General features: G+C 54.9%; 7 non-coding genes across 7 annotated transcripts; 2 read left to right on the top strand and 5 right to left on the bottom strand.

The window, feature by feature from the left end:
• Positions 1–7,825: 7,825 nt before the first annotated feature.
• TRNAS-CGA (transfer RNA serine (anticodon CGA)) lies at positions 7,826–7,907 on the bottom strand. The gene has a single exon. It is a non-coding gene; the product is annotated as a tRNA-Ser (tRNA).
• Positions 7,908–15,875: 7,968 nt separating this feature from the next.
• On the top strand, positions 15,876–15,949 carry TRNAT-AGU (transfer RNA threonine (anticodon AGU)). The gene has a single exon. It is a non-coding gene; the product is annotated as a tRNA-Thr (tRNA).
• A 3,287-nt stretch (positions 15,950–19,236) lies between these two features.
• On the top strand, positions 19,237–19,329 carry TRNAI-UAU (transfer RNA isoleucine (anticodon UAU)). The gene is given in 2 exon segments: positions 19,237–19,274; positions 19,294–19,329. It is a non-coding gene; the product is annotated as a tRNA-Ile (tRNA).
• A 6,529-nt stretch (positions 19,330–25,858) lies between these two features.
• On the bottom strand, positions 25,859–25,931 carry TRNAR-UCU (transfer RNA arginine (anticodon UCU)). Its single transcript has one exon. It is a non-coding gene; the product is annotated as a tRNA-Arg (tRNA).
• Positions 25,932–29,921: 3,990 nt separating this feature from the next.
• TRNAI-AAU (transfer RNA isoleucine (anticodon AAU)) lies at positions 29,922–29,995 on the bottom strand. The gene has a single exon. It is a non-coding gene; the product is annotated as a tRNA-Ile (tRNA).
• Positions 29,996–37,045: 7,050 nt separating this feature from the next.
• TRNAV-AAC (transfer RNA valine (anticodon AAC)) lies at positions 37,046–37,118 on the bottom strand. The gene has a single exon. It is a non-coding gene; the product is annotated as a tRNA-Val (tRNA).
• A 7,833-nt stretch (positions 37,119–44,951) lies between these two features.
• TRNAA-AGC (transfer RNA alanine (anticodon AGC)) lies at positions 44,952–45,024 on the bottom strand. The gene has a single exon. It is a non-coding gene; the product is annotated as a tRNA-Ala (tRNA).
• Between the last annotated feature and the right edge of the window lie 9,817 nt (positions 45,025–54,841).

The following is a 54,841-nucleotide window of genomic DNA, read 5'->3' on the forward strand; positions in this document are numbered from 1 at the left end:
AGAGAAAGTGGTGATGCACAGGTGAGCCATGTCCTGATGAGGGAGATACCCCTGGAGCAGGTAGGAATCAGTTACAGGTGGGTCATTTTGGTGGGCAGGTTTCACACTGCACCTGCAGAAGGTTCTGGAGTTGGGGTGACAGCTGTGGGGTCTGCTCCTGTGGGCTCTGTGTCTGTGGTAGGAGAGCAGCCAGGGCAGCTGCTGCTCCAAGGCCATGTGCTGTGGGTGAGCTGGGAGCAGCTGAGCTCAGGAGCAAGCGGCAGACTGGGGTCCCTCCAAAGGAAGCACGTTGCAGGAGGGGGTGATGGTGTTACCCTCTGCCAAGGAACATGGGCCATGTTAATGTCATGCTCAGGGGAGCAGAGGGAGGGGATAGGCAGAATGTGAGTGGACACCCGCCAGGGGCCTTGGACAGAGGGTGAGGGGCGGCAGGGTCTGAGGGAATTCCTAGCCAGGACTCAGGGCAGTGGGGAATGGGAGATACACTCTGAGGGGGGGATTCCAGGTTGGGGTTCAGGGTGGTGGGGGAGGGGCTGAGGGGATGCCTGGGTGGGATGCTGAGCAGTGGGGGAGGGACAACAATCTCACTCCAGGAGCCACCCTGCACCTACACCTGCCCGTTGCTCCTTTCTGAAAGGGCCCTTGTGAGCTGTTTCTCTGTAGCTTGGATAGTTGAGGTGGGTAGCGCATGGTGCTCATAAAACCAAGGGGTCCAGCCCTTGCTAGCCAGTAGACAAGTGCAGGGTGTTCCTCTGTTACCCTTTGCTGGACTGCTATAGGCACCAATGTCCAAAGACATGAAGGAAGCTGAGTGGCTTCTGGAGAGCAGACCAGAGTCTTGCTCAGGAGGCTTCACTCTGCTTTGCAGGGAGGAGCCCTGTCCTTTAATCCTTTCACTCCATTACCCTTCCTAATGCCCCTTCACTGGGGTGCTGATGAGTGACACCCTGATCTGCAGGGCTTGTTATCTTCTGAGCAGCTGCTGCTGTGCCTGTCACAGCCCTGGATTTAAAAGGGGGTTCTACACCAGAAAGTTATTTAAAAATAACCATCCCAGCATCTATACAAGGCAACCGCTGCTTTGAAATAATTCAGAAATAAATAGGGGACGGCTTATTTTGAAATGGGTAAACCTCCTTGTACAAGTACAAGCACAAGTACAAGTAATAGCAGCTATGTGGAAACAGGGGCTGCTAACACAGGGGCTAGAGCCTGTTTTGAAATAAGCCATTGTGCATCCATTGGCTGCATCTGAAATTAGCTTCCTGTGTGTAGATGCAGTATTAGGAAATCTTGGTCTTGCCACTCACTGGTGCTGCAGCTCTCCCAAACACTTCATGCACCCACAGGAATATTGGCACAACACATTAAGGCTGAGACAATTTAGCACTGACGAGGGCAGAACCTTAACCTGGTGTTTTTCCTGTCTCTGTTTTGCCCCCCACCAGCTGGATGAGACTCTGACCCTCCCCACACAGACGCTGCCGTCCAGCGCAGTTAGTCGTGGGAAAGGAGAAAGGGCCAAAGAGGATCCTCCTTGCGCTCATGTTCCTCACCATGAATTCTCTCTCCAGCCTCCAGGGCAGAGCTCTCAAGAAGGAGACTCCCTGAGGCAAAGCCCTGGGGGGGGGTCTCTGCGATGGCCCCAGCCCTGCAGCCTGTCCCACCTGGCCATTGTGCTGGACTGTCTGTGAGGTCACCACCTCCCCACCTCCTTTAACCAATCATCTGAGGTTCTTCCAAAGGCCCTTGTGATGTCACAGACACACCCACCAGTGCCCTGCAGGGCTCATGTCCTGCCCCTGGCAGCCCCCTCTGCAAACGCACCCCAAGGGTCTGGAACAAAAAAGGCACATAAAAAACACAAAAACCCCGAACTCCTCCCATCGTCAGTGTCCTGTGGGATCCTGGCACTGGGGCAGGTGGGGAGAGAGGTGGGGAGATTGGTGGTTTCTGACCTGTACACTGCAGACGGGACAATAAGTGAAAGGAACATTTTAACTCCTCCCGTCCTCAATGTCCTCTGGGCAGCAACTCCAGCTTCCCTCCGGCACAATGTCTGTGCTGGGGAATGGGAAGGTGTTGTTGTGGACAGTCCAGCCGTGTGGGTTGGCCCCACGAAAATGCATTTCTTTAAAGTGCTACAGGGCTGTTTTTTGGTTTAAGATACAGACTAACACAGTCGCCTCCCTATCAGCAAGCTGCAGTTTAACAAGGTGGTTCTTGTGGCTTAGCTGGGTAACATATCTGCTAAAAAACCAGGAGATCTCAGGGTAACTCCCAGTGGTTCCCTTTTGTGTGTCTTCCCTAATGCTTCCCTACGTCTGGCTGGGGAGCAGAGAAGACCTCCCCTGGCAATCTCTCTCCCTGCTGGGGAAGGTAAAGGCTGATGGAAAAGGAGCGTTGGAAAGAATCTAGTCACAGCCTGTAGCTCGGGAAAAGGCAGTTGTGATGGGTGTGGGGAAGGTGCTGCTGTGGCTGCCAGAAGAGAGTCTGTGCCTCACAGCTTTGTGGTTCTGGGGAGGCCTGTGCCAGCCAGCTCCTCCAGCACGTTTGTAACACAGACACAATTCCCTGTCGGCAGGAGCTCTGTTCTGCCCTGTCTGCGGGAGCAGCTCCTGCCCTCGACCTGCCGCTGCAGAGAAACTCCCCAGCCCTGTCCCTGCACACCATGTGCACACACTAGTGCATGACAGGGGGCATCTCACTCCCAGGCACACCCAGCTCTGCCCCCACCCCCGTGGTAATTCACCTCTCACCCCAGCTGTCCCCAGTGCTGACCTGACACACCTGAGATCCCTCTTGTAGCTTCCTTCTGCTTCCTCACCAACATTTCCTAACCCTGCTGGGAAGCAAAACCCCTGCAGTGGACATGAATTGTGCAGGTGGGAGATGTTCTGACACAGCCCCTGGGCAGGGCCCAAGGTTTCAGCTGGTGACTGTGCAGTGCAGAGGGAGGAGGAGTTTGGCTGCCAGGGGGGACGGGTGGCAGGTGTGAAGGGGAACCCGGGCAGGGCTTGTGGCTGAGGGAGGAGGGGAAAAGGGAAGTGGGGGGGTTGGCAGGGGTCTGAGGGGACAAGGGGATCAGGGCACTGGGGAGGGGTGGGAGAGTCAGGATCTGAGGGACCCACTGCAGGGCCCAGGAAAGCTGGCAAGGGGCAGCCGGGGCTGAGGGAACCCCCAGCTGGGCTCCGAGCAGTGGGGGATGGGTGAGAGAGTCTGAAAGGGGAGGCCAGGCTGGTGGGGGAGGGGAGGAAATCTCAGTCCAGGGGCCCTGCAGCTGCCTGTTGCTCCTTTCCAAAAAAGCCCCTTGTGATTCCCTTTTCAGCTGGTCAGAGCGTGGTGCTAATAACGCCAAGGTCGTGGGTTCAAGCCCCATGCTGGCCATGGGTGGGTCTTTTCTGCTCTTCTTCGACTGCTCTGGGCAGGAGGCCAAAAGAGCTGAAGGAACCGGGCTGAGAGGCTGGCAGGGAGCAAGTCAGAGTCACCACCCCAGGCTAAGGGGGGGGCTGCAGAGTGGATCTGGGGTTGGTGAGGATCCCCAACTCTGCAACACACACCTCCCACAGGAAGGAGCAGCAGGAGCCCTCTGCCAAGGGCACCAGCCCCCTACAGCAGCTCCATTGGCTTTCTCAGCTCCCCACCTCCCCCCAAAGGCCTTTGGGCCTCACAGGCTCCCTCCCTGGACACCTGCTACTGCAGCACCACAGGCCCAGGTAACTCACCAGTGGTGCCAGTCCCTGCCTGCCCTGCTCCTCTTCCCGCCTGAGTTCTGCTTCTTCACTCAGGTCCCCCAGCTGCTGCTCTGGTGGGCTGAGGGCTGGGGAAGGCACAGGAAGGGCCCTTGGGGGTGAGGTGCAGAAGCACAAGGAGCAGGCCCTGGAGGAAGTCCATGATGAGCAGCTTTGGCCACGGGAGCTCAGGAGAGGGGCAGAGAGGTAGAGGTGACAGGATGGGTGGGTGGGTCTCTGCAGAGGTGGGGTTGGCTGGCAGCCCTTGGGGAACGGGGAGAGGCCTGTGGGGAGGGGAGGAGAGAGCAGCAGGCAGCTGGCAGCAGAGCTCAGGGGAAGAGGCAGAGCTGGGATAGGAAGAGGTGAAATGGGAGGAGGAGCACAGGTGGCCTCAGAGGGAGCAGGCCAAGCAAACCAGATTCCCTCCCACTCCTCGGGAGCTTCCAGTACTGGCACCAGCCTCCCCAGTGCAGCTGTCACAGGCCACAATGGCCATTCTGGTGCTTTACATGATGCTGACAGGCCCTGACCAGAGAGGTGCAGAGTTATTTCAGAAGAGTTTATTCCAGAATTATTCCTCCAAAATAATCTAGTTCACAATGACGCCTTCACGCTGCAAGGCAGCCCCAGAACAAACAAAACATGTTTCATCAGGGCAGGTCCATGCACAGCAGAGCCTGTCTGTGAATAGAGACCCTGGGGCCATGCTGGGGCTATCGCTGCACAGCAGCGTTGGTTTGGAAGACACTGTTCTTGAATAACTTACCCATCTCCACCTGGCTGTAAGGCAACATTTCTTTCAAGCCCCCGGAAAGATTAAAAGGGTTAATTATTCTTTGACAATAAGCAGCCTGCAGAGAATGAAGAGAAATGCAGGGACTGGGGAGCTTGGTGATGCGTGTGTATGAATATCGAGCTGAGGGAGGACGTAATGGCCTTCGCTGTGAATTCCCAGAGTAATTGACATCCTCAACACACACATTTACAAAGTGTGCAGAGACCTTTCCTGCTGGAAGTGACGTATTGGATAGACTCTGAACGAGCATCTCTTTATGGAAATGAGACCCAAAATCCCTCATGTCAGTGTCAAATGTCAGTTTCCCTGTGGAGCCAGATTTCAGCAGAGGGAGGGATTTGCTAAGTTTGTCTGCATGGGCACTGACAAATGTTAAGGGTTCATTTCCATTTTCAGGATCCCCGTACTATAGAAATCCAGAGCATGTTGGTTAACGTGAGACAACTCTTGTCATACAAGTGGCTGCCTTTGAAAAGGGGAGCATGGATTAGAAAGAAGATCACTTCATCTGAAATCAAACACTCTGCCACTGGCCTACACCCACATTTCACTCTTGCTTGAATCACTCATCTTCAGGTCCCTGTCGGACAAACTCTTTTTCTCCAGGCTCCTTTTTCTGTCCCAGCCCAGAGTAGTTTTTCAAATGGGGGTTGATGAAACTTTCTCTCCCCAGGTGCACACCACAGCTTCCCCACTGACCTAGCTTCTCCCACTTAGAAAGCTACTATCACTCAGGGGCCGTGTCTACACTAGCCCCAAACTTCGAAACGGGCATGCAAATGGCCACTTCGAAGTTTACTTATGAAGCGCTGAAATGCATATTCAGCGCTTCATTAGCATGCGGGTGGCCGCGGCACTTCGAAATTGACGCGCCTCACCGCCGCACGGCTTGTCCTGATGGGGCTCCTTTTCGAAAGGGCCCCGCCTACTTCGAAGTCCCCTTATTCCCATCAGCGGAGTGATCTAAAGCAAATGAAAACAGAACATGGGGTTGAAGACACATGCTCCGTGATTCATATTTCTGGTTGTTGCCCACTCTCCTCAAGCAGGTGTTGGTGGTGTAGTGACTAGCACAGCTGCTTTCCGAGCAGTTGGTCTGGGTTCAATTCTCAGGTTTAGTTCTTCTTTTCTTTCAATTTCTCTGTTGGAAGTGGAGAGAGGAGATGTCCTGCTCCTTGGTGAAATGGGAGGTGTCGTGGCTTTCTAAGCTGTGATGCTTGGTGTGAGCCAAGTTCTGTCAGCTAAAGGTTGTGGATAGCTTGTGTGCAACCCGCCCCACTGCCTTGTGGTTTATCCTGGGAAGGAGCAAGGCTGAGGGAGTAAACCCAGACAGAAAATCCCGAGGGGAGTCCTAAGGCGGTTCTGTGCCAACTTCTGGCATTGACCTGGCAGTTCCTGCAGCTGAGCTGGTACCAGACGTAGAGGTTATCCTCTCCTTTGGACGATATCAGTAAAGCCGAGAGGGGGACGCTGGCGTCTGGGCAGCCCAGCGTCCCAAAAATTGCCCAGGCTCGCGCCTGGAGAGGTTCTCCAGCATCTGCAGTAGCTTTGTTGATTTTCAAAAGGCATTTGACATGATAGAGCAGACAGTGACTTGGGCGCTGTTGGAGTCACAGGGAGTGAATAGCAGACTGATCGGTTGTTGATAGGTATCAACAACAATGCTCAGGCAGTGGTAAGAATGGTAAGTGGTGAGGCAGTGGTAAGCCAGCTCCTCAGCAGCTCCGTCACCGCTCCCGCTTATGGGACTCAGTGTGGCAGTGGAGCTGGGGATGTGGCCTCAAGAGGTTTCTCGCCTTCGAATGAGAAGCAGAGAAAACCCCCAGTACTGCAAAGGGGCTAGTAAATGAGCTCCCTCCAGCACAAGGATGAGCACCATTTGGAAGAGGGAAACTGCTCCACACACAAGCCTGATTTACCCCCCACCTTCTTTGGCAAGGCCAGAAAGGTAACGGCTCAGTGGGAGCAGCCAAGGCTCATGCCTGACCAGCGACTGCTTCCCAGAGTCCAGTTGGAGCCAAACCATTGCTCAGAGCAGCCAAGGAGAAGGTTGCAGTCTGTGGGCAAAGGCCGCACAGAGTGAGTGTAGAGCAAGTAGGAGCACATAGGAACTCAGACCACCAATGGTCTCATCCGAAGTCCAACACTGCATCCAACTGGCCACACAGAAAAGCGGTGCCTGAGCCCTCCTTTCCAGCAGGCAGATGTTCTGCTTCTTATGCCGTTTTGCAATGAGCAGAGACTCTCTGAGCTCCCATCAGTAAGTGGTGGGGACAGAGTCTCGGCGTTAGAGGAACCTCCCAGAAATCAGCCTGCATCCCCCACTGGTACACAGCCCTCCCATGGACCAAACCCAAAGGGGCCTTGCTGTTGTGTTCACCTCAGCTGCTCTGAGGGAGGCCACTGCTGTGGCCCAAACCTTCCTGCCCTCACACCCCACTGTGCCAGACCCTGAAAGGCCTGTCTGACCTGGTATCGGAGTGGACAGGCTGTGTTAATAAAGGGGGGGGTCCTTGTAATCTGTGCTACCTTCCCCCACCAGCAGCCCCCAACCCTGGCACTGCACCAAGTGGGATGGAAAACTTTAGTCAACTATGAACCTCCTTGTCACCCCAATATTTCCCACTGGGCCTGGCCTGCCCCTGCCTCAGCCACTCACTGGCCTGGCCCACACCCCTCCCCATCCAGCAGCTGGAACTCCCATCTCCAGAGACGGCTGTGACCAGAAGACACCATCTTAGATGGGTCAGCCAACCACACCCCAGCTTTTACCGTCTTCACCCCGCAACCCCCTCTGTCCACTTTGCACCTGCCTCTCCCTGCTGTCAGACTCTCCCCGAGAGGTTCCTCTGCCCCACTTCAGGCTCCCCCCAGCCCTACAATGTCAGTGGGGCAATGAGGGCCATGGGCCAGGCCCTTGCCACTATTTCCTGCCTGAGTGCAGCAGGAGGTGACCCCGGGGCAGAAGGTGGGGCAGGGACGGGTGGAGGCAGACACCAGCAGACACTGGGGGATGAAGCAGACGGGTGCAGGCAGAGACAGAGCAGAGCAGGACAGCATTGCAGAAGCAGAGCAGAGTGGGGCATGGGAGAGACGCCTACTTGTCTGGAGCTTTGCTCACAGCAGGTGGCAGCAGCCAGCTTGTGTCTGGAGCAGCGACCACATCACAACTGTGGCATTTCTCCCCCGAAGCAGCCAGCCTTTGTGAAACAGGATTAGGGACCCAGCCGCTTGTATTTGCCTCGCACACAGGGTGCGTGTGGATGAATTGCCCTGGGTGGGGGTAAAAGACAGGCTTCGCTGTGAGCAGGATTTGAACCTGCGCAGGGAAACCCTATTGGATTTCGAGTCCAACACCTTAACCACTCGGTCATCACAGCTCTGAGTCCTTTAGTGTTTTGTTATTATGGATACTGGACAATAATGAGACAATGTCATTGGCAATACAGAATTCAAACAGCAACCTGGCTCCCAGCAGAGCGGGGATTTGGGGACCTCTGTGCTCAGCCAGGTGCAATGGCACAAGAGAGCACCTTGAACATCCCCCAGCCCTCTGGAGGGAACGGGAACAGCTCTGACCTGGAGGCTGGATTATAAGGGGAAGTCAGGACCATGGACAAAGCACATGGCTGGGATGCAGCGCTCAGGATCCCTTCCCCAAATACACGTATCTACTCCTCATCTGACACTGTGTTCTGCTAAAGCTGTCCGGCTCCCTCCAGCATGGGCTGAGCTCAGGGACATGTGGTTAACCTGCCCTACAGATGTGAGGTCATCAGGTCCCTCCCACCAGCTGGCTCCCGCACTCAGTGCATCCCAGGGAGTGAGCCCTGGTGCCCTGGAGTGACCCAAAGCAGGTCTGGGCTGGGTGGGATTCTGTGTCTCTGGCTGTGTTCCCTGTCACATGCTGGAGTCACTTTCCATCAGACTTTAGTTTGCTCCCTACAAGCCATTTGGTCTGCTTCTCTTTGAGCCTCTCTGTCCATTGCAGCCAGTGCAGAGAGCACAGTCAAGCTGGCCAGGGCTGTTGGCAGATGTTTTTGGTTCATTAATTACAAAACTGCTCCGTCTTGCCAAAAGGTATTGCAGGTTCTCACTTTCAGGAACTCATAGGAGCAGGGAATGCTCAGTCACAGACTAAACATAGAAGCAGAAATCCCTGCCAGGGTAGAAATGAGTTGCTGTGTTTGTTGCTGAGTTCACTGGGGGAACTTGTGTGATATCCAGTGTCCCACAGAATCTCACCTGGATTCTTCTTCCTCTCTGCTGAAATGCCATCACCTGGGTGGCACTTGTCATAACACGTGGGTGGGTTGAACTAGCTACAGGAGCGGGCAGAGGGGTAAGTGCTGCATTTCAATAGCTCAGCTGGTAGAACGGAGGACAATAGGGAGTATTCAGCAAGTTCTCCTCAGTTGTTTACTTCATGTCCGGTGCAAGTGGGCTCTTCTTTTTCCTCCCCTTGCTGAGAAAGACAAAGAGAAGAAAGGAGCAGGACGCTGTGTGATGGAGTGGGGGATACCTGTGTGTGTGTGTGTGGCTCACAGAGGGTGTGGGGCTCCTGCTGAGGGTAACCCTGACAACCAGGTAACACCTTTGTACTGCAAACAAAGGAGAAGGTGGAGCCTGAGGGGTTTGAATTGGAACTGGGAGTTGGAAGCAGTTAGTCTGGGCTGGAAGACAGAGACAAAGGAGGGGGCCAGGCCCCGGCTCTGGGGGGCCCTCGGGGCCTCCTCTCCCCAACATGGATGGGACTGGCTGTCTCTGCCTGCTGTACTGACTCCTCTGTACAATGCTGTGTCCTATCGGCTAATAAACCTGCTGTTTTCCTGCTGAGTAAGAGACTCTCCTGCCTGCGGACAGGGTGCAGAGCTTGGGGGACCCCAAAACCCCATCACACGCTGCCACCTAGACACCATGCACAGGCTGACAACGTTCTTCTCAGGAGCATTCAACAGTGTCAGAGAAAGCAGGGATGGTGTGTAATAGGACAGGAGTCATAGGCACATGTGAAGAAACCAGCCCAGGCGACCTTTGCTCAAAACCCAGGCCACTTACAACCCCAGGCTGGGATTTCCTTCTTTCTAAGGGAAATCCCAACAGCCACTCTTCCACCCCCACTGGCCAGCCACAACTCCCACCAGAAAACCCACAGACTTGTCAGCTGCTATTCCACCCCAGACCAACAACCCCACATTCAGGTGATTTGGGGGAAGAAAGGGAAAGGTGAAACCACACACACCCAAGTGTTGTCTGGCAACACACAGGGCCCTTGAACACATGGCTTGAGTCGTGTTAGAACCACCCTCTAACCAACTGTGCTAGGTAGTCTATGGGACAGTAACAAACAAGGGATCCTTCTGGACAATAAAAAGGGCAGTTGCTGGGCTGTTGTGATCTCTGGAATGTGATTGCTGCACCTCCCCTACCACCCTGCACCCCAGTCTGGCCTCCCCTCAGACTGTCACTCTCTCCTCAGTGTCCTGTGCCCAGCCAGGAGTCCCCTCAGACCCTGCTGTCCTGTCCCCACTCTCTTGGGCTCCTGCCTGGTGTCCCCTCAGATCCTACCACTTTTTTCTAGATGACCTACGCCACTCAGAGCAGAAGGGTTTAAGTCAAATGAAGTCACAGCCGAGAAGGAGGTGCTGGCGGGCACAGACTGGGTGGTGCACTGGACTGTATGCTGGTAATCTTACCTGTGGTTATGATGTGGCCCCCAGGCATTCCAATTTTGCGAGATCAAATGCCACCAGGACAGGCACCGACTCCTCCAGCTCTGCCCTGCTGCTGCTGAAATAATGGAACAATATTTAACAGGTTTAAAGGTGAGAAGGGCTGGGCTCCAGAACAAGGCCCCCGGAAGTGTCAAAATTCAGATGGGACAACGTGGCTGGGTCCCCCCAAGGACCACGTCCAGTGGTTCATAATAGGGGCAGGTCTTTGGGGATCACCTGGACTGCCAGTTGGCTTCCCGGACTTATTTCTATGGACTAAGGGGATTTCAAAGATGGCGGGGTCCTTTTGAAAAGGACCCCCCTCTGGAGGAGCCACGTGGGAGCGGGAAGTGGCATCTGCAAAGTGCTGCAGCCGGCAGCTTCTGAATGAGGTGCTGAATATACATTTCAGTGCCTCAGAAGTAATCTTCCAAATGGCCATTAGCACGGCAATTTCAAAGATTTCTCCAAGTGTAGGCGTAGCCCTTCTGAAAGAGTGGGCTGGGTCAGTCGTTCATCTGTGTTCCTAAAGAAGCAAGTGTTTCCTTCCCATTCCCCTGGAGATACCATCACGGTTTCAGCTTAGGGACTTGTCCCACTCGGTGTTTTCCCCAGATGGAATAGTTTATAACAGCAGAAAAGCACGAAGGTTTGAGTCAAACTGGTAGAATTTTGGTCTGGCTCTGGTCTGAAGAAGTGGGTCTGTCCCACGAAAGCTCACCTAATAAACTATTTTGCTAGTCTTTAAAGTGCTACTTGACTGCTTTTTGTTTTGGTAGAATTTAAAACTACAAGGAAGCCCCAGAGCATCTCCTGTAAACCCCTGCACATCCCAGGCCGCCGCACCTCACCGCATGTCCGTTCTCGTGTTCTTTCTCCGCCCTGGCTGGAAAGGTAAAAGGGGTTTCTCTGGGGTGTAGAGGGTAAGGAGAGTGGCCTGTCTCAGGAGTGGGGAGCTGGATTACCCTGGTTAGGGGTGTGGCTCAAGGACACACCTTGGTGTGAGCAGGATTTGAATGTGCACAAGGAAACCCTATGGGATTTTTAGTGCAATGCCTTAACCATTCAGCCATCACAGCCAGGGAAAAAATACATCTCCACAGGCCAGAGATCACAGGGTCTAGGCCTGATATCATCTGAAATACAGAATTCCAACAGCTCCGTTTCTTCCAGCGCACAGGAGGGTTTGGGGGTGTACAGGAGTCCCTTGAAATGTGTGAGTAACATGAATGTGAGTTAAGCACAACTCAAAATCCCCCTCCCCTGGTACGGGCTCACCACCCCCAGCCTGGTGCAGTCCCAGTTCAAACCTTTGCATGGCCCTGGCTCACCACCCACTGTGCAGCTCTAACCCAGCCCGGCTTCACCCAGCTACTCCCCTGTCACGGCCCTAACTGCCCCCACAACCCCAGGACTTACCTTTCAAAATGAGTTCCAGGAGCTCAGATGCTCCTGCTGCTTCCCGGCTGCAGAACGGGCCTTCTTGTGGGAAAAAAGCCGGCTCCTGACTTATGCAAAATTCAAGTGATGTGATGGTGCTGGGAACACAATCCTGGCAGAGCTGGAGGGACGGCTGTACCTGCTCAGCCATGTGATTAAACCACAAACCAGCTTCCTGCTGTGGGGGTCCGTGATTGTGACCCCCAGACACCCTTCCAAAGCACCGATCCATTACGGGCCTTGCTGTCTTGATTCTGTCCATAAGGCTACGCTGCCCTGCAGAGAGCATTTGGAGTATTGACTGTGGCCGCCAGTTTACACTGCCCTGAGAAACACAAAGGGGGTTCTGAATACACCACCCTGACAAGACCATAAAGATGAAAACACTATTTACTCCTTACAACATGAGAACTAGCATCACTGAATGAAATTAGTAGGCAACAGATCTCCCAGAACCAAAAGGAAGCATTTTTCACACAACTCACACTCAACCAGTGAAACCCCTCACCAGAGGGTGTTTCTGAAGCTCAAGATTAGTCCAGGATTCAGAAGTGAAGTGGATAAGTTCATGCGCACACTCTCAGTCATTGCTTTTCTCACTGCTTCACCTCATGCCCACAAGTTTGGCCCTTGCGCTTCCACTCAGCTTTGTCCTTTGTCTCCGTGGTGCTAAAGGAAAAACCAGCTCAGGCTGACAAGTCAGGGGAAAGCAGGAGGGAGGAGGAGTCGCAGGCTTCAGCCCAGCACAGCCCCCTCCTGGGGACACCTGCAGCAGGGGGCAACTAATGCAGACAACTCCATGTGGAGGCTTAAAAAACACAGAATTGCAAAGGTGGGGAGAGCCCAGGCTTGCAGACAGCCACAAACAGCCTCCCAACCACCAGGTCCCTGACCCCACCAGCATCTGGGTGGCTGGTGACACTCAGGGACCAGCCTGAAGTAATGCAATAAACTACTCAGCAACAGACTTGAATCTAGGACAGCCAGGAGCCCTGAGGGGTCAGCAGCTCTGTAACAAATCCCTTTCAGCATCATGGAAACCAGGAGAATGCACATTGTGGGTCATATCTCACATCCACATGACCCAATGTCCTATCTGCTGAGATTGGCAAACAGCAGGTGCCCCAAAAGCCCCACAGCCAGGTACCACTGGGAGTTGAACCAAGGGTCTCATTTTTACAAGGCAGCTGTTTTAAGAAGCTGAGCCGTGGCGCCTGCCTCTGGGTAAGGTTTGCTGTCTGTCCAGGCCTGACTCCTGCCAGCCCCACCTGAGCCTGCTTAGCTCAGCCGGAATTTAGGTCCTGTGAGGCAGAGAAGCCTGTGGAGTTTAACTCCCAAGCGGGGGTTGACTCTTTGGACAGGTCTGGGCTAGAAAATTAGGCGCTGTCACTCCATGACACAAGGGTATAAAAACCATTGTACTGGGGAGGCTGTGGTCAGTACTGGCAGTGCCCGAGAAATGAGGAAACAGTGACATCGGAAACGTTAAGTAATCATAGCACATGCCCCTGGTTAACCTGTGTTTTAAACAGAAATATGTAAGGACAAGGAGGCTGGGGTCCAGCAGCTTTCTAACCCAAATGGGCTTCTCTTTTTACAGGGGGCTATTGGGTAGGAAGAAGAAGGGGACACTGGAGAAGGTTAGCTTCTCATCTGACCCTGTCTTGGAAAAGAAATGCAAGTGCTTTTAAAGAATGTGGGTATTGATCCTGCTTCTTCAAGCACATAAAGCAAGCGCTCTACCATTTGAGCAAATTCCTCTGCGAAAGGAATACTTTCTAATCCACCAATCTCATTCCAGAGGCCACAAAATCCCCATGACTGCTCATGGCTCTTGCTAAGGGACCTAAAGGCTTTGTCTGCACAGCAGCTTTACTCCTGAATAAGCGATTGCAGACGAGGTATTCCACAGTAGCTGATTCCAATATAGCTCAGTAACACACAAGATGGATTTGGAAATACTGCTCTGCTATTTCGACATTCAGCATCTATAAACAAAGGAGCCTGTTCCGAAGCCCCTGCTTCAAAAGAGCGATTTGAACGAGCTAGAATCAGGATGCAAAGAGATGCCCAGCCAAGGCTCTGCTCTCTCTCTCTCTCTCTCTCTCCTTTGAACTCCTGGCCTTAGGCAGGAAAAGTGTCTTCTTGTCCTCAGCTCCAGAGAGGAGTAATTCATATTTCTATCACCCTCAGAGTGTGTCTACACTAGCTGGCAACGTCAAAGAAACAGGCAAAATGTTAAAATAGCGTGTTGTGTCTACGTGTAGTGATTCTATGCACCATCAGCTATTTCGACGTTGAAATGGAAGTGAGGTGGCGAGACATCGAAATCACTATTCTCATCCAAAGATGGGAATCGCGCCCTACTTCAATGTTGAACGTCAAAGTCGGTCGTGTGTAGACGATCCACATCCTGTTACTTCGAAATAGCAGGGTCCTCCATGGCAGCAATCAGCTGAGGGTTTGAGATGTGCTGTCCAGCCTCTGCGGTGCTGTATGATTACTGGGCGCAGCAGCCCTTAAAGCACCACGGACCCGGATTTCCTGTGGCAGAAAGCTGAGAGCATGCAGGCAGCAGCACACGCACATGCTAGCCCTGCAAGCCCTCCACCGACCTCGACCCAACCACCCAGCACCATGGCATTGAGCCAGCCCCCTGAGTGCCCCCAGGCTGCCCCCCCGAGAGGACCCAGGGACCCCCAGCAGCCAAACGGGGGACAAAAAGAGGTGGGACACCTCCTGGTTGGAGGTCGAGCTCTGAGACCTGTTGGGGCTCTGGGGTGAGGAGGACGTGCTCCATGTGATGGGGAGCATGGAGCAGAAAGCAGAAGCATTCACCTGACTGGCCGAGGGCCTGGCCACCTGGAGTCACCCTGCCTGCAGTCCGGATCATGTCCATTGCAAGGTGAAGCAGTTGTGGAAGGGTTATGCCTGGACCCAGGACTTGGCCAGCCAGTCTGGGGCTGCCCCCACTGCTTGCCTCTGTTCCAGGGAGCTCAGGGCCATCCTGGGCCCCGGGACACCTGCTCCCCCCCAGGGCACATTGAAAAGAGCAGCAGAGGAATCCCAGAAGGTCTTGGAGCTGGACTCCATCCCGGAGGCCAGCCCAGCACCCCAGGGACCACCCAAGGAGCCAGCTGTAAGGACGGCAGAGGAGGGATCCAGCAACAAGGCACCATCAGACTGAGGTGACACCGAAGCACCAGGCGGGTGGGGAAGGGGCAGATATCGCCTCTCCTCGGGGTGAAGGACACTGAAAGACTTGGCCTGAGGGCACTTTCGAGCTGGGCTCCCAATGCCACTTCTATCCACACAGCTCCACACTGCCTGCAGGTGAGTGACTGTCGTGTGGAGGGTCCAAAGGGCAGCTGGTCCCTGTAAGAGGAGTCTGGGACCGGGCTGTAGGTGGGATCTCCTGGAAAAGCCAAGAGCCCAAGGGAGACCATTGATTGGCTGCCAAACCCCTGGTCCTGCTCAAAGGTTTCACACAGGGAAAGCTGGGAAGTCAGCCCCACCCCCAGGGCACAATGATTTGCACTGGGCTGGTAATAAACCAAAGGGGTTGTGTGGAGGGTCACAAGTGGGACTGAAGGGCAGGAGACAGAAAGGCAAAATCTTATTCTTCCAGTTACACTGCATCAAACACTCACCCTGAAAAGCTCCAGCTGGGGCAGCGCAGCCCATCCCCCACTCCGTGAGAGACAGGAGAAAACTCTGCCCCACAGCTGGGCCCTCCTCGCCCCACCCCTGGGGTGTGAAGAGGGAGAAAGGAGGGTGTGGGGAGCACAGAGTGAAAGTGAGGGGGGGAGTCAGGCTGAGGGAGCAAAGGAGGGGCAGGACTCCAGGCTGTGCTGGTGGGACCCTGGCACTGGGGCAGGTGGGGAGAGAGGAGGGCAGATTGGTGGAGTCCGACCCACACGCTGCAGAGGGGACAGTAAGTGAAAGGGGCCTTTTTGTTCCCTCATCCTCACTGTCCTCTCGGCGGCAACTCCAGCTTCCGTCGGGCACAATGTCTGTGCTGGGCATTGGGAAGGGGTTGCTGTGGGCATCCATCACAGTGTTTCAGCTGCATGAAAGTTCATCACTTGATAAATTAGGTTGGCAACCTTCAAAGTGCTGCAGGACGGCTTTTTGGTTGAAGACACAGACTAACACAGATACCTCTCTGTCAGGAACCACATTACAACCAAGGAGGGCACCATGGCTTAGCTGGCTAAAGCCCCTGTCTAGTAAACAGGAGATCCTGGGTTCAACTCCCAGTGGTGCCTTATGGAAAGCCTTTGACAACATTTTCCCACATGTGTCTGGGGAACTGAAGAGCCCTCCCGTGGCAATCCTGTCATATTGGGTTAAACCCTTTGTTCAAAAAAAGTCTGTAATTATCAGGGTGATTAACCCACCACCCCTCCCTATTGTTCTCCTTTTCTGAAGGGAAGGGGAGTGGGGCGTGGGGGTAGGTAAGATACCTGCACAACTGGGCTTTTTTCTTTGGTCTATTTTTTTCATTTTGGCTTAAAGTCCATTTATTTCCTGTTTCATTGGAAATTAGAGCCCTGAATGACCTTCTTATAGGATTATAAAGTAAATCACTACACTTAACAGTCCTTATAATGTTGTGTTCATAACTGAGATGCTTTTGGGGTTTTAGCCTGTTAGTTTAAAATACATTCTTTTTTCTGTGCTTCAGTGGGAACCAGAGCCTTGTAGGACTTTCTTAGAGTATTAAACAGTAAATCATCATGCATAATAATGTTAATGTGACCTTGTCCGAAATGAGGGCCCTTTGCAAATATCAAAGCTTTTTTTTTTTAAAAAAAAAAGATGCTTCTTTCATATTTTGAAATAAATCTATTGCAAGCATAGGGTGCACTCGACAAATACCTCTACGTTTGTAATATCTGTTAATTTTAACAGCAATTGCTTGTTCTGAAGTAAGGTAGAAAAATTGGGAATCCTTGAAACATTTCAGTTTGGGTTAAACTTGGGCCTTTTTTCCCTCGAATGTTGCTGAGTTACTAAAAAGGGTGACTCATAGGCTGTTTCTACACAGGCCACTTCCTTCAGAAGTGCCATGCTAATACACGGAGCGAAAGAGGCTAATGAGGTATGGATGCAAATTCCCTGTGCCTCATTAGCATTACATCACATGATTTGGAGTCCAGAAGACCATTCTTCCGGACTCCAAAATGCCATGTACAAGCGTGGCCCAGGGGGCCCTTCCAGAGGCCCCTTCTTCTCAAAAATTTTCAGGGGCCCAGCTTCTACATGATGTTCAGGAGTCTTGGAGAGCATCTTCTGGACTCCAAATCATGTGACCTTATGCTAATGAGGTGTAGGAAATTTGTAGGAAACCCTTGCTGGGTTCTGGGCAGTCTCAGACCAACCCTGGACCAGCCTGGCAGCCCTGTTTACCCTGATTCATGTTAGACAGTGACAGGGTCAAGTTACCACCTTTGGCTCTTTCTGAGCCCCTTGTGAGCGGTCTGTGGCAGGACTGAGCATCTTTCCCTTTCTCCTACTCGGGTACCACAAGTACCACAGACAGGTGTGTGGCTCCCTCCCTCTCGCATGGCATCGTTCTGGCCACAGGCTGAGACTAAACAGCAATCCCAGGGCACAACCGCAAGGTGGGGAAGTGACAAAGGGCTTTGGGGTTCCTCCCATGCTGCCCACACCCACTCTGCAGCCACCTCAGCTGTCCACCTGTCAGTGTTTGTTACTTCTTCCTCCAGAATGGTGGCAGCCGCCTCCTGCAGCTCTCTGAACTCTCCAGCACAGCCCAGAGGTGCTGCAAAGCAGGTGAGAGGCAGCCAGAAAGATTTGTCCAGGCACCACTGGGTGCTGCTTTCCTAATCTCCACTTACCTGGGAGGTCCATGGCCAGGGGAGCCACAGCACCTCTCTGGGACTTTTCTCCTAACTCGTTTGCGTTTTGTCAGTGACAAACAAAGGGATGTGAGAGGAGAGTAACTCTCCCTCTCCTGCCCTGCCCCACCTGCAGCCAGCCCCAGAGAACCACAGGGCTGGGAGGATCAGCCTCTGTTCTTGCATCCAGAGGAGCCACCTTCCCAACACCTCTCACACCTGCCTTTGACTGAACTCTTGTCTGTGACTGGATTTTTCCCAATGCTCCTCTCCCATCAGCCTTTGCCTTCTCTGCCAATGATTGCGATTGTCAAGGGAAGGCTCTGTGGTTCCCCGTACACGTGAAGGAAAACATTGCTCAGGATGTGCAACAAGGGACCACTGGGAGTTGAACCCAGGATCACTTGTTTACAAAGCAGGTGCTTTACCCAGTTGAGCCTTGGTGCCCCCTCATTTCAGTGGTGGGTCCTGACACAGAAGTATCTGTATTAGTCTGTGTCATCAGCCAAAGAGCAGTCCTGTAGCACTTTAAGGACAACCAACCTAATTTATCAAGTGATGAGCTTTTGTGGGAGCCGACCCACTCTGCTGGACTGCCCACAACACCCCTTCCCGTTCCCCAGCACAGACATTATGCCCGAGGGAAGCTGGATTTGCCGCCGACAGGACATTGAGGGTGAGAGGAACGAAAAACCCCCTTTCACTTCCTGTCCCCTCTGCCGTGTGCAGATCAGACTCCACCAATCTACCCTCCTCCCACCTCACTTGCCCCAGTGCTGTGCATTCTGTCTGGACTGTCCGTGTGCCTGGATCATAAGAAATAACATAAGCTGTTTGTGACCCTGACCTACCCCCACATTTCACTCTTGCTTGTGCCACTGATCTTCCGGCCCCTTTGAACAAACCTTTGTTCCCCAGATTCCCTTTACTGTCCCAGCCCTCAGGGGTTTTACAAATGGGGTTTTATTAAACTTTCTCTCCCCAGGTGCACACCACAGCTTCCCCCTACTGACCTGGCTTCTCCCACTCACAGAGCTGCCTTCATCAGGGAGGCTGGTTTCACGTGAGTGGGGAACAGCTCTCCCATCCACTTGGGCTGTAGCCACACTTGGCCACAACTTTGAAATGCCCATGCAGATGGCCATTTTAAAGATTACAAATGAAGTGCTGAATTGAATATTCAGCACTTCATTAGCATTAGGACGCTTCCAGCTGCAGCACTTCGAAAGCGCTGCTTTCCAAAGCACGTGGCTCAGCACAGCTACATGGGGGTCCTTTTCGAAAGGACCCAACTCCTTTCTAAATCCCCTTATTCCTCTCAGCGGAGGAGCCCTTTCAGTGCCTTACCCACAGCAGCTGTGTGGAATAGCAGAAGCACAAGCTGGAGTTGGAGGAGAGGCAGCCAAGGGGGCTGACCGGTGGTAAGTGGAGATGGGCCCCAAGCTGCTGCCCCAGTGTGAAGAGGGGGGGATACTGATGCCATGTCACAGCCTTGGAGAGGGTTTGTGATCTGCCCCACACTGGCCCCCCAGACAGATTCTGCTCTGTGACTCCCCCACTGGGTCCCAAGGCCATAGCGGCATTTGGCAACATGGATGCGATGGAGGTGAGGGGCTGTGACCTGTCCAAACAGGTCCTGCTGCTGAAATATGACCTGACCCCTAAGTCACAGTGGTCCTTTCTAAAACACAGCTCCAGTGGCGCAATGGGTTAGCGCACAGTACTTATAGAGCAGTACTGCCCTAAACATGCTGAGGTTGTGAGTTCAAACCTCACCTGGAGCATTGCTTTTTCACCTGGTTGGCTCTGAATCATCAAATACTTTGACTGGAAGGGACCTCGAGAGGCCAGTGAGTCCAGGCCGCTGCACTCATGGCAGGACCAAATACTGTCTAGACCATCCCTGATAGACGCTTCTGTAACCTGTTCTTAAATATCTCCAGAGATGGAGATTCCACAACCTCCCTTGGCAATTTATTCCACTGTTTGACCACCCTGACAGTTGGGAACTTTTTCGTAATGTCCAACCTAGACCTTCCTTCCTGCAGTTTAAGTCCATTGTCTCTTGTTCTATCCTCAGAGGCCAAAAAGAACAAGTTTTCTCCCTCCTCCTTATGACACGCCTTCCGATATCTGAAAACCGCTTTCAAATTCCCCCTCAATCTTCTCTTTTCCAAACTAAACAAGCCCAGTTCTTTCAGCCTGTCTTCATAGGTCACATTCTAAGAACATAAGAACGGCCATACTGGGTCAGACCAAAGGTCCATCCAGCCCAGTATCCTGCCTGCCAACAGTGGCCAGGGCCAGGTGCCCCAAAGGAGGTGAACTGAAGACAATGATCAAGCGATTTGTCTCCTGCCATCTGTCTCCAGCCTTTGACTAAAGGCTAGGGGCACCAAACTTTATGACTGGCTAATAGCCATTTATGGACCTAACCTCCAAAAATGTATCAAGCTGTTTTTTAAATTCTGTTAGAGTGCTGGCCTTCACAGCCTCCTCCAGCAAGGAGTTCCACAGGTTAACTGTGCACTCTGTGAAGAAAAATTTTCTTTTATTAGTTTTGAACCTACTACCCATTAATTTCATTTGGTGTCCTCTAGTTCTTGGATTATGGGAACAAGAAAATAACTTTTCAATATTCACCTTCTCCACACCATTCATGATTTTCTCTAGACCTTTAATCATTCTTGTCTCTCTTTTCTGGACCCTCTCTGATTTCTCCACATCTTTCTTGAAGTGAAGTGCCCAGAACCGGACACAATACTCCAGCTGAGGCCGATTCAGCGCACAGTAGAGAGGAAGAATGACTTCTTGTGTCTTGTTCACAACAGACCTGTGAATGCATCCCACAATCATGTTTGCTTTTTTTGGAACAGCATCACACTGTTGGCTCATATTTAGATTTTGGTCCACTATTTCCCCTAGATCCCTTTCTGCTGTTGTCATTCCAAAACAGTCTCCCCCCATTTTGGGCTGGTACATTTGCAGAGGAAAATGTTAAATGTTTAAATCCAGTTCAAACATCTAGTGTAACCCCCCACATACTGGAGAGGGAGCTGAAAAGATATTTCTTTTCAGGAAACCCTGTGAAAAGGAGATTTTGGGACTTCTTCAGCTGCAGCCAAGTGCTCCACCACTTTGCTGTTTACCAGTGGAAAATTGTGAGACATTTGTGGAAGCAACTTGACCTTTCTCAGAAGGAATGTGCACATGACAGTCTGGCTAGCCAAGGAGTACATGGTGCCGGCCTCCCAAGACTGTCCAGAAAAGGATTAAGTTGCAGGTTGCCTGGTGTAATGGGCAACACTCAGAATTCTTAACTGTGTAGTCTGAGTTGAAATTTCAGTGGGACCTCCTCGCACAGTGAGTGTTGGCTGTAAATCTCTGTCTGTTCAAGGACTGGGCCTTTTTTATCCACAGGGACACCTGAGTGTGGGACTTTTCCTCACGCTGAATGAATGAGGCCATCTGGAGCTTCACAAAGAGTATCTCACCTTCAGAGTAACCGTCTGGAAATTGGCCCATGTCCCCCACTGGTTCAAAGCCCTCCCCACGGACCCAGCCAAAGGAGAATTGTTTGCTGTGTTTAGCTCAGCTGCTCTGAGGGAGGCTGTGGCTGAAACCCTCCTGCAATCTCCTCCCACTCAGCCAGACACTGTTTAACTGAGAGAGGGGCCCCTCCTAATCTCTACTATCTCCCCTCCACCAGCAGCCACCACAAACCTGGCACTGCACTTAGTTAGCTGGAGTAAATGCAAGTCATTGTCATGCCACCATTTCCCACTGGTGTGGTCTGTCCCCTGGCTCAGCCACCCACCAGCCTGGCCCACTCTCCTCCTCAGCCAGCACTGGAAAGCTGAAAACCAGCAAAGCAGACCCCACAAACCAACATGCTCTTTCTTGTTCCTTCCACTGAACCAACTGATCTGTAAACAGAAGGGAAGGAAGAAACTCAGGCATTGAACGCAGACCACCTGCTCGGAAGACAACCAGGCTAACACTTACACCAAGCCCTCTTTGCCCTCCTTGTAACACCCAGAAATAGGGATCACTGAGAACCTGTCTTCATCCCCGGTGCAGCCACAGCACCTCTGGTGCAGTTCAGTCGTCTTCTCCGCTGGATATTAACTTTCTCTGAGAGGCGCGGGGGCTGGCTCCAAGCACAGTGCTCTGGTTTGGCTGCCACTTGCTGCATGGACAGTCTCAGGTGGGACTTTGACAGGGACTCTGCACCAGTCACACCTAACGTAGGTGTCATATGGCCAGCTGCCTTCTGCTCTGTAGGGGCTATTTTGGGATTGGCAACAAACAAGGAAGAGGAAAGGCCCTGAAAGGCTGAGCGGTTGTAACTGAGAGAAAGGCTGTAGGTGCATCTCATAAGAACATAAGAACATAAGAACATAAGAACATAAGAATGGCCATACTGGGTCAGACCAAAGGTCCATCAAGCCCAGCATCCCATCTGCCGACGGTGGCCAATGCCAGGCGCCCCAGAGAAGGAGAACAGAAGACAAGTGATTTATCTCCTGCCATCCATCTCCTGCCCTTGTTATGAAGGCTAGGGCACCATACTTTATCCCTGGCTAATAGCCATTTATGGACCTGACCTGCAAAAATTTATCAAGCTCTTTTTTAAACCCTAATAGAGTCCTGGCCTTCACAGCCGCCTCGGGCAAGGAGTTCCACAGGTTGACTGTGCGCTGTGTGAAGAAAAATTTCCTTTTATTAGTTTTGAACCCACTACCCATCAATTTCATTTGGTGTCCCCTAGTTCTTGTATTATGGGAAAAGGTAAATAATTTTTCTATATTCACTTTCTCCACACCATTCATGATTTTATATACCTCTATCATATCGCCCCTCAATCGCCTCTTTTCCAAACTGAAAAGTCCCAGTCTCTCTAGCCTCTCCCCATATGGGACCCTTTCCAAGCCCCTAATCATCTTAGTCGCCCTTTTCTGAACCTTTTCTAATGCCAGTATATCTTTTTTGAGGTGAGGAGACCACATCTGCACGCAGTACTCGAGATGTGGGCGTACCATAGTTTTATATAGGGGAAGTATGATATCTTTTGTCTTATTATCGATCCCTTTTTTAATAATTCCTAACATCCTATTTGCCTTACTAACTGCCGCTGCACACTGCGTGGATGTCTTCAGAGAACTATCCACTATAACTCCAAGATCCCTTTCCTGATCTGTCGTAGCTAAATTTGACCCCATCATGTAGTACGTGTAATTTGGGTTATTTTTTCCAACATGCATTACCTTACACTTACCCACATTAAATTTCAAAATAACTTACACAGTTTGCATATTCGGAGATACCTTTTTTTGAACTTGGGACCTATTTTGAAGGTTCCATTAGCCCTCTCGTGATCAGGGGAAGTGGAACCGGAATACCACACTCAAAGTATCTGTATCTCTGTGTGATGAGCTAGCAGCTGCAGCCTACTGTTGGGAGTGAGGGAACTTGGACGTTCGGCAGGTACTTCGAAGCGCCTGCTGCTACACTGCCTGTCAGTGCTTCAAAGTCAGCCGCTTTGAGGTTCCCAAGGTGGCCATTACGCTTATGAAGAGCTACATATGCATCACAGCACCTCATTAGTCTTCTCCGATATGCCTGCTTAGCACGCCCCATTGGAAGGAGGGGGCTTGTATGGAAGCACCCAGAGAGGAGTTACTGACACTGAATGCAGACCCAGCAATACCTGTTGAATAACATGGTATCCGTAACTTGTTTCTCCCCCACTTCTTTGTAATCACTGCTGAGGCTCGAGGCAGATGGGAGAAAGCTGCCCTACATGCAGAAACCATCTGCCTCCCTTAGCTGCGGTAGCTCTGTGGGTGGGAGAAGCCTGGTCTGTGGAGGCAGCTGTAGGGTGCCCCGGAGGTAGAAAATAACAGAGAGAAAGCCGTGCTAGTCTGTATACTATCCAAACAAAAAAGCAGTGAAGTAGAACTTTAAAGACTAACAAAATAATTTATCAGGTGAGCGTTTGTGGGACACACCCATTTCTTCAGACCAGAGCCAGACCGGAACAGACTCAGTATTTAAGGCACAGAGAACCAAAAATAGTAATCAAAGTTGACAACTTCAAACTTTCTTAGACAAAGAGTTAATGGGCAAAAAAAAGACATGAAAACATTCCTGATTCACAAACCAGTTACTCTACATTTTAATGGAGTGGGCCAGTCTGTTAATGACAAGAATTTGCATCTTCTTGAAGAAAAATTTTCAGTCTCCTTTGGAAAAAGAGACTGCTGAACTCTCGTTCATATTCAAATGCGACACGTTAACATGTGGTTTGAACCAGGATGCAAATTTTCTGAGATACTATAGGGGCTCTTTTGCATACTTGCCTTCATCTAACTCTTGACTCTGACCCCCCCCCCAACCTCCCACCGCATTACTCTCTGATTTGATGACCTTGATAATAATTTTTTTCTGATTTGTCAATGTTGATGACTATTTTTGGTTCTCTGTGCCTTAAATATTGACTGTGTTCTGCTATGGCTCTGGTCTGAAGAAGTGGGTCTGTCCCACAAAAGCTCACCTAATAAATTATTTTGTTAGTCTTTAAAGTGCTGCTTTATTGCTTTTTTGTTCAAGAGAGAAAGTTTAATTAAACTCCATTTGTAAAACCACTCTGGACATGGGGAGGAAAAGGAACTGTGGAAGCCGGGTTTTTCCTGCAGGGGACTGAAGAACAATGACTCAAAAGAGAGTGTCTGTCACTTGCGTACAGAGGAACGGCAAAGCCGAGGGCAGGAAGAGGAGAGTGCTTGTGCTGCCAGCGGGAGAGAGCTCACTCCATCAGTCTCCTCAGGCTGAAGGCAGGTGGTAACAGGAGACTCCTGGATACCCACAGCTTTGAGTCTCTTCCTTTCCCACAGTGGCCCATTTTCAGGATCTGCTTCTTCTCAAGCAACCCCTTTCTCCTTCTCCACAACCCAGCTTCTGTCTGATACACGCAGGATGTGGCCACACTAGCCTCTCTTTTGCAGGGGCTGTGGGAGTGCACCACTTCAGAAGATGCTGTGATGTGGGGGGGTACGTGTGTGTATGTGAGTGGCTCACAGAGGGTGTGGGGCTCCTGTTGAGGGTAACCTGGTGACCAGGTAACACCTTTGTCCTGCAGACAAAGGGGGAGGTGGAGCCCAAGGAGTTTAGATTGAACCTGGGAGGTAGGAAGCAGTTAGTCTGGCTGGGAGGGAGAGAGACAAAGGAGAGGACAAGGCCTTAGCTCTGGGGGCCCTCAGGGCCTCCTCTCCCCAACATGGATTAGACTGGCTGTCTCTGCCTGCTGTACTGAGTCTTCTGAAAGATGCTGTGTCCTGTCAGCTAATAAACCTGCTCTTCTCCTGCTGCTGGATGGGGTGCAGAGCCTGGGGGAAGCCTGAAACCCTCCCAGATGTGAATGAGGCAGTGATATGAATATGCAACAACTCATTTGCACAAAGGCAGCCCCATGGACTTCAAAAGCTCCACTGGAGCACACAATTGATCAAGTCATTCTGTCTGATTTTGAAAGGCCCCCCCTTTTTGTTTACCTTGACACTACCAGTTGGGAAAGGATGCTGTTGTCAGAGTTGCCACCAGCGTGGTGCTCTGCTCTCTCCAATGTATCACTCAGCTGCGTGCGTGTGTTCCCTCTGTGCGCTGCCCCAGCTCCGCAGATAGCTGACACAGCAGACTCGAAGAGAACCCGCAATGACCACAGAGTCTAGTAAGGTGCCTCAGCCAGGTTTATTGCCATATTGGATACAGTAGTAGTTCCCTGTAGATTTCTTAGTCTAAGTCAGGGCATACTACAAATATGCACCCACAGTCAATGGACTCAGCTCAGTCAGTGGCAGGACTTTCCACTGCCCCCTCTGCCAGACCCCAGACCCAGACCACATCCCAAGATTACATTCTTATACACAGGTAGAAACAGCTTACTCATCACTCCTGACATATTGAGGTACAGCTCTTCTACATAGTCAGGTGCCGCCTCTCACCTTGTACATGGTGGTTTGAACAAAACCCTCTCCATCATATTACCCTTTTGCCCCTGTCATTCAGATGGGTCAGCCTTTTCTTTCTGATCTGTGGAACATTCCAGGGTCAGGTGTTCTGGGTACCACATACCTGTTTCAACACACAAACCAGACAGGTTTCTGCAACATCAACCCTCTTCTTGCCAACTTCTGAGAGCACTGCATTCCTTTTGCTTACAGATGCACTTTGCTTTCTGTTAGCAAAGTTTTGACCATCACTTTGGTTCAGGCCTAAGGCCTCAGACTAGGCCAGTACTTACTACAGATACTTCACCCCAGGTGGGATTTGAACCCACAATCCTTGGCTTAGAAGGCCAATGCCTTATCCATTAGGCCACTGAAGCAAAGGGAAGCAACAAGGGATAAAATTCTCTCTCAAAAATGTACATTTCTCACCAAGGAAGACAAAACATTTGCTCTTTCTTTGTCTTTGTTCTTTCTTTGTTGTGAATCTGAGAAATGCCCACGCACTAACTCTGCAGTAGCAACAAAGCAGTGACCCGCACCCAGCTAGATGTTCAGTTACAATCCCTGGCCATTCACCAGGAAGGGACATGTAGGCAACAGGTTCACAATGGCCATGAAAGGCAGCTGCTCAATGGGCTGGACACCATGAGCTGCTTGGCTCTGACACACACCGAGGATCTTTCTGGCACCCAGATGAGCATGTAAAGAAAGGGACATTGACATGATCATTTCTCCTCTCCTCCTGTACCTACACTGAAGGCAGCAACAATGTTGGAAAGACAAAGAAGCCTTTGACATGGCCTAATTGGAAAAGCATCCCAGGAAGCACAAACTGCTGGAAGTTATGGGGAAGGGAAACCTTCCAATCTGGCTCAGCTTGAGCACATTTAGGAATTAGACTGGAATTTCTCTTTTCTTTCTCTTGTAACAGTTCTGGACTCCTGCACCAATATCACCTCGAAACACATGCAACTGATCTTTTTGTGGGGAATAAATGCTTTTTAATGTTTCATCGAAGCTGCTGCAGTTTTGATTGACGTTTGGGGAGTCTATGAAAGGAAACGTGCAGGAAACTGGGCCTGTTGACCTCGTGAGGTCCCTTCCACTTCCAGTACTCTATGAAAGAGACTGGAGGATAGTCACCCCTTTGATTTACTGAGGAACTCATGAAGGAGCTCGGTCTGACAAGAGGGTCTACAGCTGTGTAATGTAAGCCTTTCATCTGAATGAAACAGCAGCAACCAGGGCCTGTTTCAAAATCTAGGGGTCCCTTTTTCATTTATCTCACATAGAACTGGCTCAAGCCCCCACCCAGGAGCCTGGGAAATTCGCACAGCCCTGGGTGCCTCGCAGGGGCAATGCTTCCCCACTCACAAGCACAGACTCTGAGTGTAGAAAATGAGCTTTTCCTGAAAGAGGCAGAAAAGTCATATGGCATAAGCTTGGGAAAATACCACACCCAGAGTTCACAACCAAGCCTCAAGTCAGTGTCCCCGCTCAAGCAGATGGAGCAGTGCACTGTGCCTCTCAGGCTCAGCAGTCCTATACTGGAAAGAGCCAATCAACACACCCAAACGTTCTCCCTAACCCCTTCAAAAGCCCCTTCTTACAATTCTTCCCAGTCTGTGCAGGCCCTGACACATCACTTCAGACTTGTGTACACTCACCCCTTCATAAAACTTGAGCATATGAGCGGACAGGAATAAGGGGACTTCGAAGTAGTCGGGTCATTGTCGAAGTGCCACAGAAGCCCGCATGCTAATGAGGTGCTGAATATGTAGTTCAAAACAAGACAGGCAGAGCAGCAGCTGCTCAGAAGACACCCAGCACTGCAGGTCAGGCGGTCACTCATCAGCACCCCAGTGAAGGGGTATGAGGAATGGGAATGGAGTGAAGGGAATAAAGGGCAGAGACCCTCCCAGCAAAGCATAGTGAAGCCTCCTGCTAGGTTTCACCTCAGACCCTGCCTATCCCCTCCCTCTTCAGCTGTGAGCAGGGCACACGGCCCATGTTCCCTGGCAGGGGGTAACACCATCTCCACATTCTGCAACTTGCTTCTGATGGAGGGACCCCAGTCTGCTGCCTGCTCCTGAGCTCAGCTGCTCCCAGCTCACCCAGAGCACATAGCCTTGGAGCAGCAGCTGCCCTGGCTGCTCTCCTACCACAGACACAGAGCCCACAGGAGTCACCCCAACTCCAGAACCTTCTGCCTGCTAAACCTGCCCACCGAAAGTGATGCAGACACAACTCCCCGCCGTCCCCTCCAGGGGTGTCTCCCTGTCAGGTGCATGGGTCACATGTGCATCACCACGTTCTCTCACCAGAGGCAGCCCAGCCTTGTGGGAGGGCTCTGTGGGCATCACTGCCTGCATCACAATGCCACTGCCTGGTGCTGCTGGGGTCTGGCAGCCTGGCTTTGCAGTGCCTGGTGTCCTCTGAACAGCTGCTGCTGGCTGGGTCACCTCCCTGGACCCAGAGTTTTGCTGAGCTACATGGGCAGTCTCACCAGATCACACCAGCATGAGCCCTCTAGGGATCTCTGGGCACACCGCCTAGCTCATCAGCACCAGCCAATTGCCCCAACCCCTCCAGCCAGCTCAGCCAAAGACCTGGATCCAGCAGGCATCATGAGTCACCTCACTTTCTCTCTCGCATTGGATCAGAGAGGGAAGCAGCACAGAGCCCCAACTAAATCATCCCAGCCAGGGTCTGTTCAAGCCAGGACTGGAAAACCTCTAGGGATGAAGATTGCAACACCTGTCTAGGTAAAGCATTGCAGTATTTCACCATCCTCCTGGTGAAATAAAAGCAGCACGACTCAAATACTGGACTGTTACTGCTGTGACCTGCATTTGAAACCAGGTTGCTGCAGCCACAATGCAGAGTACGAACCCCTGTTCGATCACAGCAGGCTACAGAAGGCCAGGATGGTGCTTTCTTTAACTGTCTCAGGTTTCACCTGACAGTCTGGGACCCAGCACGTGGCCCCAGGCATGGGCAGGGTTCTTGGGTTCCTGATGCACAAGGCAAGGTGAATGCAGCTTTCCCAGCCTGGGACTCAAACCCTGAAACCTCCAAATAAGGTCCTAACCCTGAGAGAGCCGGGCAGGTCACTGAAATAATATAGAAATAACAGACAGCTTTTTGCAAGGCAGTAAACCTCATTCTCCTCCAACGGTGCCAATTCCAAAACCGAGATTTTGGAATGGGGCTGTATAGGCAGGTAATTGGGGCTATTAAAAAATAAGTTATTCAAGAACAGCGTATTCCAAAACTACTCTGCTGTGCAGTGATATCCCCAGCATGGCCTCCAGGGTCTCTATTCACAGACAGGCTCTGTTTGTGCATGGAGGAGCCATTTTGAAATATGTTTTCTTTATTCTGGGGCTGCCTTGTGGCGTGAAGGCGTTATTGTGAACTAGATTATTTTGGAGGAATAATTCTGGAATAAACTCTTCTGAAATAACTCTGCACCTCTCTGGTCACTGCCTGTCAGCATCACGTAAAGCACCAGAATGTCCACTGTGGCCTGTGATAGCTGCACGGGGGAGGCTGGTGCCAGTGCTGGAAGCTCCTGAGGAGTGGGAGGGGATCTGGTTTGCTTGGCCTGTTCCCTCTGAGGCCACCTGTGATGCCTCCTCCCATTTCACCTCTTCCTATCCCAGCTCTGCCTCTTCCCCTGAGCTCTGCTGCCAGCTGCCTGCTGCTCTCTCCTCTCCTCCCCACAGGCCTCTCCCCGTTCCCCAAGGACCACCAGCCAACCCCACCTCTGCAGAGACCCCCCCACCCATCCTGTCACCTCTACCTCTCTGCCCCTCTCCTGAGCTCCCGTGGGCAAAGCTGCTCATCATGGACTTCCTCCAGGGCCTGCTCCTTGTGCTTCTGCACCTCACCCCCAAGGGCCCTTCCTGTGCCTTCCCCAGCCCTCTGCCCACCAGAGCAGCAGCTGGGGGACCTGAGTGAGGAAGCAGAACTCAGGCAGGAAGAGGAGCAGGGCAGGCAGGGACTGGCACCACTGGTGCGTTACCTGGGCCTGTGGTGCTGCAGTAGCAGGTGTCCATGGAGGGAGCCTGTGAGGCCAGAAGGCCTGTGAGGGGAGCTGGGGAGCAGAGAAAGCGAATGGAGCTGCTGTAGGGGCTGGTGCCCTTGGCAGAGGGCTCCTGCTGCTCCTTCCTGTGGGAGGTGTGTGTTGCAGAGCTGGGAATCTGGGGATCCTCACCTCCCCCAGGCCCACTCTGCAGCCCTTCCCTCTGCCTGGGGTGGTGACTCCGACTTGCTCCCTGCCAGCCTCTCAGCCTGGTTCCTTCAGCTCTTTGGGCCTCCTGCCCAGAGCAGCCGCAAGAAGGAAAACAGAGAAAACCTGCCCATGGCCAGCATGGGGCTTGAACCCACGACCTGGGCGTTATTAGCACCACGCTCTGACCAACTGAGCTAGCCGGCCAGCTGCAAAGGGTCTCACAAGGGGCCTTTTTGGAAATGAGCAACAGGCAGCTGCAGGGCCACTGGACTGAGATTTCCTCCCCTCCCCCACCAGCCTGGCCTCCCCTTTCAGACTCTCTCACCCATCCCCCACTGCTCAGAGCCCAGCTTGGAGTTCCCCCAGCCCCGGCTGCCCCTTGCCAGCTGTCCGGGGCCCTGCAGTGGATCCCTCAGATCCTGTCTCTCCCACCCCTCCCCAGTGCCCTGATCCCCTTGTCCTCTCAGACCCTGCCGACCCCCCCACTGCCCTTTTCCCCTCCTCCCTCAGCCACAAGCCCTGCCCGGGTTCCCCTTCACACCTGCCACCTCTCCCCGCTGGCAGCCGAACTCCTCCTCCCTCTGCACTGCACAGTCACCAGCTGAAACCTTGGGCCCTGCCCAGGGGCTGTGTCAGAACGTCTCCCACCTGCACAATTCATGTCCACTGCAGGAGTTTTGCTTCCCAGAAGGGTTAAGAAATGTTGGTGAGGAAGCAGAAGGAAGCTACAAGAGGGATCTCAGGTGTGTCAGGTCAGCACTGGGGACAGCTGGGGTGAGAGGTGAATTACCACTGGGGTGGGGGCAGAGCTGGGTGTGGCTGGGAGTGAGATGTTTCCTCTCACTCACTAGTGTGTGCACATGGGCTATGTCTACACGTGCACCCAAATTCGAAATAGCTTATTTCGATGTTGCGACATCGAAATAGGCTATTTCGATGAATATCGTCTACACGTCCTCCAGGGCTGGCAACGTCGATGTTCAACTTCGACGTTGCTCAGCCCAACATCGAAATAGGCACAGCGAGGGAACGTCTACACGCCAAAGTAGCACACATCGAAATAAGGGAGCCAGGCACAGCTGCAGACAGGGTCACGGGGCGGACTCAACAGCAAGCCGCTCCCTTAAAGGGCCCCTCCCAGACACACTTTCATTAAACAGTGCAAGATACACAGAGCCAACAACTAGTTGCAGACCCTGTATATGCAGCACGGACCCCCAGCTGCAGCAGCAGCAGCCAGAAGCCCTGGGCTAAGGGCTGCTGCCCACGGTGACCACAGAGCCCCGCAAGGGCTGGAGAGAGAGTATCTCTCAACCCCCCAGCTGATGGCCGCCATGGAGGACCCCGCTATTTCGATGTTGTGGGACGCGGATCGTCTACACGTCCCTACTTCGATGTTGAACGTCGAAGTAGGGCGCTATTCCCATCCGCTCATGGGGTTAGCGACTTCGACGTTTCGCCGCCTAACGTCGATTTCAACTTCGAAATAGCGCCCAACACGTGTAGACGTGACGGGCGCTATTTCGAAGTTACTGCCGCTACTTCGAAGTAGCGTGCACGTGTAGACGCAGCCATGGTGTGCAGGGACAGGGCTGGGGGGTGTCTCTGCAGCGGCAGGTCGAGGGCAGGAGCTGCTCCCGCAGACAGGGCAGAACAGAGCTCCTGCCGACAGGGAATTGTGTCTGTGTTACAAACGTGCTGGAGGAGCTGGCTGGCACAGGCAGCCCCCAGAACCACAAAGCTGTGAGACACAGACTCTCTTCTGGCAGCCACAGCAGCACCTTCCCCACACCCATCACACCTGCCTTTTCCTGAGCTCCAGGCTGTGACTAGATTCTTTCCAAAGCTCCTTTTCCATCAGCCTTTACCTTCCCCAGCAGGGAGAGAGATTGCCAAGGGAGGTCTTCTCTGCTCCCCAGCCAGACATAGGAAAACATTCAGAAAGACATACAACAGGGCACCACCGGGAACTGAATCCATGATCTCCTGTTTATTAGTCAGTTATGTTAGCCAGCTAAGTCACCTTATTATGTCACTGCTTGCTGATAGGGAGGTGACTGTGTTAGTCTGTATCTTAAACCAAAAAAATGGTCTTGTTGCACTTTAAAGAAATGTGTCTTTGTGGGGCCAACGCACACGGTTGGACTGTCCACAACAACACCTTCCCATTCCCCAGCACAGACATTGTGCCAGAGGGAAGCTGCAGTTGCTGCCCAGAGGACATTGAGGACAGGAGGAGTTAAAATTCTCCTTTCACATATTGGCTGTGTCTACATGTGCCCCAAACTTCGAAATGGCCATGCAAATGGCCATTTCGAAGTTTACTAATGAAGCACTGAAATGCATATTCAGCGCTTCATTAGCATGCGGGCGGCAGCCGCGCTTCGAAATTGACGCTCCTTGCCGCCGCGTGGCGTGTCCAGACGGGTCTCCTTTTCGAAAGGATGCTGCCTACTTCGAAGTGCCCTTATTCCCATGAGCTCATGAAAACCTCAAGAAAACTACCTGAAATGGAGCACCTATTCAGATGAAGTCAAATGCTCCACCCCTGAGCTCTGCCCCTCTTTACCAGTTTAAGATGGTGAGAGTTTTGTTTCTCTGTAGAGGCAACTCAACCTTTCTCAGAAGGAATGTGCACATGAGAATCTGTCTAGTCAAGGAGTGCAGGGTGCCAAACTATCAAGAGTCACAGGTATCAAGAAAAGATTCAAATGGCAGGTCTCAGGGTGTGATGGACAGCTATCTATCTATCTATCTATGTTCATTTAGAACTCTGAATTTTTCTATCTCAGTTCAAATCAATGTGGGTCCTCCAGGTAGCACTGAGGTTTGCTATAAATCTCTCTTTGTCCAGGGTTTTGTTTTCTTATCCACAGGTGCACCTGAGTGAGGGCTTTTTCATCCTGCTGGATAAGTGAGGCCCACCAGAATGCCTCCTCCAGTATCCACCTTTTGGGGAAATTTCCAGCAATTGGCCTGCATCCCCCATTTGTTCAAAGCCCTCCCCTTCCATGAAGGCAAAGGGGCCTTGCTGTTGTGTTCACCTGAGTTGCTCTAAGGGAGACCACTGTCATGGCTGAAACCCTCTTACCATCTCCTCCCATTGAGCTTGCCACTCTTTTACTCGGGGGACAGGGCCCCGCTGAAGCTCCACCTTCTTCCCCCACCAGCAGCATGACAAACCTACAGTGGGCTTTGTTGACTGGAAAACAATAAAGGTATAAAGAATAGAGCTTTGAGGCCAGCAGAACTGGAGAGGAAATGGAGAGCAAAGAAAACCACTGGAACTGCTGTGGAGGGCAGGTGTCGCTTGGCAGGGTGCTCCTACTGCCTCTTCATGTGGGAGGTGTGTGGTGCAGTGGGAGCTTCTGGGGGGCTGGCTTTGTGCTATGGGAGGATGGGTCCAGGAAGCCCCAACCTCACCTGGTCCAGACCCACTAGGAAGCCTGTCCCATATGTACAGGTAATGACCATTAAGCCTTCCTCTGCCACATGGACTGGAGACCCTGTCCCTGGTGGGGTGTTTTTGGACAGCAAGAATTTTGGCGGTCAGGTCAACAGAGTGGGGACAGGACAAGAACCTTGTGATCAACATCATCTCCTGGGATGGGGAAAGGCTGGCCAGGCTGGGTCCAGGGCTCATGTTCTTCTCAGTCAGGTGAAGGAAGCAACCAAGCAAAGGGAGGGATGGAGTTGGCCAAAGCCCCTTCCCAACAGGCTGGTAAGCCTCACCACATGCTGTGCACCTCACCTGTGCATGCTGGTGTCTCCTCCCATCAGGGCTAGAGATTGCTCTCTGCCAGCAAAGTAAACGGTGGCACGGCCTTCCTTACCCATATGTTGACTGCACAGCTGCATAAGGCACCTCAGCATTTCCCAGTTCATTCCATTCATTGCAATGGGAGCTGGGCCCCTGAGACCCCAATCCCAGCCCTGTGTTCCTTCCGTGCTGTGTGGGCCATGCTGCCAGGGAACAGAGAGGCCATGGGGATGCCGAAACTGATCTACAGGCTCGGGGACTCTGCCTAGACAGTTCTGTGCCTCCAGCAAATCCTCCAGGGGCTGCAGGGCATTGGGTAGCAGCAGTATCCCTTGTGCAGCAGCGTAGATTGGGGACATATCAATCTCTGGTGCAGCCGTGTGGTGGTGCAGTGGGGTAAAGCAGGTTCACCTCCCACTAGCCCTTCCCCACTCCTAAAAGTGACCAGTGTAACCAGCAGCAGCTCCTGGGGGTGAGGGGCAAGTGGATCCATGCACTCTCTTCCATTTGTAGGCACCACCCACCACTTCGTATCCGCCGTGGTTCCCCCTTCCTGGCCAATGGGAAGCGCAGGGGAGATTACTGCAGTCAAGGGCCAATGTGAGTTCCCCCTTCACTGCCTCCCACAGGGACTGCAAGGAACATGGCAGCCATTAAAGAGAATAGTTGAGACTCCAAGGCCAAGGAGCAGAGCGTAGAAGATCCAAAGCCTGAGGAAGTGAAGCAGGGCCAGGGTCAGTAGGAGTCACAGACTCATAGAGCTCAATAATTGGAAGGGACCTGAAATGCCCATCGAGTCTAGTCCCATTTCCTCATGGCAGGACCAAGCACCATCTCTAGTGGGGTGAGCAAACCTCAGGGGGCATGAAATTTCATAAGGGGGCCACAGCCCAGTCAGCTGCTGGGTCTCAGGCTCACCCACCTCATTAAAAATGATGAAATCTCTTCCTGTTTCGAGGTCTGCGTCATCACATTTATACATCGATGAATAAAGTTTTTCCTTTCTTCAGAGTTCTTTTCTTACACATGCCCAAATGGGCTTTTTTATATATGAACATCACTGAAATTGTTGTCGGTTCTGACCACATTAGAGAGGTTGTGGGGTCGTTGCTAATTTCAGGGAGGAAAAGTGGGGACCAATCTAAAAAGTTTTCTTATCCCTGATCTAGATCTTCACTGTTGGATATTTATCCATCTTCTAAAATATCTCCAAAGATGGAGATTTTGCCCTTACCCGAGGAAATTTATTTCAGTGCTTAATTGCCCTGACAGGAAATATTTCCTAACGTCCAACTGAAATCTCCCTTGCTGAAATTAAACGGGAATTCAATTTAATTAAATTAAAAGGAAAAAATTTTATGATTTCTAGATATATTCCCTGTTAGATAGATGGATAGATTGATGTCAGATATCTATCTATTCGTCATTACTCTGGAAAGATCAGGGATTATAGAACTCACTGCTCAAAGAATTAAATTTAAGCTTGACAGAGAAATAAAATTGTGAAATGTGCAGACCTGAGCACAGAGATGTTCTGCACGTGAATTATGATACAGACCCAAAAGTGTGGATTTTGGGTCCTTTACCTTCCAGTCACTGCATTAATGTCCTCCAAACACCCCCGGGGTGTGGGGATTTCTCTAGCCCTGGGCGCCTTCCAGTGCAGACCAAGTGCCTGTCTGGTGTGCGCTTTGGTGCCACACTCCCGACTGCACCATGCAGGAGGCCTGTGATCTGCAGGGTCGTCAGATGAGATGACCTCTGCAAACAGCCTGTGGCACAGAGCAGCCTCTGGTGTTCCCATGTGCAGCCGGCTGAAGGCTGAAGGTGAAGGCTGATGGTAGAGGAGCCCTGGAAACATTCAGGTACAGAGCAGAGCTCAGGAAAACAGCTGGAACTGGTGTGGGGAAGGTGGTGCCTCTGCCTGCAAGAACAGAATCTGATTCTTCCAGCTCTGGGGCTGTCTGTGCACAGAGGGTGACAGTGCAACCTCTCCAGGTGGGGCAGGGCAGGAGGGGGAGAGTTACTCTCCTCTCACATCCCTTTGTTTGTCACTGACAAAACCCAAACGAGTTAGGAGAAAAGTCCCAGAGGCTCTGTGGCTCCCCTGCCCATGGACCTCCCAGGTAAGGGGAGATTAGGAAAGCAGCACCCAGTGGTGACTGGACAAATCTTTCTGGCTGCCTCTCACCTGCTTTGCAGCACCTCTGGGCTGTGCTGGAGAGTTCAGAGAGCTGCAGGAGGCGGCTGCCGTCCTTCTGGAGGAAGAAGTAACAGACTCTGACAGGTGGACAGCTGAGGTGGCTGCAGAGTGGGCCTGGGGAACATGGGAACTGAGGTGGCTGTAGAGTGGGCGTGGGGAGCACGGGAGGAACCCCAAAGCCCTTTGTCTGTTACTAAGGCAGGGAAGTGATGCCCTTGATTCTTGTTAATCACCAACAGGTCTATGGAGCCAAGGGCTCAGCATTAGGTCCTGGGCCACTGAGCACTGGGGAATCCCATTCACAGTGTGTATTGCCTCCTGGCCCTCTCCTGCCCCAGACCTGCCTCTGCAGAGACACACCCCACACTAGCGAGCAACAGTGTTGGCCTGTGCTTGGAGTCTGCCCAGCACAGGCACTGGGAGGCAGCAGGCTCAGCTGTGCTAGAAGTAGCATCGCACAATAGGACTGGAACTCAACAAAGCTCAGCAGGATGGTGCCTATGAAGGTTCAGTGAGGATGGGATTCAAACCCTGCAGAGCACAATGGATTAGCCGTCCATCGCCTTCACCACTCGGCACCTCACCCAACATGCCTGGAACTTTTTCATATGTCCCAACTTCAACCCTGCCAGGAACCTTTCTGCCACTCACTGGCTGGCTGGGGACATGGGAAGCGCAGGTTTGGCCCAACAGGGCTGTGATCACTCATGTCCCCTGCAGAGCTGCTTCCTGGGGTGAGCAGGGGACTGTGGTGCCCTGCCCTGGGAGCAGCACAGCTCAGCCCATGTGTCCCTGCTGGGTGGGTCCAGAGCAGGGCCATGGGCAGGGTCTGCAGCCTTTGTGTCTCCTCCTGTCACGCTCTGCTCCTTTCCAGCTGCTCTGTTAGCACAGCAGCTCCAGCTGGATTGGCCCCTTCTCTGCCAGGTCAGTCTGTGAGGGGCTGATGGGAGGCAGGTTCAGGAGCAGGCGTTGGCTGGGTCTGGCTGGGACTGAACATGTGGGATCAGGCAGGGGCACTTGCCTGGCACAGCTTCTTTTGGCTGAGGGGCAAAGATAGTTCTGTGATTCCCAGCCAGTGACATCAGTGAGGGAAAAGCCTTCAAGTACATGCTGGGAAAGAGTTTCTGTGCACTAGCAGCAGGGCATCTGCTGGGCTCTCCTGCTGTACAACAGGGTCTGGTTCAATATCTTCTTGTCACATGGGTGCTGGGCTTATATGTAAGAGAGGTTTTTGGAGAAAGAGATGAGCCCTTCTGGGCATAAGAGTGAGCCCCACAAACAGAGGCATTCATGCTTCTGCCTGGTTTTGAACCAGGGACCTTTTGCGTGTTAGGCAAATGTGATAACCACTACACTACAGAAGCTCTACTGTCCTGTCTCTTGCCCTCCCCTAAATTGTATCCTCAAGCCACTGCTTGCCCTGCCACATGTGGATGGGGGACCTTATAGAAATTGAGGGGAGTATTTTACTGGCTCAGCTGCTCAAGGAGAGGGAAGCAACTGCACTCACAACTGGGACTTTCAATATCAGCTCTTCCAGAATTGAGGTCCTGACTGGTTATGCAAATAGGACATGGAATATTTAAGTCTGCACCTCATTTGCATTTCCTATAGGCCACACTTCCACGCCACTTCCAAAAGGGCTGGGCACTGTAGCCACAGCCTTGCTGTGTAGCTGCTCCACGGGACTTTTTGAAAGAGCTGTGGCTTTTTTGAAATAAAACTCTCTAGTGCAGACATAGCCGTGGGGAAAAAGTAGTAAAGCAGAGCCAGGCTGCAGCCAAAACAATTGCAACAGCTTATAACAAAGAAATGTGTAAGCAAAAACCTTACTTCTGTTTACTTAAGCGCCTGAGCCCCCCCCCCCACACACACACAAACTTTGATTCCCTCCACATCCCAGTGCAGAAACAGGAGCCATCTCACCACCTTGTGCTGGGAGTTGTGGCCTTTCTTTTGTGTCTCCCTTTCCCTGACCTCACCCCCCTCGCCCTGCCCTTCCCCCATCTGACGGGGTCCTCAGCCCGGCCGGTGGGGGAGGGGCAGCCATGCCTCACTCCTTCCTTCCCTTCCATTCTCCTCCCCCTCCCCCGCTCTCTCTTAAAGGCCCCCACCCCCAATAAACTTTTTCCCTCTCAAGACCCACCAATATGGCCCCCACGCCCACTGGAGGGTCATCCGGTAACCCCTCCCTCCCTCTCCCCTCCACGGTGACCCCTCCTATCCCCGAAACGGCGGCCCACTCGTCCAGGGCTGCCCAGAACTCTACTACCACCATATCGGCTGAGGGTGCGGGCGCAGGCTCCGGGGCTCCTACTGCCTCCGCTGCGGCGCCCCCTGGCGACCCAGCCCCAAACCCTCCCCCCCAAAAGGGCAGGAGGGGCCAGGGGAAAAGAAAGGGCAAGAGCCCCGCCCGGAAGGCCAAACCTCCCGTGGCAGGGACTCTCCCCCAGGCTGCCCAAACACCGAGTGCAGCCTCCCCTTCTTCCCTTCCCCCTGCTCCCTCCACCGCTCCTGGGGGCCCCGACCTCTCGGCCCCCAGGTCGTACGCCCAGGCGGCGGCCGCCGCCTCGCACCCTACTCCTGCCGCCTCCGCCGGGACTACCATCCCCAACGGTCGCGGCCCCTTCCCCGCGCTCACCAGGAGGCACGGAGTCCGCTGCCTCCTGGTGGCTGCCTCGCCCCACGTGGAGACCTACGTGCGGGCGTTGGCACGGGTGGTGGGGCCCGCGGCCGTGGTGGCGGCCTCCCGGATGTTCGGGAAGATTGTTTTCTTCCTGGCTTCGGAGGCCGCCGCCCAGGAGGCGGTGGAGAGGGGCCTGGCGGTTGGGGGCGTGCACGTGCCCCTGGAGCCGCTGGAAGACCTGGGCGTGCGGGTGGTTTTTTTTTCTGTTCCACCCTTCCTTCCCAACTCTGCCCTTCTGCCCTTCCTCACCGCCCTGGGCCGGCCTTTGACGGTCCTGAGTCCCCTCCCCCTAGGCTGTAAAGACCCCGCCCTACGGCACGTGCTCTCCTTCCGCCGGCAGGCCCGGGTCCAACTGCCGCCGGCGGCAGCACAGGGCGGGGTGGCCCAGGAGGGGACTATACTGGTGCCCTATCAAGGGGCCCAGTACCGGGTCTTTTATACCCTGGGGGAGGCCCGGTGCTTTATGTGCCGGGCGGCGGGGCACGTCCGGAGGGACTGCCCCCTGGCCCGGCACGAAGGGGAGCCCGGGACCTCCTCCGACCCTCCTCCTCTCGTCCCGGACGGATCCATTGCCGCTCGGGCGTCGGAGGATGCCCGGACGCATGGTGCCGGGCAAGAAGAAGCAGGCGCTGGCGCCCGAGCGGGCACAAGAGCCGGGCCTGCGGAGGAGAGGGAGGAGGGGCCGGCGGCAGGACCAGAAGGGGGCCCGTCCCGGGGCGGGTCGTCCCTCCCCCTTGCCGCCCCGCCCCCCTCTTACCTCCCTCCCTCCTCGTCGGCCCTGTCCCCTGGCCCCTCCTCCTCTACTGCCCAGCCCGCCCCCTCGGAGGGCTGGGTGCTGGTGGGGGGGAAACGAAAGAAGAAAAGTGCGCGCACCTGGCCCCCCACCCTGTCGGAGGACAAGGTGGAGGCGCCGCGCAAAGCGCTAAAAAGAGCCACCAGCCCAGACCCACCTGCCGAACCCCCGGCTACCGATCATCCGCCGGGGGCGACGGGGGCTGCCGCGGTGGCGGCTGAGAAAGGCGACATCCTCTCCGCCCCGGAGCCAGAGCCTCAGGAAGCCGAGAGGGTTTTTTGTGCACCCGCGCCCTCCTCCGACACCCCTCCGGCCGCGACCCAGACTACTGCTGCGGAGCATCCGGAGGAGGTGAGCCCCGGCCTCGCCCTCCTCTCACAGGAGGTCGAGGCCCTAGGCCTCACGCCGGTGGCCCTGGACGTGGACAGCCTCCTACTGGAGGTCTGTGGGCCGTCCATCCACTCACCCCCACTCTCTCCACTCTCCCCCTCCCCATCTACCAGCGACCCTTTGATTACCACCCCCCTCTGCCTTGGGACATCCCAGGAGGCGACCCCCCCCTTAATTAGGGATGACCTCCCCACGGGAGCCGGCCAGCCCCTGGGCACCCTGGGGGAAGCAGAGTTCCCCATCTCCCCCGCCTTTGGCCCCGGAACCGAAGACCCCAACACCTACCCCCTCGACCAGTTGGCACTTCCTGCCGAGCATGTCGGCACTTCGCCCATGCCCCCCTCCCCCGCCCCACCGTCCGAGGAAGCCCCTCCTCCCGAGACACCTTCTCTCCATACCCCCGCCCCTGCTCCCATCTTAGCCCCATCACCTGCCATCATTCCCGTACCTTCTCCTAGCCAACGCCCCGCCACAGAACTTGCAACCCTGCCCCCTCCAGACCCTCCCCTCCCTCCCCTCCCTCCTGTGCCTCCTCCCCCTCCCCCTCATGAACCTCCCCCTCCCCTGATGAGTCTCATCCCCCCTGCCCTCACCCCCACCCCTCCTCCTCCCACCCCTCCCCTTGATCCCTGCCCACTCACACCTGCCCCCGAGACCATAGTCCCTCAGGAGCCCCCCCCTATATCGCCCTCTCCCAGCACTTCCGGGGCTGCTCTCCCTCTGCCACCCCCATCCCCCCCAAAACCAGACCCCAGTCCCCACCCCAACCTTTTCTCTGGCCGTGGGGCCCAAAGCAACATAAGGCCGACGGGTACTGGAGACCCCGAGGCCTCGGCACCCCTTGCGCTGGTGGGAGGGATGCGCCAGTTCTTGGAGGACATTCGTGGCTCCAAGAACAAGGTTGCTCTCGCCCTCCAGCGCTGGGGGGACTTTCATACCATCCTGGGATCCATGAGGGCCCTTCTCAAGGAGGGCACGGGGACCGGGAGGAGGGACGCCACGGCTTACCAACGGGCCCGCAGCTTCCGTGACGCCCTCGTCACCTTTGGGGTTGGTCACGGTTTGCTGCGTGGCCCCACGGGAACTGTCGGTACTCCCTCCGGCGAGGATCCTCCCCAGCCCTCCACATGGCGCCGATCATCCTTGCCACTCTGAATGCCGGGGGCTGCGGGTCGGGTCTCCGTAGGTGCCGAGTGCTCTCCTTCCTTCGGGAGGGGGGGTACTCGGTCACCTTCCTACAGGAGACCCACACTACCCCAGCCGCCGAAGCTAAGTGGCGGCTGGAGTGGGGAGACGGGGTCCACTTCAGTCACCTTTCGGCCCACCGGGCCGGGGTGGCGACCCTGTTCTCCCCAGACCTGCGGCCCGAGGTGCTGGGGAGCGTCGAGGTTGTGCCCAGCCGCCTGCTGTATCTCCGGGTGCGGGTGGAGGGGTTGCCTCTCCATCTCGTCAATGTCTATGCCCCGGCACGCCGCCCGGAGAGAACCCCCTTCTTCCGGCAGGCGGCAGCCTTCCTCGACACCATCGATCCTCGCGAGTGCCTGGTCCTCGGCGGGGATTTCAACTGCACCCTCGAGGAGCGGGACCGCACGGGGACCGAGCAGTGCCAGGCCGCTGCGGGCGTCCTCAGGGAGCTTCTCATCCATCGCTCCCTGGTGGACGTCTGGCGCAGCCACCACTCGGACGAGGACGCTGGCTTCACCCGCGTCCGAGTGGTGGGCCATAAATCTGTACACTCCCGGTTGGACCGCATTTACATCTCACGGTACCACCTCTTCCGGGCCCACGCCTCCAGCATGCGGCCGGCCCCCTTCTCGGACCACCACCTGGTGGCCGTGAAGGCTTCCCTCTCGCTGGGGAAGCGGGGGTCGGCCTACTGGCACTTCAATAACAGCCTGCTGGAGGACGTGGGCTTCGTGGCGTCCTTCCGGGAGTTCTGGCTGGCCTGGCGCGAGCAACGGCGCGCCTTTCCCTCGGCACGGCGGTGGTGGGATCTGGGAAAGGTGCGCGCGCGGCTCTTCTGCCGCGACTATACTCGGGGGGCCAGCCGGCGGCGGGATGCGCTGATAGGGCAGCTGGAACGGGAGGTCCTTGAGCTGGAGAGGCGTCTAGCCACCAGCCCCAGCGATCCATCCCTCTGCGGCACGTACCAGGAGAAGAGGGACGAGCTCAGGGCCCTCGACGCCCTCCGGGCACAGGGGGCCTTGGTGAGGTCGCGAATCCAACTCCTCCGGGAGATGGACCGCGGCTCCCGCTTCTTCTATGCCCTGGAGAAAAAGAGGGGTGCCGAAAAACACATCCTCTGCCTTCTTGCGGAGGATGGCACCCCTCTTACGGATCCGGTGGAGATGCGCGAGAGGGCCCGCGCCTTCTACGCCACCCTTTTCTCCCCGGATCCGACCGACGCTGACGCCTGCAGGGTGCTCTGGGACCAACTGCCGTCGGTCAGCATGGGCGACCGGGACCGGCTAGAGCTCCCTCTCACTCTGGCCGAGCTCTCGGAAGCCCTCCGCCTCATGCCCACCAACAAATCCCCGGGCATGGACGGGCTGACCGTGGAGTTTTACCGCGTGTTTTGGGACGTCCTCGCCCAGACCTGCTCAGCGTCTGGGCCGAGGCCTTGCAAAGCGGGGTCCTCCCCCTGTCATGCAGGCGTGCGGTCCTCACCCTGCTGCCTAAGAAGGGGGACCCCCGCGACCTCAGGAATTGGCGTCCCATCTCGCTCCTCAGCACGGACTACAAGATCATTGCTAAAGCCATCTCCCGTCGCTTGGGGTCCGTGCTGCAGGACGTGGTCCACCCCGACCAGACCTACACCGTCCCGGGCCGCACCATCCTCCATAATCTGTCCTTGGTCCGGGATCTCCTCGAGCTCGGGTGTAGGGACGGCCTGTCGTTCGCCCTCCTGTCCTTGGATCAGGAGAAGGCGTTCGACTGGGTGGACCACGGGTATCTCCTGGGCACCCTGCAGGCCTTCGGCTTCGGACCCCGCTTCGTCGGGTTTCTCCGGGTGCTGTACGCTGCCTCGGAGTGCATGGTCAAGCTCAACTGGACCCTGACCGCTCCGGTCAGCTTCGGACGGGGAGTACGACAAGGCTGCCCGCTCTCAGGACAGCTGTACACTCTGGCCATCGAGCCCTTCCTCTGTCTCCTTCGTCAGCGGTTGATGGGGTTGGTGCTTCCAGAGGCAGGGCTGCGGCTAGTCCTGTCGGCGTACGCCGACGACGTGCTCCTCGTGGTTCAGGACCCGGGAGACCTGGCGCGTCTGGAGGCTTGCCAAGCTATCTACTCGGCAGCCTCCTCCGCCCGGGTCAACTGGGTCAAGAGCTCTGGCCTGGTGGTTGGGACTGGATGGCAGACGAGCCGCCTCCCGCCCGCGCTTCAGGCCATCCGGTGGAGCGCGGGTCCGCTGCTCTATCTCGGCGTCTTTCTATCCGCCACGCATCCCTCTCCGCCGGAAAACTGGCAGGGTTTAGAGGGCAGGGTCGCTGAGCGGTTACGGAGGTGGACGGGGCTGCTCCAGTGTCTCTCCCTACGCGGGAGAGCACTGGTGCTGAATCAACTCGTCCTGTCCATGCTCTGGTACCGCCTCAGCACCCTGGTCCCACCCCCTGGGTGCCTGGACCAGCTCCAGAGGTCAATCCTGGAGTTTTTCTGGCCAGGACTGCACTGGGTCTCTGCAGGGGTACTCCACCTCCCCCCGGAGGAGGGAGGACAGGGCCTGACTTGCATGCGCACTCAGGTCCATGTCTTCCGCCTCCGGGCCCTGCAGGGACTCCTCAACACCGACACCAACAGTGCAGATAGTCCGGCATGGAGTACGCTGGCGCACGCTTTCCTCCGCCGTCACCGAGGGCTCCGATACGACCGGCAGCTCTTTTATTTATCCTGGAGAGACCGTCCGCAAGGCCTCTCGGAGCTGCCGGCCTTCTACCAGGACCTCCTCCGCACTTGGCAGCTGCTTGCAGCCTCCAGGTCCTTAGGGGCCACCGCGGGGGAAGACCTCCTCGCGGAGCCCCTGCTACACAACCCCCACCTTCGTGTGCAGGCGGCGGAGTCTCCCGCGGTGCGCCGGAGGTTGGTCCTAGGTGGAATCACCAGGGTCGGAGACCTCCTGGACTACGACCGGGGAGACTGGATGGAAGCCCCGGCGCTCGCCCAGCGCATGGGGCTCTCCAGCCTACGCTCCCCCCGTCGCGTACTCGAGGAGGTGAAGGCCGCCCTGCCGCCCACTGCTCACGTCTACCTCGGCCGGGTCCTGCGAGAGGGTGCACCCCGCCCCCCTCGCACTCCTAGCCTTCCGGACCTCTCCGTGGGCCCCCGGCTTCGCGACCCTGCCCGCCCCCCTCCCCCCCACCACCTCAGCCGGCTGCATACCTTGCAGCCGGTCCCCTTCCGAACCGCGCCTAGACATCTTCTGTACGCGCTCGTGCTTCACACGCTCCACTTCCCCACCCTCGTGTCCCGCCCCGACCACAAGTGGCGGGACCTCTTGCCGCCATCGGAGGGTGGGGAGCCCCGGTGGGCCAGCCTCTATTCCACTCTGGTCCCGCGGCCCGCCGGGGACATCAGCTGGAGAATCCTCCACGGAGCGGTGAGCACGGGCGTGTACCTGGCGCGGTTCACCCCCATCCCAGACACCTGCACCTTCTGCGGCATGAGGGAGAACCTGGCGCACATCTACGTTGAGTGCGCCAGGCTGCAGCCCCTCTTCCGGCTCCTCCAGAACCTCCTCTTGAGGTTCTGGCTGCACTTTTCCCCGCACCTCCTTATCCTGTCACACCCTATCCGCGGCCCCACAAAGTCGCGGGACCTCCTCGTCTGCCTCCTCCTGGCCATGGCCAAAATGACCATCTATAAAACCAGGGAGAGGAGGCGACCTGCGACTGTGGGGCCTACTTCCGTTTCTCCCTTCGCTCACGAATCCGAGCAGAGTTCCTCTGGGCTGCGTCCACCGACTCCCTGGACACCTTCAAGGAGCGGTGGGCGCTGTTCAGGGCACTCTGCTCGGTATCCCCTTCCGGCTCCCTCGTTCTAAACCTTTGACCCTCACTCCCGTCCCTGTTTTTTTCCTTTGTTGTCCCCCGTATTCACTTGGTGCCTGGGCATTTTTAGTGGGCCCCCCCTCACTGTGAGAGGGGCCTTTTAGCTGTGGGCAGGCCATGCCTGCCCACCCCCCCCCCCCCCAGTAACACCAATAGGAGCACAGACAGCCCCAAACCCCCATGTACATTGTGAGCTTTCAGGGGGGGGCAGGGGCGGGGCTGGGGGCCGAAAGCAGATCCCCTTGGTTCCCTGGGCAGGAAGTTACAAGGACAGCAGTTTTATTGGAGAATGTGGGTATCGATCCCACTGCCTCTTACATGCTAAGCAAGCGCTCTACCATTTGAGCTAATTCCCCTCTGGGCAAGTGAATGTTCTGCCCCAGCCACCTCATTGTTGAGTCCATATGTCCCTGCAGCTCCCCAGACTCCTTTCCTAAGATGACACTTGTAAAACCAGTTCCTGTCAGCTGGCTGAGCGGTTTCGACAGTGCTGCTAAAAATGTCACAGTGACGGTTTCAAGATCCAGGTGAGACTTTGGGCCATCTTGACTAAGTGGCCTGGCTGCTATGGATGGGAAGGTTCCAGCACGCACAGGGAGTTGTGCAGGTCCAGCCTTGTGGGAGGGCTCTATGGGAATCCCTGCCTGCATCACAATGCCACTGACTGGGGGCGCTGGTGGTGCTTTCTAACAGCTCTGGCTAGTAAACACACCCAGATGGGGCACTCCGAAAACAGCTCTAGAAATAAATCACTCACATGGCCAGTGATTAAAAGCATAAAAATATGCCCCAGAGCCCCAATGTGAACCCCTCCTCCCACAGACACTGACTGTCCATCATCTCCTCTGCAGCTGCTCTCAGAAATGAAGCATCTGCCAAAGCACCACATGCTACAGACCTCTGCAGCTCACAGAGCCACCCCTGTTGTGTGTATATCACCTGCCCATGTAGATCAGTGAAACTCTGAGCCCAGGTAGGTGACACGGTTAGAGGCCACCAGGCAGTGCAAAGCCAGGGTGCCAGGCACCAGCAGCCCCACGCAGTGGCATTGTGATGTAGGCAGGGATTCCCACAGAGCCCTCCCACAGAGCCCTTCCACAAGGCTGGCACTGCACAGATCCCTGTGTGTGCTGGAACCTCCCCATCCACAGTAGCCAGGCCACTTCATCACGATGCCCCAAGGGCTCACATAGAGCTTGAAACCGTCACCATGGCATTATTTGCAGCTGTGTCTAAAGAGCTCAGCCAGCCAGCTGGTAGGAACTGGGCTAACAAGGGTCATCTTTGGACAGGAGCCAGGGGAGCTGCAGGGACGTATGGAGTCAGCAATGAGGTGACTGGGGCAGAACATCCCATTTTCTAGAGGGTGTTCGCTCAAATAGTAGAGCGCTTGCTCAGCCTGCACAAAGTAGTGGGATCAATACCCACATTCTCCCATAAAACTGCTGTCCTTGTAACTTCCTGCCCAAGGAATCAAGGGGAGCCGCTTTCGCAGCCCACCCCCCCGGAAGCTCACAATGTACAGGGGTTTTGGGTCTGTCTGTGTTGAATGATGTGCACTGGCACAAGAGAGCACTATCATCATCTTGTCTCCCACCTGGTGGGAAGAGGAAGTGCTCTCACGTGCAGGCTGGATTTGAAAGAGGAAGTCAGGGCCATGGGCTGCCTCAGGTGAGAGAAAGTGGTGATGCACAGGTGAGCCATGTCCTGAAAAGGGAGATACCCCTGGAGCAGGTAGGAACAAGTTGCAGGTGGGTCATTTTGGTGGGCAGGTTTCACACTGCACATGCAGAAGGTTCTGGAGTTGGGGTGACAGCTGTGGGGTCTGCTCCTGTGGGCTCTGTGTCTGTGGTAGGAGAGTAGACAGGGCAGCTGCTGCTCCAAGGCCATGTGCTGTGGGTGAGCTGGGAGCAGCTGAGCTCAGGAGCAGGCAGCAGACTGGGGTCCCTCCAAAGGAAGCACATTGCAGCAGGGGCTGATGTTGTTACCCCTCTGCCAGGGAACATGGGCCGTGTTAATGTTGTGCTCAGGGGAAGAGAGGGAGGGGATAGGCAGGGTCCAAGGGGAAACCTGGCAGGGGCCTAGTACAGTGGGTGAGGTGCAGCAGGGTCTGAGGGAATTCCTAGCCAGGGCTCAGGGCAGTGGGGAATGGGAGACAGAGTCTGAGGGGGAGATTCCAAGTTAGGGTTCAGGGTGGTGGGGGAGGGGCTGAGGGGATGCCTGGGTGGGATGCTGAAGAGGGAGGGAGGGAGGGACAGCAATCTCACTCCAGGAGCCATACAGCAGCTGCCTGTTCTGAGCTGTTGCTCTGTAGCTTGGATAGTTTAGGTGGGCAGCGCATGGTGCTCATAAAACCAAGGGGTCCAGCCCTTGCTAGCCAGTAGACAAGTGCAGGGTGTTGCTCTGTTACCCTTTGCTGGACTGCTATAGGCACCAATGTCCAAAGACATGAAGGAAGCTGAGTGGCTTCTGGCCACCAGACCAGAGTGTTGCTCAGGAGGCTTCACTCTGTTTTGCAGGGAGGAGCCCTGCCCTTTAATCCTTTCACTCCATTACCACTCTTAATGCCCCTTCACTGGGGTGCTGATGAGTGACAACCTGACCTGCAGGGCTTGTTATCTTCTGAGCAGCTGCTGCTGTGCCTGTCACAGCCCTGGATTTATAAGGGGGTTCTACACAACAAAGTTACTTCAAAATAACTATCCCAGCCTCTGCTCAAGGCAACCGCTGCTAACTGGTCTGTGCCGGCTCCGCAGCAGGTGCCTGAACCCCCCGGCCTCTGGCCACACAAGCCCTGCCTCCCCGGCCTGTGCCAGACTCGGTCTCTGTACACAGGCCAGTGACAGACCCACCCAGCGTGGAGCCCTCCGAGCCTTTCCTGCCCCCCCAGCCCCTTGTGCTCCCCCACACGCAGGGTCAGCAGGCCTCCTGCTCCCAAGGGAGCCAGGGTGAGCCCAGCCGGCACATGTCCCTGGCCCACGTTTCTAAACCTTGTGTTGGCAATTTGCCCTGGTTTGGCTGTCAGCTGTGCCCAGAGAATCCTCCTGTATGACAGACACATGAAGAGAGAGACCCAGTGTATCCAGAGGCTCATGGCCACCCCATCCCAGCGCCTTCTGGGCTGCCTTGGGGGCAGGGGCTTCTTGGCTCAGGTTAGGTAGCATCAGCCGGGATAGCGCAGGGTGGCAAATTCAATACACGGCACGAGAGTGGGAGAAGGGATGTTAGTGCCCATTGGGTCTCCCTGGGACTCTTCCCTGAAGCAGCGAGGTCCTGGTTGTTTTCCCCACCCCAACTGCCACCACCAGCTCCTCCCTCCCAGGCCAGGTCTAGGCTTTGGCTGTGGGGAGAGGAACCAAAGGCAGCTCCACCTGGGTGCAGCCGGTGGCTTCCAGGAGAGGACAGAGCAGGCCAGGCTTAGTCAGGGCTGCTGCATTCGCTCAGTGGGTTTATTGAGGACACAGGCAGGGCTGAGGGTGTGGTCACTGGAACAGTCTGACCTGGGGTTCCTGGAGCAGCGCTGGGAACATCTCACCAGGGAAGAACTTCCCCTTCCCAGTTCACACAGGCCCCGTTGTGCTTCTCGCAGAGCGTGGAGAGCACGTGCAGCATCCCTCGGACACTCGCCTCCACCGCCAGTGGGGCCTGCTGTGGGGAGAGCAGAGTGAGTCGGGGGAGCTGCTCTGGGAGTGATCCAGGACCCCAGGGGCCCAGCTGGAGTCCCCTTGACCTTTGCCTGCCCTGAGTGGCACAAATGTTCTTATGTGTCCCAAGGCAGAGGGATGTGCAACACGCAGCTGTTGTGTGACACCTTCCCTTCACCCTGGTGCACAAAGCACAATTCCTGTGGTGGGAGCATGGCCAAGGGGTCTGAGGGGGTGGTGGGGCTCCTGGCTGGGACTGAGGGTTGGGGTGCAGGAGTGTGAGGGCTCTGCCTGGGAGTTCGGGCTTTAGGGAGGTGCTAGAAATGAGGGATTTGTGTTGCCAGAAGGGAGCTCAGGGTGTGGAAGGTGCTCAGGACTGGGGGTGGGTGTGAGGATGGGGGTCCAGGCTCTGGGCTGGGGTGCTGGAGTGGCTTTAGGCTCTTGTTTGGGAGTGGGGTGCAGAAGGGATCCAGGGTCCAGGCTGGGACTTGGGGTTTGGGGTACATGAGGGTACTGGGTGGAGATCACAGATATGACCCCAAAACAAGTACCTGTGAGCTGGTGCCCGTGACAACCAACTCCCCGTCTCCGGCTCCCCACAGCAGCAGCTCTGCTCACCTTCACTCTGGGATGCCAGCAGCTTGAGGAGCTACGCAAGCGGCAGCAGGAGGTTGGAAGCCCAGGGCACAGCACTGAATCCCTGAGGGCATCTGAGTGGGACACGATCCCTTCGTGCAGGGCAGGACAGGTTCCAGCATAACCATTAACCCTACAACGAACTTCTGTCCCAACATATGGCTACCACTGGCCTCTCCCAGCGAGGAACCAACCTGGACAGAGATGGAATTCCCCATGTTTGTCTGCACCCAGCCAGGATGGATAGCGACACTCAGGATCCCGTCTCCGCCATACCCCAAGGCCTGGCACTTGGTGAGCATGTTCAGAGCAGCCTGAGGACGAGGTGCCATGAGCAGAGACAGCAGAGTGTGGGTGAGGGAATGAGCCCTGTAGGAAATGACCCACACTCCTGAAGGAAGGGACGGGACACATGGACAAAGGGGCGAGAGCAGCGCTCCTTTTAATTTCATCTTTCCATGTGCAGAATAAATGTTATGTATCCTGATTTATGTGTGGATGGGCATCACCAACAAAAACACAAGCTGCCTGCTGCTGGTGCTCTGCTAACCAGCTGGGCAGCATTTGAGTTTCTACTGGATGGCTGCCCAAGCACTCAGCTTTCAGGACACACTCGTGAGAAGAAAACGCTACTCTGAGCTGCTCTCTCTCATGCTCTCAATGATGACAGCAACCCACAGTTGTGTGTATGTAGCTGCACTTTGGTAAGCCACTGATGCTGAGGCCTCCAGGGAGCTGTGACTGGTGAGCACACCTGAGAGCTGTGCTTAAGCTGCTCTTGGTTATGCAAGACCTGGGCCGATATGGGAAAGTGGGACTGGGACATCGATGCTCCTTTGGGTTCCTCCACAACTCTGGCAGGCACAGTGAGGATCTGGAGTCCTGGCCCTCAACTGGGGATGGTCTCTAAATGGGATATGTCCAACCTGAGCATCACTGCGTGGGGATTTCTCTGGCGGGATACAAGCAAAACAGAAAGTTCCTCACCAGATGGGAACTCTGATCTAAAGCCCAAGTGAATTGCAGGCAGACAAAGAACTGCCAGCCCTGCCCAACACAGTGCTGGAGGCTGGAGTGGTGGCAGTAGGATGGGGAACAAGGGGAAGACACCGAGTGACAGGGAATTGTGCAAGTAGCAAACCCAGGCAGCAGTCAGGCCCTGCTGGGTGTGCCCTGTACCTTGCTGCAGCGATAGGAGATGATTTGGACCGTACGCCAGCCACAGACATTCTGGATGGAGCCACCCTCGCTGGAGATGTTGACGATGGCCGCCTTGCTGCAGCTCAGCCCTGTCTGGGGGCTTCCCTGGGCAGCCTGCTTCAGCAAGGGCAGGAAGGCCTGGGCAGAGGGGAGAGCAGAGCAGCCATTGGGTCAGAAAAGGAACCAGCGTCATGCTCGTAAGGCAGGTCTCCAGAACGGGATGTGTCTCCGTTCTTCCCCCGATGCCCATCCCCCAGCCAGGTCAGAAGCAGGAGCCCCACCCAGGCAGGTGTGCAGAGCTGTGGATCCTACTCATGGCCTGTAGGGGCCAACAGTGATCCCCAGCTCATGTCCCTGCCTTCAGAGTCCCCATCCAGGGCAGATGAGGGGTCTGCAGTTCCCCACAGCTGCCCACATGGGCCTCCCTGTGGCTCAGCTGTGGCTATTCAGCAAAGAGGCTTTGCCAAGGCAAAGCTGCAAACCAGAACCAGGGCAGGGGAAGAGTCATCTGGACACCTGTGGGGACCCCCACTGTGTCCTCGCCAGGAGCACCGAGGGTTAGGGACTCAGGCTAGATGCTGCTTCCCCACCTGCCTATCCTTTAGTTCAAGAAGTTCCAACATGCTCAGCTTGGCTACAGCTTGTGGCTTGGCCAGGAGCCAGGGTGTGTGGGGAGAGGAGTGGAAGGATGAGGACCAGGGAGGGCACAGAGCCTCCCCACAGCCCTGCCGGGGTTGGAAGAATCGCTTTCCCCTGCTCTGAGGCATCTCCCCACAGGCTGCACTTGGCGCGAAGATAACTGGTCTGTGCCGGCTCCGGAGCAGGTGCCTGAACCCCCCGGCCTCTGGCCACACAAGCCCTGACTCCCCGGCCTGCGCCACACTCGGTCTCTGTACACAGGCCAGCGACAGACCCACCCAGCTTGGAGCCCTCCGAGCCTGTCCTGCCCCCCCCAGCCCCTTGTGCTCCCCCACACGCAGGGTCAGCAGGGCTGCTGCTCGCAAGGCAGCCGAGGTGAGCCCACCCGGGGGCCATCACTCTGCTGAGCACCCAGCACTGAGATGGGTTCGAAGTGAACACACGGGGAAGCTCATTTTCTGGGCTGTCGAGTTAGTGCCAGTTCCTGGTGCGAGTGACTCAAAAATCCCCTCAGGCTGGGGATGAAGTGGGGGTGGGGCTGAGTGTGGGTGCAGTGTGGGTGGGGCATCAGGGGAAGAGGCTGAGTGGGGGCAGGTCATGGGGTGCAGCAGGCACCAGTGGCCCCTCCTTCACCCAGACACCTGCCAGCGCTCGGACCCAGACCCCCATTTGTGAGCCTCATGAGCTGCCCAGGGGGTCCCGGGGCTTCAGACAGATGCTCACAAGCACTCGGTGCCTTTGGTAAAGGAGGAGAACAGCCCTGACAGCCCCTTCCTGCTGCTCATCCCACTGGGGACTGTCTGTCAGGAGAAAGGACACGTTTCTGTCCTCACAGTTCGAAGGGCCGTAGTTCCTGACTGTGGCCCTGTGTCCACGAGCCTCAGCCCAGGCATCCAGAGACCATCTTGCAGCTGCAGGCTGCAGTCACCCTCGGCCCTGGAGGAGACAGGTGCCTCTCTGCTGCCAGGGCCCCATCTGAGGGGTGTGGGGAGAGGCCACTTAACCCGACACATAATGGTGGGATGAGGGGGACAGGGAGTCTCTTGTATGAGGAAACTGGGGCCTCGTGCATCGCACTGTCCTTGCTCTGATGCTCTGGGTGCTGAAAAGTGAGGGACTGAAGCTCTGTGGGTGCAGAGCCAGGGCCATGCAGGGATCTGGGGGTGAGGTTTTCTTTCTGAGAGGTTCAAGTTCCATGATGCAGCTGCAGCCTTTGTGCTCCCAGCCAAGGCCCCATATTGACCCAGTGACCCAAACCCAGGGAAGGGAGGACTCCTGGCCCAAGCACTGTCAAACCCTGGTGCATCTGGACACGTGCTCTCTGTCAGGGCCCTTACCTGGCTCACCAGCAAGGGCCCCGTCACGTTGGTCGCATACACCAGGGCCATGTCCTCTGGTGTCTCTGACTCCAGTGTGTTCAACTTCACTATCCCAGCGTTGTTTATCAGCAGATTGAGCCCCGAGCCTTTCAGGTGTGTCTCAACTCTGGCTGCCGCCGCCTTGATGCTGGCTGGGTCTGTGACTTCTACAGCGACACAGCAGGGGGTCAAGAGCATGATTCCCCCTCTCCGATGTCACCCCCACCAGAGCACAGCCCCCTGGGCCAGAGGGCTTCTTCCATTGGGCTCAGAGGTGGGAGAGGGGTTGGGGAAGGGAGGTGGGGGTGGGGACTGCTGCTGGGTCCAGGCACGGGGAGCTGTGCTGGAGCAACAAGAGGAAAAGCTAGTTCAGAGAGACAATTATGATCAGTTCCTTGGACAATCTGAGTAGCCCAGAAAATGGAAATGTGCTGGAGTTAGTGATTAGTTTATACGTGTGGCATTGATCTCACTTAGACAAAGGAAGTGGATGATTTAGAATTGCTTGTGATGCATTGTAAGTGAGAGAAGTCCCCAGCTGGACATGCAGGGCTCCATCCCAGAGGTGGGAATGCCGGACAGAGCTGCCCATGTGTGACTCTCACAGGAGGAACCTGCCACATGGTGGTCCTGGGGCTTTCCAGCCTCTCCAGAGCCAACCAACCCTGCCAGAATTTCCACTCACACCTGCCTCCTCTGGGGCTGGGGAAGGTGTCACTAGGCTCTCAGCGATTATTGACTCTGGTCCTGTTCTCCTCACTGGGATTGGGTGAACCTGGGATCACAGTGGTTTTCTTTTCTGAGGTGTGGTGCTTTTTGTGGGGGTAACTCTTATCCCCACCACACATCTGATGCAGGGGCCATTGCTTTTTGTGCCAAAGCATGTGGCTGGGATCTGGCACTCAGGATCCTTTCCGCGAATATACATGTTCCCGTCTCATCACACACATCTGACCCTCTTCCACTTAAAACCCTGGAGCCTTCACTTTGCTTGGCAGGTATCTCAAACTGCTTGCATATGTGGGGTGTTACCTGGTTAGACGAGAGTCCGTTCCATGTCTATATTCTCCCGCTGCTGGTTTTCCTCTCCCACAAGAGCCCTGTGTTGTCAACCTGCAAATGTATCTCTTTTCTCCAAGGTTGGCTTCCCTCTTACTACAATGAGGCACTACAAAATTGACCTGAACTCATTTAACCTAATTTTTTAGTGCAGACATACCCAGAGGCACTTGAACCGGGCTGAATGGGATTTCTTGCACGTGTTGAGGAGCACAGTCTGAACAGCGTCATCTCTGGGTGCGCCTGACAGAACAGAAAGGGGATGTGCATAGAAAGAGATGAAGTGTTTCCATCTGCTTTCAACTGGGGGGCACTTTTGCATGCCTGGCCAACATGAGAGCCCAGTGGGCAACACAATCTGCACTGGCCTCTTTGGCTTCTCCCCTGAAACGCCATCCGCTTGGGAGGCACTCGCCCTGACACGTGCAGAGGGGCCTCCCTGGACAGTGCGGCAGCTTCCAACTGCCCTTTAATAACTCAGTTGGCAGAGCCCAAGACGATAGGGAATGTTCACCAAGTTATCTTCAAGTGGTTGGTTGAACTCCAGTTCGAAGGAGCGTGTCCCTTTTCATCCGCTTTGCCAAACAAAAGAAGAAAGGAAACACACACTGACGCTGTGACCGAGCAGACAATGAGATTCCAGGAAAAGGCAGCTGTCGTCTCCCGAAAGCAGCCAAATATCTGCTTCTCCAGAGTGAGAAAGGTCTCTGGCGAAGTCTGGGATTAGGCCCAAGACCTTTAGAGCTTCAGCACAACACTTGTCCAGCTGAGGTACTTTGCCAGCTGCTCTGCAGCCTCTACCACTGCCGCTTCTCGAACTCAGCCGTAGTGCACGAGAAAGAAGCTCTTCCCTGTGGCCCTTGCAGGCAAGCTGAATGTTGCCTGCTCCCCTCAGCTTGGCCCGCTTCTTTGCCCCATTCCTACCTTCCTTCCCAGGTTGACCCAGTAGATGAAGAAGGAGCAGCTGGCAGGGCAGAAGGGGGAACTGCAGAGAACCACAGGCCGTGTTTCTGCCCGTTTTTGATTCGGGCTCCTTTTGCATGTCAAGCGCACATCACAAGCCCCTCTGCTGGTGAGGTCTTTCACCCCAGCTCTGAAATGCCATTCGTTTTTGTGGCATTTGTCCCGAGATGTGCCCGTGACGGCCTGCTGGAAAGTCAAGCGCTGGTGTGGGAGAGGTGAAAGTCTCCTGTCTCCTTTGCCAGCCAGAACCATCAGTGATTTCGGGTCCCCTTTTCCTGCTCTGAAGAGTGGCTGTGCTGCTGTTGAGGGAGCACACAAGGGATGCTTTTGGGATCATCATCATCCTCATCATCATCATGAACAACCACCATTGGCTCAGCAGCCGTTGGTGTCCCTTGCCTGTCTCACTATTTCCTTCCATCTTTCCCTGTCCAATGAGGAGTCGCTTCATTTTTGTAGCCCAGCTCTGCACCAATCTGCTTTGTCATCTACCCATTCTCTGTGGGCTCTGCCTCTCCTTGTTGAACCTTCCCTTATACCTAATACCAGGCTCTTGGTTTTCAATTCATCATTCATTCTGCAGATATGCCCGAACAGCTGTATCTTCCCTTGTACAGATTCTCTTTTGGCTGTACCTTCCTGTAGAATTCCTCCTTCGCGAGTTTCCGCAGCAA

Source organism: Carettochelys insculpta, chromosome 33 (assembly GCF_033958435.1).
Source record: "Carettochelys insculpta isolate YL-2023 chromosome 33, ASM3395843v1, whole genome shotgun sequence".
NCBI lineage: Eukaryota > Metazoa > Chordata > Testudines > Carettochelyidae > Carettochelys > Carettochelys insculpta.